This window comes from Strongylocentrotus purpuratus, unplaced genomic scaffold (assembly GCF_000002235.5).
Source record: "Strongylocentrotus purpuratus isolate Spur 01 unplaced genomic scaffold, Spur_5.0 spur5_scaffold_4, whole genome shotgun sequence".
Taxonomy (NCBI): domain Eukaryota; kingdom Metazoa; phylum Echinodermata; class Echinoidea; order Camarodonta; family Strongylocentrotidae; genus Strongylocentrotus; species Strongylocentrotus purpuratus.
The window spans coordinates 34048871-34119459 of record NW_022145610.1 but is presented as its reverse complement, the minus strand read 5'-3'; the positions used below and the strand labels follow the sequence as shown (position 1 = coordinate 34119459).

Genomic DNA, 70589 nt, shown 5'->3' with positions numbered 1-70589 from the left:
CAACATGTCACCATCTCCCAGCCAGTGAAGACCTAACCTAGCACCAAGAATACCCTCCCCCCCCCCCCCAAAAAAAAAGTAATATCTTAAAATAAAAGAAAACTAACACCTAAACGGGTGCCTTCCACCTTCAACTAAAGGGACAGTGCCCGTATGATAATCATTCACAGGTCACTATCTCTCAGGCCCAGTAATTACCTACACCTAACAACATGAATAACCAAAAAGAGATTCCATTAATGTCTCAAATTGAAAGAAAAATAGCAAACTGACTGGGGCGTGCCGTTTACCCAACTTAAGGGACAGTGCACCGGAGGCTCATCATTTCACAGGTCACCATCTTCTCCCAGCCATTAATTTCCTAACATAACACTATGAATACTAAAAAAAATACAATTTAATGTCTTAAAATGAAAGAAAACTATAGGACCTGACTAGGCGTGCTGTTCACATACATAGCGTTCCCATCCCTTCTGTTCATGGTACAGTATTCGAATAACTAAATCTACATTAAAAATAAATTAATGAAGAAAAATAAGGGAGGAATCACATTTCCTGCTTTTAATGCGATATGCAATATTATTCCACTAGGTATTCTATATTAATTTAAATCAGATGTACAGTATTCCATGAACAAAGAATGTTAAATCCTATATATATATATATATATATATATATATATATATATATATACAGAGAGAGAGAGGTACAGAGGAGGAGGAGGGGCTAAGGGGAGAAGGCAGTCTTGCTTTGAATTTTATGTATCCTATTCAAACAAGCAAATGTAGATTTGATAAGTCATAATCTTAAATAGTGAGCGAGAAAGTGGGAGAAATTGTGAGAGATAGAAAGGGAGAAAGAGGGGAAGAGTGGATGGGTCTTGATTTAGAGTGATATACATAAAGAAGAAAAATAAAGACCAAGACATAAACAAATAAAAATAAATAGAAAGATAAAATGATACAGAAAGAGAAAGAATGATATAAAATAACGTGAACTGTCTGTATCCGAACAGGTCTTTTCAGAACTTTACTCTTCACTCTTTACTCTTCACTCTTAACCTTCGTGATCTCCTCACAACCTCTCAATCATGATTTTGTTTTTATCTCAATTTTACGGAATGACCCTTAAAGATTCAATATTGTTAGGATGTAAGGAGCTATTAGAAAATTCTACAATATCGAGAAACCATCCTGCTGCAATGGAGAGAAGGGTAAATCAAAGAGAGCATTGGACAAGATAAACAGCTGTTAAAAAAATACTGAGAATTGTTGGATAATAACAAAAGACTGAAAGAGGGAATCACAACTTTCGTAGATGTTATATACAGTGCAATACTAATTTGTCTATTTTTATTTTGAAAAAAGAGTTATAGAGGGGGAGGGGGGTGTATCTATAGGAGATGGGAGGGAGTTAGTATATTCACACATGCAAGTGAATTTGATAGGTCATTTTGAAAAGAATAGGGTGTGTTTGAAGGTATTTTGTCACAAATCTGAAGTAGGGCCTACTGTATTAAATAATTTAATTTATTAGTGGAGGATGAGAGAAGAAAATCATAAAAAAGTTTATAATATATTTAAAGACATGTAAAAGGAGTCCTATCCTACTAGACGAACAACAAAAACAACCCACAATAAAAGCAATTGTATAAGATTGAAGAGACAAACTGTAAAGATTAGCGGAGAAGGAAAAAGGATAAAAATATTACATTTCACAGAGAGTATAACCAATCCCATTAGAGACCACATATGGGATTTACTGGGGCCGTATACCTGAAAATAGTGAACACGATATATTTTGTGTCCGATGTCATGCTACTACGTATTATGGTAACTTTGAATAATATACTAAAATCAACAAATTAAAATACTGTCTCATACTCAACTATAAATGGACAACTATTTAACCCAGCCACACATAAAGGTGTGAGGTGACTTAGATTAAGTGATTCCTTTTTTTCTTCAAATTGTAAGATGTCGGGAATATGCACCCCTTTAAAAGATAGGATTGAGAACAATCCGCGACAAAAAGAGAAACAGAATGGATTTGTTATAAGTGAGTAGAACCTATATATGCATAAATTGGATATAATTTAAAAGAAATTTGAATCAAGTAATTGCAATTAGAAGCTGAGATTTAACTTTTTTGTTTCAATGGACTGGAAAACTTTTATGATCAATAATGCTTCATGATTAAAGTGGTTTTACCGTTTGAAACTTCGCATTTCTAACCTTTTTATAAAAAGAATGTATTCTTTTCAATTGAATCATTTTTTTCATTTTATATTTTTATTCTTAATTTTACTTATATTTTTTAATTTGATATTTTTAATAGTATTCATTTTATTAGTTTGAAACCATTTTCGTATAAGATCATTAGTTGTTGGAATCTTCTTTTCTAATTCTTTTGTGCATTTTCTGATATCCACATGAAAGTACAATCTTTCCACAAGGACCGGTACACATCCTACAAGCCAGTTTGTAATTACAGTCTAAATTTGTTTTTGGTTTAAAAAATGTGGACAAAAATACTGGATACATGCTCATGTTCAAATATCATTTTATTTCATGCACCATTGATATTTCATGATACACAGGTAAAGTTGTCTCTAAATGGAGATAAAAGACGTTCACGTGACCCCTCCACTTTAAGCATCATGTTGGGTCTCTTCATGTTAAGATATTCAGTGGATATTTCGTGCTAATTACGAACTGGGTAATTGGAAAACTTGCCAAGTGTAGCTCTTACAACAAGATATTTGAAATATCATTACAACTGCTTTATGAGAGGGATGATTGCAAAACCCAATAACTAAGACTTACAAAAGAAGACAACTTCTGAATCCTTTGTTAAAACAATATAATGTATATTTCAAAAAGATTTCGACCAAATATTCACAAGTTCTCAACTTAGTAACCAACGTGTCAAACTCATATATATATACATGACTCCCTTTAGGAGGTATGGGGGTAAACAGATTGGTGAATAGGAACATATTGTCACAAGGTAGACATTGAAATACCTGCATACCTACGACGTGTGTGCGCGTCCCACGGCGAGGCCTGATCTGTGGAATAAAGAGGTAAACAGAATGCTGTATTAGGCATCTCAAAGGAAATATGATGGGGCAGATACAATCTTAAAACTCGAAGACAAATTACGACATTTTGTTAGGTATAGTATATAGCAAGTTTATACATTCATTTCAAAATAGACTTATTTCACCTTTCGGCCCTACATTTACTAATTATAAAATAGAGGAAACATAGCAGTTGCATACTCTCCGAAAGATGATGAGGACATATGCAAACAGAAGCAAACATGAAGACTCACCATGTACTGCTATAATGTTATAAAGAAACTAATTACTATTTCAAACATACACTGTATGAAACCTAATAATGAACAGTACACATACCTTCTTGGAAATAATTTACAGGCGGTCAAAGAAAGAGAATGGCCTCCGGCGTCTACCCCGACTGACCACACCCAGTCTTTCTTGACCACGATAGTGCAGCGGGCCTGGTTTGAGTGACCATGCACTACCCGTCTCGGCTTCCTCCCTACTACTCCTATAGCAAGGCGTTTACGTCCCGAGAACCTCAGCAGTGTTCGACCCAGTATCCCCCCTCGGTCTCCCCCCTGCTGCTTCTGCGAATCAGTCTGTAGGAAAGGAGAATGAAGTGAGTTTAAAAAATCATTTATACTAAGGGGAAGTCCACCCTTAAATTAAGTTGACTGTAATAAAAGCATATATAACAATAAAAATATGAAAGTTATGAATTTTAAAGCTGTCATCAGTGAAAAAATGTGACATCATGCAAGCTCATCTCCAATTTGCTCTGTAGGCTACAGACAATTTCATGAATTTTCATTTTCTTAGATATTGATGACGGAATAGATACGTTTCATACAGGGGTTGCTTAACACTATACTTGAAATGATAATACTTAGGGTAAATATTTGATTGAAACATTAATTGATTGCACCTTTAAAAATTCATAACTTCTTATTTTTAATCGGTTTATGCCCAAACTTTCACTGAACTGTTTCTCTCATGTTCTGATTCTAAAAAAATACACTTAATATCATGGTGGGCTTCCCCTTTAATTTCATTATGAGCAAGATGTTTCTGTTTCAAACTTTTTTTTAAATAAATAAAACAAATTATGTTTTCAGATAAATGAATTTGAAAAACCCCTATATCATTGTGACAAATAACAATCATACTATTTGGAAACCTTGGATGCATCTCAGTTCATTTTGATCCAACTGATCATTAAAAGTTGCTGCTATGTTGTAAAGTTTTGGCTCATTGTCAAGTCTTCAATTAAAGAAATTGTGTTTGGTACATTGAATACATTGCATGCTCATCTGTTTAGTTATTTTGTTGCAGGGGTAGGAATTGTTAGAATACTTAAAATTAGGAAAGCATATACAAAAATTTACTTACCCAGGCTACAATCACACATTGCCTCGCCTCGCGGCAATCCGGGCCGACCTCCGCAGGTTCTGGTTTGCCCGATTGGCGGCACGACGTTGCTCTCTCTCCGCGGCGAGTTGAACAGCGGCGGCAGCTGCGATCTCTCGCTCTACCAGACGCGGTGACCTTCGTCTCGGGTGGAGTTGCTCACGCTCCTCCGCCCTCCTACGCTGTTCATCCTGCTGTTGGCGATGAGCAGGAACGACCTCCGCACGACCGTTCTCGCGATGCAACTTGTTGACTGTATAAACCAAACGAAAACATAAATGAGGACATGCTACTTAGTACATGCATGGCATTTCACAGATCACATTCAAATACACGATTCTCCATTATTCTTGAATATACCCCCTGTCAATGCACCAACGTACACATTCAATGATCCCATATTACAGGGTAAAGGGGTAGGCTACTTTTCACGCAACAAAGTAAGGCCCGTACATACACACAAATCTGGCCAGTATTGACTTTACACACCGGAGATAGGGGGTGCTTTCAAAGGGAGGGAACATGCATATATGCTACCTACCCTAAAATAACACTGAGTGGAGGGGAAGGGGAGGCGGAGGGGGGCAGTGTAATTAGTTTCAAAACATTTGAATCAATATACATGTACATGAATCAATATTTACTCTTCCATTTTTAATATTTTACCAATGGCAATATGCGGCCCTCGATCCCTGGAAAATTCTGGATCCGCTAATGGTCTGGGCAAATACATGTAGCTCTATATGGTCCACAAGACGCCTTTTTAAAATGTAGATCTAAGTTACATGTGAGAGATTAATTTACTTTGAATAAATGCATACCGTGTTGCGTGCAGTAGAGTTCAACAGCGTTTTCGTCTAGCGAGTGACGTCCACGCCGGCTGCAACGTCTGCCATTCCCATGAAGCCCAATATGTGCAGAGCACTGGACCTCGGCTGGCTGTCTGTAATAAAGGAAACATAAAACAGGACATATAGTCTATTACTACTACTAGATTGCAAATAATAGAATGCGAATATATAAGACAAAAGTGCAGATGTTGCAATTTTGGTAAGACATTCGATAGGGTAATTACAATGAATGACCCAAAACAAATAACTTTCAACTCACTGAAGGGTCAATATCCTGCGTGTATTAAAGGGACTGTATCAGCAGTTTCCATGCGCAGAAGGCCATAATTCGCCGACACCAGACTTGATGGAAATACCATTAATGGGGGTACAATATGCACACAGCAAACCCGTTGGCCAGTCAAGAATCCGGCCCCCCCCCCCCTTCTGATTTCTCGGATAATATACTCGAGAGTTTTCGGGTAACGGGGAAACCAAAGCATTACATAAGGTCTAATGGTCATACAACTCAAGGCTAACCCGGGTGATTGACAACACCTGTTGTTGGGTAAACACCCGAACGGTGTCGAATTCTCCATGAGAGCTGACTACTAGTTGGTAAATTCATTTTAATTTAGAAAATAACTATATACATACTGTCGGTGTTGCCAGCACTCTTCCACTTCATCAACAGGCAGGGGTGCCTTCCTCCTACAACGAGTACCCTCCAGGGTATTCATCACACAGTTCCCGGTGAACTTGTTGCCGTAAAAGACCATTATTACACAAGTGAAATAACAGTGGTTCAAAGCAAGCTAGGCGAACGAAGCAAAAGCTAAGTAAATATCTCAAAACGACTTGTCTAGGACAGAATCTAGCAGAGAATGGCAAATTTCTCGCTTCTCATCTAACACGAAACCTATTGTCATCGCGCGCGCGGTCTTTTTGAATGCATTTGTTAAATTGAAATACATCACGTGATTCGAGCAGACGAATCACATTTAACATTTTCAGTGCATTCACTCATGCAAAGCATGGACCTATAATTACGGATGGACATTCATCGTTTTCTTAACGAATTGTGATTGTCATTGTGATTGTCTCCGTCAATCGGGGGCGGATCAAGGCAGCCCCCGGCAGGGGAGGGGTCCAATTCGTGAGAAAATCGTTGTACCGGTCAGCAATCATTATGACACTAAGCAACACGACGACGACGAATTCAATACGAAGCAAAAACTAAGTAAAAATCTGATCTCAAAACGACTTGTCTAGGACAGAATCTAGCAGAGACAGGCAGATTTTAGCTCCTCATCTTACACGAAACCTAAAATTCGATTTGCGCGGGCGGTTTCTGTGAATGCATCACGTGGTTTGAGCAGACGAACGAATCACATTCACCCACAAAGGCATTTAATAATGGCAACGGATTCCAAAAATATATTGGTGATAACTGTCATGCTATTGAGCCCACCGTGCTAAAAATCTATTGTCATGCTAATATAATGTTGGAATTCCAGCGAACCTCGTACTTTCTATCGTCTGATTTGTAGAGGAATTGCTTGAAGCTATCGTCTTCAGCTGTTGATTGATAGAGCATTATAAGGTTATTCATGTACTGGACATACTATTGTGCTCCTGCATGGGTGATCAGTAAAGTGTGCCCCGTATGACGTGAACGTCTTTCTTTCATTTTGATGGACACGCAACAATAAACCTGCAAACAAAATCGGTGTCAGAGGAGACAGTTAAAGGAAGAAGAAGAAGAAAGTGAGCAAAGTGTGATAAATATTTCTTTTTTGATATCATTAAAATCTTCAAACTATCAGACCGCATAATAGACTTACACGTATTTCCCTATTTCGTCAATGTGCACAATCTGTTGAATTGGAATGTTGTATATGATTTGCCATGAGACAAACACAGATTCACCCTTCTATAATCCCCCAAACATCACATCACTTGTGTATTCTACCATGTGCTGATTCTACCAATAGACCGATTTGTAATTGACACATGGTACGAGTTTAAATGACCCAATTTTCCAACAGATTTTGAGATTTGAGAATAATCGGCTAATGTGATAGCGGTGCGTTATGATTCCCCCTTTTGAAAAGAATACTTTCAATTGTGTAGTTACCATGCATGTCATGGAATTCACTTTTGAATACGTAATTTTCATGACCTCTATCTGTTGTAGATCGTAGGCTATCATCGAAATAACTGCATACAAACATACAAAACAGGCCCCACGAAAAGTTTTAAAAAGTGGTGGGGGGGGGGGGGGCTAAAGTATTTACGAACAGGTAAGTTCAAGTTCAATTTATTCAAAACCACACAAAACATGATATGATCTTTTACCTAAAAAAGAGACTGGTAATAGTACATTAATCATCATCACATCATAAAATGAATGGTTTTAGGACCCCTTTAGAAGCTAAGCTTGTGCATGAGCGGGGCCCTATATAGTCAACAAAATACATACATTAACAATAAGGTGAAAAAATAGAATGTAACGTAACTGTATATACAAGGGATGAAAATACAAAGCTATAGACTGTAGAAAACACACACACGCACACCCACACACACACACCACACACACAAACGAACAAACAACAAACACACACATACCCAAACACATGTACATAAATACATGAATACATACACAGATCCAGGATTTCTTAGGGGGGGGGGGGGCCCAAATTTGAAATTATGCGAGCCAAATATTGGTACGTAATGGTGACCAGCATTGGCGTAATGGGGTGGGGGCTGGGAGGAGCGGTTTCCTCCTCCCTCCTCCGCAAAGCGCCGAAGCTTTTAGGTTTCATTAAATTATTAGAGAAAGAAGACGATTCGTTGTACCGTTCTCGAAAATAATCCTCGTCTGAATTCAGTCCCCCCCCCCCCCTTCCCGCGCGAAACGCGAAGCTTTTACGTTTCATTAAATCATTAGAGAAAGAAGACGATTCGTTGTACCGTTCTTGACTTTTAATCCTCATCTGAATTCAGTTCTTCACTTCCCCCTCCCGCGAAGCGCGGAAGCTTTTACGTTTCATTAAATCATTAGAGAAAGAAGACGATTCGTTGTACCGTTCTTGACTTTTAATCCTCATCTGAATTCAGTTTTTCCCTTCCCCCCTCCCGAGCGAAGCGCGGAAGCTTTTACGTTTCATTAAATCATTAGACAAAGAAGGCGATTCGTTGTACCGTTCTCGACTTTTAATCCTTATCTGAATTCAGTTTTTCCCTTCTCCCCTCCCACGCGAAGCGCGGAAGCTTTTACGTTTCATTAAATCATTAGAGAAAGAAGACGATTCGTTGTACCGTCTTGACTTTTAATCCTCATCTGAATTCAGTTTTTCCCTTCCCCCCTTCCGGCGCGAAGCGTGGAAGCTTTTACGTTTCATTAAATCATTAGAGAAAGAAAACGATTCGTTGTACCGTTCTCGACTCTTAGTTTCTTTAAAAATGGGATGGGTTTTTTCTCTCTCTCTTTGGAATCCTGAGAAATTTAAAAAGGAGGTTATAAAATATCTTGAATTTCAAAGAATTTTTTTTTTTTTTTTTTTTTTTTTTGGGGGGGGGGGGGGGGGGTGGGTCTCCAAGGCAGGAAAATCCAGCGAAAAGCCGGCGAAAGGGGGATTCAGAAATGTTGGCAGTCCTGAGATAGGGTGGGGGGGGGGTGCTCTCAAAGGGAGGGAACGAGCATACGCGTACCCTAAATAACACTTAATGGGGGGGGGGGAGCCGGGCATCTACTGTACATGATTGCACTTTTAAGCGCTCGCGCGCTGGCGCACTTTACGTTTGGGCTATAATAATACCTTTCAAAATAACGAAAATTATTCTGAAGTTTATGAAGCGCTTGTTCGCGCACATCGAGCAACTACTCTTAATGATCGTGACATACTACATGTAGTTAGTCCCGTAGTTATAGTAGCTGACATCAAGCGCAACAAATATGTCTTCAGTTGTAGATGTGTGTTTGTGGTGGTGGTGGGGTACACACAATGAATATATCTCCCTAATTTATTTTTTTAGTTGTTGTTGTTGATGTGGGTTTTTTCCGGGGGGGGGGGGGCATATCATCCAGGAAGAAAAAGAAGATATTCCATCATGAGAACATTAACAACTTTTGCCTCTGACAAAAAAACAAAAATACGTTTTCAAAATTTTGCACTCTTTTACATAAAATATATGTAGGCGGAACATAGCACCTACGGATATGTATTTGTCATTACTGTGCGGGGTGGGCCGGTTGGGGGGGGGGGGAGTGGGGTGGGGTGGGGTTGATGTTTTACGAGTAGGTCAACAGATGGGTCAACTTTTCTATTTGAAGTGTAATAGCTCATGTATTTGTCTTAAAACAAGGTTACAAAAAGCTACTACAACATAATCATCATCATCATCATTATTACCCCCCCCCCCCACCCCCACTTTCTATAACATTAAAACAAAAATCGTCATATCGTCTGAAAGTTGAACTATTGATACGTAATCACCGTTATTGCGACCTAATTCTTAAAGCATAAATCTCGACTACAACATTAGTTGCAATTAACTGCGAATCCTGTACATTAATGTCTCAATTAAGATAAACAGAATGATATTAAAATGCTCAATGTGTAAAGGTACGTATTGAGCATTGAGCCACTGCCTGCAGAATACAATTTATATTCACAAATTGAAAAACTTGAACTCAAATATAAACAGTAATGTTGTTATGTGTTATACTTTAAGACGTTTTACACTTTCAATACGGATATGGAAAGCACCATTATCAATCAGTATTGTATGCGAAGCAACACATGAATACCATGGGTATTTTAACCATCGACGATCGACGAGTAACATCGCGTCGAGCGGAAAATCAATTTATTTCGATGATTTTGCCCGCTGTGAATTTCAATTTCCATATTCATGAATATCTGCTAAGAGGAGTCATATCACTTTTCCATTGTTCGGAATATAATCACATTTAAGTACATCATTGTATATCATAATAATGTTCAGCCCATGCAGTGGAGGATGGAGGAAGGGGGGGGGGGGGTAAAGGGAAACAGACCTCGATCAACCCCCTAGCTGCCCCTTCTTAAACCATAACTGATAAAATCTAAACAAAGCACTTGAGAATTCTGAAAACTATTTTAGCTTGCTTGTTTGGATGTCATAAAGTTTCGGAAATATGCGAAATGTACCTCTATATAGCTTACGCCGTACGAGCTGTCTTTGAATGGACATGTTTATTAATTTACTTCAATATTGTTATCAGAGACAGAGAGGTATAGACAGAGAGACAGACAAAGACAGGGTGATTTTTTTTTTTTTTTGGGGGGGGGGGGGGGGGCTGAGACAGTCGTTGAACAAGTCGACCGAATTTAAGGCGAATTTATCACCGGGTGACTCTCCATATCGTGGATTCGGGCCGACTCTTCACCCACGTGCTATCTTACATGCATATAGTACATGTATCTTCAGCTCGACGGATGGGGTGAAGTTCCAACGACAATGAGACGATTCCTGACGTGAGTTAGTGTATCTTACATGGTAAGATCAAATTTTCTCTCTTGAAACTGTCACTAGAATTTTCATGAAACTCGCTTTCAATTGACACAAGAAAATTGACACGAAACAGGTATTAGAAACGACTAAAATAGTAGATGTAGATCTAGATGTAATGTTACTGTTTGTACTTCAGAAGTTCAGTGTTACTGATCGCGCATTCGATTTTGTGTGCTAAAATCCTTCCCGTAGTCGTAGAGATTGCTCGCATCCAGTCTAGTGCATTGCGCGATCATGCAAAATTGGTCAGATTCAAACCTTTATGCTTTTGATCCTGAAGGTGATAGGTCTACTCAATAAATGAGGTGTTATATCATGTAAGAGCAGGTTTTTCTCCCTATTTCCAAAGGGGGGCGAGCGTCATCTCGGAATTCTAAAAAATCTTGGTCAAAACAGCGATAAAAACATTGTTTCCATCGTCGTAGATTCGAGATATGCCACTTTTGAGAAATGACGCCCATGCCAGTCCCAGTCGTAAGGAATACATCTAGATCTTTTCCCTTTTTTTCGCTCGCCCCAACCCAAGGGATCACACACGTTTACACAATTACAGTTTGAAAATGCCCTTGCCCAAACTCTTCGGATCAGCTAAGTGGTAGGAAGGCGTATAAACTCTGCTCAGCCAGAACCCATGGTGACAGCGCGTAGAATCTGCACATGCATATGTTTTTCATGCTCGGTAGCTCAATGGCGCGAAACAATCTTTGTGCGTGCTACCCTTGTTGCAAGCCTTCGGATCGCTTGTGTGTGTTTGTGTATTCGGCGAACGGACCCGCATACGGATGCACAATGAAGGCAATGGAGGTGGAACATGCGATCGCGCTCAAGTAGTGCTGTAGCTAAGCAACACATGTACGCTTGCATATTGCGCGATGCAGCTGTTTAGCAAAACAAAATAACTCTTCATCTACATCTTTATCGTCGATTCTGACAAAAATTGGATGAATATTGCCTAGATTTTTGGGGGGCTGTATCTTTGATAGAAAAATCAGTAGATCTAGATCTAAGTCTTGAAATTTGAAATGTATTATTTAGAGTAAATATTTTTTTCAATTATCCAACCATATAATGGTGAATGGTTAAGATCCATAACAAGGCTGACGGATGCATCAAGACTGGCTGCAGACAGAAAGACTTGGTATACCATCACAATACGGAAGCCATCACGAGCCCCTGGCCTGCGTGGAGGGCATGAGTCAATGGTGAAAAAACGATCCAAAAGGGAAAATTTAAAAATGGTTCAGACCCTCTACTTCTTGCGACCAGTAACATATTTGTTAGCTGAGCTGAGCTTAGAAAGCTATGATTATGGGGGCAAGCAAATTTTGCCCACATTTTGAAGACAAAAACTGGAATGTGTATTTTTCTGAAATGTTCAATTCATGATTAGGTATTCATCCTAGAGTTTCAGTTGGGTATACATATATTTATTTAGACCAGTCTAGGCCTATACCAAACTGAAAATGAAATTTTGGACTAAAAATGGGTGAAAATTGAATGACAGAATTTGGGAGATATATAGACTTGTGCAACTGACAAAAAAGTTATAAAAACAACAAGTCCTAACTTAATGCATGAGAGTTCTGCACACCTTTGGTTGTGATCGCATAAAGTTTGAGAGATAATCTCTGCTAGCACCAACGGTAAGAGTTAGTTCCACGCAATTTCAGTTTGTTATGACAATTATCATTGTGTTCCTTAACATAAAAGATCGTTTTCAGTGGACTGTAGCTATGAGTATGAAACCAAAAGTGATATTTCTTCTTGGCAATTCCCAGGCATAGGGCTGTTTTTGTTATTCTTTTTTTAATAGATGTTATTATCATTTTGTATGCTTTCGTTGTAAGCGTATATTTTTTGATGTTGAGTTCTTTGAAATTAAATAAATAAATGAAAATTTAACCTTTCTCACACCCATGTTTCCTCCTCTTCAGAATTTGTTACCAAACTTTGCCAGCTGAGAAAAATTAACTGATCTGTACCCTCCAGAGATTCTCGTGCAGTGTTGCCAATTAGCGATGCCACCCAAGAACAACAACACACTGCCCTATGGGGGAACCAGGTCTCCATGAACCTCAACCCTCTGATTCTGACCAACATCCAGTCATCACCGTATTTCAAGAACGACCTCTTCAAACTCAAGACCTACCATGAGGTCATTGATGAAATATACTACAAGGTAAGGGCTGGAGGTAGGTGCCATCATTTTCTATCTTCTTATTTTAAAGATAAAATAGTAATTCATAGAATGTATTACACCACTTACATGTGCCAGAACATTACTTTCTCATATTAAGAATGGGAAAGCTAAAAAGCTACATGTATATATTTTTTTTTTTAAGAACAAAGGAAAAAAAAATTGTTTTAATTCAGGAGAAGTTAGTAGGGAGTAGTTTAGTTTAGTTCTAGTCTGAAAAGTTCTAAATTAGGTCTGAACCATTCCAAAGTAGCTCTTAGAAAGAAAAAGAAACAAACTGCTGACACAGTCTCTAGTTTTTGTCTTTTTTCAAAATTGTGAAAGACTTCCACATCAGTCAAGAAACAATTTTTTGAAATTCTATACACGTTGCAGTCCAGACTTATAATGTAATGTTTTATTATACTTTGTCAATGCGACACAGGTTTCTAGACATCAGACTTGTCACTGCATTTCACTGCGATATAAAGTAAAGTGTGCAGGAAGATTGGTCAATAATTGAATAGGACATTGGTCAAGAATTGAATGGAATATTGGTCAAGAATTGAATGGGACATCTCAAGAATTGAATGGGACATTGGTCAAGAATGGAATGGGACATTGGTCATACGATTTCGAAGACAAGACCCATGCAAGTACATGGAATATAGTAGCAATCAATGTAACATATTTCAATATCCATGCACAATTTCTTCTTTTTTCAAGTGAGAGTGTCTTTGTTATCTGTACAGGTAATAAGTGCAAACTTGCACGTTTCTTCTCCTGACATGATTATTTTTCACCAGGTGGCGCATCTAGAACCCTGGGAACGAGGTAGCAGACAAACATCAGGACAGATAGGAATGTGTGGAGGGGTAAGTCATCTTCTCAAAGCCAGAAGGGCACTCATTCTGAGTTTTACAATGCCCTTCTGGCTCTAAGCAGAAAAAAAGTATTTCATTTTTGACATCTTTGCCTTCTTATAATTACCCTCTATTTTTCCTGTCATCTATTCATTCCATAAAATTGTCCTTACCTTTCTTACATCCAGTGAATCGCTGAATCGGCATCAAATTTGATTAAACAAATTTTATGTTTTATTAATAGGCCATAAGTGTCAAATGTGTGTATGTAATGTCCTTGTAAATAAGTTGCAAGTATGCTTATAGAGGCAAACTTCATTCCTTGTATTGTTGAAATCTTTGTAATGTTAACTTAAATAACCTTAAGGAAGGAATTAACGACAGTTGAAATGTGAAATACAACATATATCGAGATAAACAATTAATATGATAGAGAGAGGATATTTTCACCCTTTAAATGCTTTTATACTTGGGTGAAAGACATTATAATTGTGATCTAAAAATAAAAAAAAAACCTTTATCATTACTATTTGAACCTTCCAGTCTATGGCATTTGAGCATAAGACATTGCTTCTTATGCATACTGTCTGCTGTTCAAAACAAATTATTGAAAAGAAATTACAAAATTATATAATCTAAAAAAGCTACTTCTAGCACCATCGTTTTAATCTTCAAATTGGCACTCTTTCAGGTCCGTGGGGTTGGAGCAGGAGCATCGTTTCCTCAGCATACTGTCTGCTCTACAAGCTCTATACCTTGAAACTGACTCGCAAGCAGCTAAACGGTCTACTGACACACTCTGACTCATCGTACATCAGAGCACTAGGCTTCCTATACATCAGGTAAGGAGGGTAAGATGCTCGTAATTGAGCAAAAAAATACTTTTTACATTGATTCCTTCAATGTGATTTGCGGGGGGGGGGGGGGGGGGGGGGGGGTGACATGCTTTCGAGTAATAGCAATTTTGTCACCCCTAACCAGCAGATCCTTCTCTCCTCTCCACTTTCCTGAAACTGTTTGCATGTATTATGAAATCTCTATGTACTATCTGATTGTTATACTCACTGTATGTTTTATGATTGGTCAAATGAATAATAATAATAATGATAATTTGAAATTTTGAATACTGGTAGTTCCAGCAGAATTCACATCACCATCAATCTACATTAACTTTGTCAAATGTTAGGAGCATAAGAGCCTTGAAAGAGTATTTTATATATAGTGAATTGAAAAACACTTCCACTCATACAAGAGTTGGTGTATACACCGTGCACAAAGAGTCATGCTTACACACCAATAGATCACCTGGATGGACTGTACATTGCTGGTAGTTTCAATAATAGGAGTTTTTTTTAATTATATGATATGTCAGGCAAAGAGTTTTCATTGTAAGCTCTGTTTCTATGCCTACATATCATAGTGGTTCAAAATGTGCTCTGATTTCTTCAAATTTGAGTTCAAGAAGAAATATTCCACTCCGTGCTTGTGTTTATGCCCCCCCCCCCCCCCCCCACTCCCTACCCAAGTTATTTTAGACTCGCTTTGCTTCATGGTGTGTTGTATGCCGTGCAAATGGATAACATTACATTCATGTGATTAGGAAGGTCCTTTAAATTGTGTATTTATCTTTTGTTACAAAGAAATTATTTGAGGGGTAAAAAAGTTGGGGATTATAAAGAAAAGGATAATTGTTTTTTTCTTCAAAAATATCAATACTTAATGCTCAGTAGATTTTTTTTAAATTTTTTATTTGTTTCCTATGTATGTCTGATATACACTTTTAAACTATTATACCTGCTTCATTTCTTGGAGGAACTATTTTTTTTGTGTTTCATTTTCCTGTTGATATTACTTTTGAATAATTGAAAGTATTTCCTATTCATTCCTATACAGATACAGTCAACCACCTCAGGACCTATGGGATTGGTATGAGGAGTATTAAATGATGAGGAGGTTTGTATAACAATCATTTCATTTCTTGATTGTTGTAATCTAAATGCCAGAGCATTTCGTTAAATACTTTTATTTATTTAATGTGGTTGGACATTTGTATTTATCCTTTAATGCAGTATATTTATGTATCAATTATAAGATGCATCCATATGTGTACATGTGCAAGCTTTAGTGTCAATCTGAAGAAAAAAATTATATCAATTTCTTTGTTTATTCAGTAATTAAAGTCTGACTTTATTGCCACTACACATTAATAACTAAAACTATCAAGATATGTTTCATACTTTTCACCTACGAAATGACACCACATATTTATTTGAATGATGTACATCCAATCCTAAAATTTGCGTACTAATTGAAATTGATATGAAGTGTATAGGCTAATTTTCCTACACTTTCAAGTTAAGAACATGATCAAAGCAACTTGTAATAAAAAATAAAAAATGAATCCAAAATAAATGAAATGAAACATTAAGAAAAACAAAGCAATTCCAGTCATTATGGTTCAAACTTGGCAAATTGTGTAGTAAGAGGGAAATGTTTCCAGAGGAGTCCCACATTTTCTTGTTTAATTGTTGCTGAGGGGAGGATCAGAGAAGTGAGTCTTGATGTCGTCATCTGCCTGGTAAGGAAACTTGTTAAATGGGAGGAAAAGAGGTAAGACTATACATGTACATGTTAATTGGCTTTGTGTATTCCTGTTTTCTGCTAGGGCGTGATAGGTTTTTGTTTTAAGCTTACTCAGATTTCAAATTGCTTTACATCACAGAATTAAACATGTAGGTAAGCATAGCGAAGGAATAAGAACACAAAATTCTGGGGCTAATAATTTTGGGAGAATTATTTTTGCATCAAAATGGTTTCAATGATATGAGCATGGGTTATTAAAGCATTCACTTGTATGTTAATGCATATGTGATGGAATAACTGACATAGCAGAATTTTCTGTATTTTTTGTGGAGGGGGGGGGGGGGGGTAAATAAAATAAAATTTTACATAGACATGCGAAGTATATTTCTTCTAGATAACTTTAGAGACTTAGTTTTCACTCTTTAACATATCTTGTTTAATTCTTAATATTTCAAGATAAGGTAGGGTTAATTATACTGTGTATCATGTGATAACAGAAATACTAGAACGCTCTATTATTTTGAAAAGGTTGGGGGGGGGGGCAGAACAATAAGTGTTGAGATATAATGAAAACAACAAAAATGAGATATACTTAGTGTTTTGTTTAGCAAATGTTAACAGATTTCTTGACTATGTTAATTCTGAAGGGGTTAGGTCCTATGTTGAATTTAGAAAATGTGCATGTTTCTGTGAAATACTGTTAACATTAATACTTTCACTTGACACATTTTATATGTTCTAACCCAAATTTAGGAGATGGCAGACATCACAGACACGAGTCCTCCCTTCTCTCTCTCTCTTTCTCCCTCACTCATGGCTGCGTGATTCATTGGCGGGCCGTCTGAGAGCGTTCGTAAGCACACAGTCAAATCGAACGAGTACAAAACCCTCTGTCCCTCATGAATTTACTAGAAAACAATTAAGTTAATCATAGTATTGCTATTAATCTGGTTTGAATCGGAAAGTGGTGATTTTTTTTGGCAGTGGGAAAGTATAACAAAAGTGGCCTGTGATTTACAAATATGTCCTGTTTGATGTAGAAAGACAAATATTGAAGCTTTTAAATTAGGCACATCATCAAGATACATCATCAAGGTAGCATAAGATTTCAAAGGAAAGCTATCAGAACGTTTGAGACTGTGGCTATCCGTGATATAACCAATCAATTTCAGTTTACATAGATGTATTGTTATTTACAATATTGTATCAAGTTTTGACCACATAGACTTCAAGAAATGAAAGGGAAAACAGAACAAATTAGAACTATACAAAAAGAAAGAAACATACAAAATAAGGGAAGAAAAACGGCAATGAATGTTCTCTCTAGAGTGAATGTGTTTCCTTTTGCTATTCATAATGCTTTCTTATCAAACAACAATTCAGCCTCAAGCTACAAAGTTTTGATGAGTCTTCTTAATCTCATGCCTCTCTCTACCCCCCCCCCCCCATCCCCTTATATTTTTCTCTGAATAGGAGGTGGATACCAAGGCTGGTGGAGGTAACTGCATCCCCATCGGCCAAATGCTGATGCACTTTCTAGTGAAGCTGGAATGGCATTCTTCTCTCTTCCCTCGGATTCCTGTTCCAGTAATGAAAGTAAGTGCATTATAGTAAGGTTGTTATTATTTGACTGGGGAGGGGGAGGGGGGGGGGGAATGTGTGCAATTACAGTAGATTGGTTGTTTGCACCAGTGAAATAAAACAAACTTACTGGGAATTATCTTTAAAAAAAATATAACTATGAATTGAATACCGTTAGTGACCTGTGTTAAGCACATGGTGTCGGGCCTACTTACCCAGGTTTCCTTATCTGTCTATGATCATTAATCAGCCACTTTACATTTTCTACCAAAAGTGTTTGGCACATGTCATTTATTTGTCATCATGAACATTTAGTGTAAGTTTCGTTGGATTCTGTGAGATTTTATTTTCTATATTTACCAGAACTCAAGTTTATCTTTAATGCATATTTTTTATTTGTCTTTATCAGGATATAGAGAGAAAGGTGTCCGAATGGCAGTATGCTCAGCGTCAGAACAACCCCAAGGTGAAGCCATGGAGGAGGAGGGGAATCCCCAAGTAGACACCAATGACTGGACTGATGAAAATGACAAGTGGGTGAATTATTCTTTGATGTTGATGTAATTGAAGTTACTCGGTCACATTGCCTCAGATTCTGAAACAAAATCCTGGATTTAGCTAATGCTGCAATCATAATTATAAACCTTTAGGTCAGTAAGGAATCCCGTGACTTTTACAAGCCGATCGCCTGTGTGATTATCAAAATATTTATGATCGGAAAATGAAATTTCGCTTTTTGTTTTTCTAATGGTTTTCAAAACACTACAGTCTATTGGGGAAAATGGGTATGGTAAAACCGGTCACTCAAAGATTTTTACTTTTTTGAGGCACTTCATGATAATTTTTAAGCGCAATTTTTGTAGGGCTTCAATATAACACCATATCACAGGCACTGATAACACGTAGGGCTATGCATCTCAGATTTAACATTGTTAAACGGTGCCTTTAAAGCATGCCTTTCATGTGATGAAAAGGGCATTTGGGGCATAGCAAAAGGAGAAAGAGTGAATCGTGATATAAATGAAAAGACTTTGATATTATAGAAACTTTTGTTTTCATTAGAGGAAGAATTACTAGAAGTATGTGTTTACATATTTGACTGTGTTCATTAATTTGGAAAGTGCCAAAACCTCATTAGATAGTAAATATAATATAGGCTTCAGAATACTGCAGTGTATATTTTATTAGACTGTAGACATGTTGATAAGTGACCCTGTCTGTTTCACTATGTTACTTTAACAGGAAACCAGAGCGATTTGAGGAGGAGAGAAAGCCTAGCAGAGACCGGGATGTTGACAACCATAGAAGAGACAGAGATAGACATCGAGACCAGGATCGGGACCGAGATCGTGATAGGGGTAGCAGTCGTGACAGTCATCGGGACAAGTCTCGTCACAACAGCAGAGATCATTCGCGTGATCGGGACAGACATCGCGGCGACAGAAGCCGAGACGTGGACTTCGACACAGCCCTGCGAAAAGAGCGGGACCGTCAGTCGAGAGATCACGGCCACGGAAGCAGTCGGGATGGTAGACATCGACGGTCACGCAGCAGGAGTCACGAAAGGAAAAAAAGAAGCCGCTCCAGGGAGAAAAGAAGGAAGTCGCGATCACGCTCCCGTGATCGTCATCGCCGTCGAAGCCGGGATAGGAGGTAGCACGGTCTTCTTACGAGTTGTGTATTATATTCACCCTCTATATGGCAGCAAGCCGAAGGGATTCCTTTTTTTATCAGGATTCATAAGTGTATATATTTTGTGTTATTACAAAGTGCACATGTACTGCATTATTACAAAAATGGATCATTTAATTTCTGTCTTGATAATTTTGAAAATATTGAAGCAACAAATAATTGAAAATTAAAATAAGTTTAAAAACCCACATTCTGTTACCTGTTAGAGGTTGTTATGAAAGATCCAAAAGTGTGTAATTACGTATATTATTACATTCCTCGCCAAAGAAAGAGAGGGATTTGAATGAGCCCTGTTAAATAAATTTTATAAAATATGATTCTCCTGTGTTTCTAAAGATGACACTTAATGAAAAGAGAACAACTAAACTGAAATCTGATTAATACTGTATTAAACACATGCTGGACGGTCTGCGATGGGTAATGGCAACAGGTTTTGAATTTTAATTGTACTGGTTTGAAAATCAGCAAAAGGTTTAGGTTCATCCTCAACCAAAATTATTCATGAAAAATCAGTCATAAACTTTGTTTGAAAATGCTTCATGATATGGCTCAGATTATACCAGGGAGCATCTGAGAACCTTACAGATCTTATAAAGCAAGCCCTTGAGTCTGTCCACAAGGGACTTCTTACTTTGCATACATCAGTTCATACCCCTTCCACGTTCCAGTTTTATATGCTTGAATGTTTGTTAGTGGAGCACCCTGACATGTATTGATGTTAGCTTTACTCAATGCATTATAAAACCACCAGTATTTCATTGTAACTTTATTTCTTAGTTTTTTTGCATTGAACTGTTGCCATATTCTATTGCTTCAATGAAATGTAAGTGTTTTCTGCTTTTCACATTCATGTAATTGCTGTCTAACATGTTACTTAATTGTGTAACCTGAATGAATGCTTGTGTGTGAGAGAGCTTGAACCCACTTAAAAACGTGATTTCAACAGAACTTCAACACAACAGAACTAATAATGATATTCATAATGTTGTGTATACATCTATGATGTCTTTATAAAGCACTTTAGAGATGTATAAAGATAAGAGATGAGAGACAATGTCTTGGATATAGCATGGCAGAATTGTAGCAGTTAAAGGCATTTGGATGAATCATCTAAAATTAAAGATGATTTTTAACATTGACAAAATTTGACCAATTAATAATATATGTCATGTTTTGTATCCTAGTAAATATGAATTCAATCTCTGTTTAATACCACTTCATTTATTTACAACTGATTCTGTTGTAATTTCTTTAATTCAGTCTTTTTCTTTTTTTAACTTTGCCTGCAATAATGTAACCAATTATGACATGATGTACAGAGTCTGAGTGCATGGCAATACTGTTATAAATGTTACTGTTAATGTTGGTATTGTAATCCATACTTTTATTAAGTTTGGTATGGTGGTGATGGTAAAATATAATGTTTGCAAAGTTTGCCATGCATGTTTATCTAGGTCACTGATGCCATTTACCATTAGGATTTATTACTATTATTACTTTTTGTGTGTGAATATCAAATGATTTCTTATTCAATGATAAAAATGCTTTCTTCCAAAGCAGTCGCTAATTAGCTTCTGAGCTTGAAAATATATTTGGTCACAATAGGTAGGCAAGACAACAATTATCAGTTCTTGCTATGTTGGATAAGTCTCTCAGAAGGCCAGATTGATTTGAAATACAAATAAAGTCATTAATATAGAACACGTATTCATCAATATTTTATCAAAATAATTTTAAAGACATATTAGATGTACCTATTTTTAAATATTCAGTGATATATTCCACAGTGTATTTGTTTCACTAAAGCTTAACTCGGGGCCCAACAATAACATGTGCCCGGGACACAGGGGCGCCAAAAATCATAGTCCGGACCCCAAAAAATGTTGAAAAACTTACATAGGGCTCATTCATATGCATTGTAAAAAGTTTTATATGGACCCCCTTCCACTGAAAAAAGGTTAGTGTATAGCCTTGGACCTTTGCTGTTTTGGGAATATTTATCCCTACAATATTGATGCATTGAAAACAGGATATCTTTCAAATATGAAAGAAAAAGGAAGCCTTTTAAACAATAGGATTTGCCTGTTTATGATCAAGGAATGTCATGTCACCAATGGTAGTTTGTTTTTGTTTGTTTCTTTTCACCAAAATAAATCTTGTTCTGTTGTACAAATTTTATTTGATTAATTTGTGTGCATCGTCATGTTTGTCGTAGACTGTGGACCTTCAGAAAAATGTGCAATATTTTTGTAATTTTGTGTGTATATTGGATAGGACAAGCCAAAGCAAGGGACATAGGAATGATCCTAAGCTTGATATTGATGGGTGCCTTGGCCAGCTGATAGACTATTGGGCAACTCAGCGGTCGATTGAAATATTGTGAAAGATTGAACATTTGAGAAGGCGAGTGTAAATTAGTTGAAGAGATGGAATATGATGGTACAGTTAGCATGAAACGGCACCATCTGAAAGAAGGAAAGGAGAGAGAGAAAGATGGTAGAGTAACAAAGAGAGAGAGAGAGACATGTATAATAAATTTTAAAAATAACAGAAAGAGAGAGATACATGTATGGTAGAATAACAAAGAGATGTGACAATGACAGAGCAAGAGAGAGATAGAGACGGACACATGTATGACGACAGAGAGAGAGAGAGAGAGAGAGATATGCATGTATATATGACCGAATAATAGAGAGAGAAATATATATATATATATGTATATATGACGGAGAGAGAGATGTGGCAGAATAATAGAGAGATATATGATAGAATGACACAGAGTGAGAGAGATATGGCAGAATAATAGAGAGATATATGATAGAATGACACAGAGTGAGAGAGATATGGCAGAATAATGGAGAGATATATGATAGAATGACACAGAGTGAGAGAGATATGGCAGAATAATAGAGAGATATATGATAGAATGACACAGAGTGAGAGAGATATGGCAGAATAATGGAGAGAGATGATAGAATAGCACAGAGAGAGATATGCATGTATATATGACAGAGAGAGATGACAGAGAAAGAGAGAGAGATATATGATAGAATGACACAGAGAGAGATATATACATGTATATATGACAGAGAGAGATAGAGGGAGAGAGAAATATGACAGAATAATAGAGAGGGAGAGATATGATTGAATCACAGAGAGAGAGATATGCATGTATATATGACATAAAGAGAGAGAGATATGACATAATAATAGAGAGAAAAAGATATGGTAGAATAACAGAGATATATATATACATATATATATGACAGAGAAAGAGAGAGAGATATATAGATGTATATATGACAGAGAAAGGGAGATATGACAGAATAATAGAGAGAGAGAGAGAGAGAGAGAGAGAGATGACAGAGTAATGGAGAGATATATGATATAATGACAGAGAGAGATATATACATGTATATATGACAGAGAAAGGGAGATATGACAGAATAATAGAGAGAGAGAGATGACAGAGTAATAGAGAGATATATGATAGAATGACAGAGAGAGAAAGAGAGAGAGAGTGGGAGATATGACAGAATAACAGAGAGAGAGAGAGAGGGGGATAATAGAATAACAGCGAGAGGGAGATGATAGAATAACAGAGAGAGAGAGAGAGATGATAGAATAACAGAGAGAGAGAAGTGATGGAATCACAGAGAGAGGGGGGGGGGGGTAATATAAATAGATTCAAGGTTTGATGTCAGCACATAAGAATGATTTTTACTTGTATTTCAAGTTTACATTATGAAGATGTCTATTTTGATAGTCCACATATACTGTAGTGTCATTACATTTTACAGCATATATTATAATTTTCATCCCACATTTATGTTGATGAACTTATTCATTTAAGAACAATATTTCCCATATATCAAAAAGAGAAGGAAAGCAACATATATCTAAAAAGAGGAAACACTGGAAAGCAATACATCTCACTCGTATGACACTTCTTTTAATTTTTCAAGAACAGAAGTCAAATAAATACATTATATACATAAAGTTGATCTGTATAAGACAGTTACATATGGAATACTAGAAATAATGCTAGGACGGAAATGGAAATGAATACTTTATACACACATATACATTAAATATTTACCATGACACTGTAATAAGCTACAGAAAAAAGGCCTCTGAATATGTGTATTATGTACATTTTTATAATGAAATTTCAAGGATTAAATTTGTTCTTTGTTACTGCATAGAACTTCATCTAAGAAAAAGACTTCATTCATTGTTTTATCAGTTCATATAAGAATCCAATGTCCAATATACAGTAGTAATAATCAATAAAATTATATTCTCTCTTTTCTGTAAATCTTCAATTCCTTGGTAAATTCTTAATAAGTATTTAATTTATATGTACCCGGTATACATTCTTAAGTTTTCTGACTGCAATGGCTTGCTGCGAGACTTTCTTAAAAATGCAATTTCATCCTCCTTTTTATGGATCCAGAAACTTGTTTGAATTGTTAGAAATTCATATGCACATGTACGTAAACATACATACATGTAATAAATATACTATATTATATATATATATAATAACTAATGGCTGTTTTTATGTTCCACAAAGTTCACACTACATTAACAGGTCGGTGTAGCATTCAAGTAATTAAGTTCTAACCAAAGTACTTCCTCACAAAGTAAGAAAATGATCAATGAGAATTATATACACAGAGAAAGAGAGAGAGGTAGATTTACAATAAAAAAATTATCTTGAAGGCTCAAGGCTTTGTTGAAAATGTTATCTGAAGGCACGAAGCATGTAATAAGTTATAGATCATGTCAACAATGGCACTTATACAGAGTAAAGCTTGTTCAGATATGGGGCAGTAAACAACCACAAAAAACTTGTTTTTTTATGTGTACATGAATGGCAACTGCAAGAAACAAAGATCTACCGGTAATACACGTATGCACTGAGCTCTGTGTTATAATATACAGAAATGTGTAGCAGATTACACTTTACGCCGTCATAAAAAACTCTGCGGTTTTGCCACGTCATATCTGAACAAGCTCTGAAAGGTCACAAAGGTTTGCACGAACGATAATTTTGTACGAATCTCCGTTTTTCCATTGTCTTCCCGAATTTCCACTGTCTGAAAATCGTTTGTACGGCATTCGTAGCAGTTCATAATGGCATTTGTGACTGAGGCTTTAGATGAGAAATACAAGCAGGAAGAAAGAGAGATGGACATATTTACAATAAAATATCTTATAGGCACAATATTTTCTCAAAAACTATAATCTTTGTACATAAGCAATAAAGGCATATATTGATCGTGATCTTCTATTGCAATATGAATCAGAGGAAAAAAAATATTTTGTTCAAAAATGTCAGAGCGCAATATAAATATATAACAAGAAGACATTCTATACATTAGCACAAGGCTCAAATTTTCAATGCAAAGAAAATGGTCAAAAAAGAAGTCAATGAATTAGTTTATACACAATAATTTCATGACTAGATGGATTATCACTCAATTAGTCAAAGGATTTGGTTTGCAAGAATATTACTTGTGTCTTGTCCATCATACACACTACACAAGACACATTATTTTTGCATAGAGAATTGCATAGCAGTATTTATAGGATGTCCATCGTATCCTCTTTCCTTTTGTTTTTGTCATTGGGGAACGGATAACTTACAGAAGCTGTATCTTGAAAGGGAAATGATGCCAATTATCTTCTTTTTTTATTGCGCAGAATCAGCATTCACTGTTTTGAATTATTTCATGCACTGTCGATTTGCCAGCACTTTACACGGACATCCCAGTTTAGCTGTATGATAAGCTGCTATCGGGATTATTTTTACAAGGTACATGGTAACAATTATCACCAGTTCTTGCATGAGCAGATCATCTTTCAATTTTTAGGTGAAAGGGCGTGGCCAGCTTTGAACAAACATTAACCAATGACTTGTCTTAATATTTAATTGTTATCACAATAGGTTTTACTAACATAAAGATAACAGCATTTTCAGTATACCACTTAGATCTATCGTTATTTGGATTCAAGACAAAATAAATACTATTGGAATGTTTACAGTACATCAATAACATGCTAAAGGCTCAAATATGAGTTACTGAATATTTACAAGAATCGCCTCAAAGTATTTATATGTTTCCCTAAGAAACATCATTGTTGTTTCTATAGTGGCACAGTACAAAATATTGTTCCTCTACATCAGACATCTTTATAAACACAACGATATAGTTTTTCATATATATCTTACATATTTTTTTACAATGTGTGACCAAAACAAATTTCCATGTATTCCTGTGAATTTGGATGAATAAAAGAATTGAATTGAAATGAATAATGCAAAAATATTAGAACTATCTGTAAATGGTACATTGCATATTAATCAGAAATAGGCACTAGTGTATCACTTAGAAAAGTTATTTCAGTTAAACTTCCGCAGTATGATTCACAACATTTCAAACTTTGAAGGATAGAAAATTTAGACTTCAGACATGTATACTACCACATATTCTTCATAGTTTCTCTTTAAAAAAAAAAAACAACATTTGTTCAGATTTAAATACGCAAACTTAATGCATGGTTATCTATGGTGTATATAATACATCAATATCTATGTGATCACATTACTGCACAATAAAGAACAAAATTAGTAACAATTAGTTCTCGCAGTTAAAAAACTGTTTAAAATGAAATAGTTGTCACTTTACATAGCCGATCCTAAGACAAGACTATTCTATGATGTGCAACAAATCTTGGTCTGTAACTATTCATGGATCTGCTCTCGTTTTTTAACATAATGAAAATTAATTCCTAAGTGAATTTTACAATATATATGTAGTTCTAAGAGTAAAGGATGTTTAACATACAATCCAGTTTCATGGATCAGTATAAATATATATATATCTCCAACATAATGACCATCTATTCCTTACAAGTCCATGACTAAAGAAGTTTCACATAACTCATTGTTTCAGTGCATAATTTAGCTCTGTCATCAGATATGCATTTTGTTCATTTCTTTCTGGATTTTGCTGACCCTCGTGAACTGACTGATGCCCTGGAAGTCGGACGAGACGGTGAGGCGCTGGTCTTCCTTCCAGGCGTGGGCGGGGGCGAAGGAGTAATGGTGGGGGTAGGCAGGGGGCCGACGCCCGCTACTCCAGGCCTCATCAGGGGTGTTGACTGCTCCCCCATGGTGTCCTTGGTGAAGGAGGTGAAGGGGGTCTCTGCAGGGGACATCATGGCCGAGCCTGGAGCGGTTGTGCTGGCTTCTTCAGTGATGGGTGCCTCAGGGGCTGTCTTGGGGGGCTCGGTCGACGCCCCCAACACCGGGCCAGGGGTTACGCTGAGGATGGCTGGGGTGGCGCTCTTACGTTCAACGACACGCATCCGTTCCTGGAGTGTCTTCAACTCCTCCTCAAGCTCCTGGACCTTCTCTTCTGCTGTTTGTGCTCTCTCCTCAGTTGTACTGTTACAATAAAGGTATACACAGAAATGATTAAAAGAACAAAATCAACATCAAACTCATATTACAAGTACATTTGAATTACAGAAATCCAGCTGCCAGTCATTTTTAATTGTCTCATCACATAAAAACTGAAAGAACATGAAATCAGCTGTACATACTCCAGTTCAGACAAAAAGATACAGCAAGTTAAGCACCAAAGATAGCTTAGCATATTGTAGTGGAATGAAATGATGTATGATGCTCAAAGAACAACAAAATAAAAAAAAAGCATTATTGTTGATGATGTCAATGCATTTAACTTGTATTGGGACTGGAGGTGTCAAAGTCCAGTGAATATGACTCTGGACTTTATGTATATAAATGATAAGGTACAGAGTTTGAATCCCTGCAAAAGTACCAACATCCTTTGGCAATTAGCATTGAATCTGCATTTGCCACTCTCCACCCAGGTGATGCAAATAATGTGAGGTGGGTTTTCTGACATGATAATAAGACATCTTTCAAGAATTCCATATTCTTGCTCCACAAGAGCTTTACCAAGATAAAAGAAAGCATGGGAGAATAACTTACACTAGCTGTTGTTGAAGGCTCTTGACAGCTGTGAGAGCCTCGTAAGCCTTAGATGTGTCTGGGGTCTTGGAGGCAGCGCCCAAAACCTTGGCAGAAGTCGCCTCTTTAGGGGCCGACTGAAATTGGAAAAGATATTGAACAACAAATTAATATTACAAAATTGTAGTTGAGTGAATGTGCTTTGGTGTAGGTCAAGCATATACAAAATATTTAAGTATACTTCTGTATATATTAATGTATTTGTAATCAAAATTACAGAAAAATCTCTATTATTTTGGTTTAAGGTCCATTGTTTCTTCCTCTCTTAGTTGTACTGTTCTCATCATGTCTGTACGAGAATAAGTCTGACACTGCGTCAGTCCTTTCTTTCTTTCAAACTCTAAAAAATTATTCCCATCCTGGTTGTTCTCTGCAAGGGCCTACAGTGTATTATCCCAAAATTCCTCTCATTTTGATTGTTATCAACTCTTTTCCTTTCTTTCCTTTGTAAAACAAGAAAACATGTCCTTGCTTTGAACACTTATCTGTCGTTTCTGCTCTCCCTCTTTCTCTATATGGTCATCTTCTGCCCATTGTCTTTATTCCCCCATTGAACTCATGCACTTGACAAACATGTATATATATATATTTAAAGATGTGTAAGAAATAAATAAATAAATAAATAAATATAGGTCAATACCTGAGAGGGTTGGTCCTTGAATTCATCTAGGCTTTGGGTCCAGACATTCTGATCATATCCCAACACTTGCATCTCACTCATGTTAGTTAGGTCGTCTGCACCTGGAGTAGAACCTGGCAAGACGGAACGCTGACTATTGGCTGTTGAAGGAGTCTATACAGGCAAAACAGAGATATCAAATTGATGGCAGATTGGCAGGGGAGCTAGAATTGAAATATTCATGAATTGTAAGAAGGATGGAAAGGGGGGGGGGCAATAAATTGGAACACTGCTATATTTTCTTACACCTTTGACATGTATGTGTATAACAAAATAACATGTTACTTCTTCTATATTAATGCAGACTTGAAGATAATCCTCTGACGAGCATATCAATTTTGATGACAAAATATTGGGGTGATCCCATAATGGTGGATCAAAATAAATCTAGCTCTTAATTCTCCAAAATACAAGCTGCGACGATAAAGACATCATGCACTCACCTTATTCTGATTGCCAGTGGTTGGTCGAGCTGCTCCTACAGGGGGTGCCAATGGGGCAGCTAGTGGGGCTGATTTAGGGGTCTCAAGACGTTGGGTGGTCAGGGTGTCTGCGGTGCCAGGGGGCCGGTCTGACATTGTGATGGGGGTCTCGGTTCCTACAAGCTGTTGGGTCAGAGGTGAGACGGTAAGGTTTGTGAGTTGATTAGACTTGGGGATAACTCTCAACCCTTCTCTGTCTTTGCTTCTTTTATCTGCCTTTCAACACCTAAGAGTTTTTTCCAACTTCTCTTGCTCTCTCTCCTGTCTCTTTCTCTCTCCCATTCTCTTCCTCCTTTCTCTTTCTCTTTACTGTATCTTTGTCTGTTTGTCTGTCCCTCTTTAACTCTTTCTCTCCACTCCTCTCTAGCTCTTCCCCTCCCTCGATCTACTTAAACTTCTGTTTTCTTGTAAATAATGTCTTTCCTTCTACCTCATCTCTCCAAAACAATCTCAAACATTGCAGAACTCCCCCCCCCCCCACACTTTCACACACATCTTTCTTTCTTTCTTTCTCACCTCTCCTCTGTCTGGCATGCCAGGAGTGAAGGCCCCCTGGCTATCCATCCTTGGGTCCCCGCCCTGCACACCTTCCGGTACATGAAGGGGCGTCGGCAGCTCCTCGCCACCGAGCCGAGCCATCTCAACGCTCCGGACCTCGTCCATTAGGATGGTTGCCATGTGGATCCACTCGCTGCACTCGGACCTGATCTTCCTGAGGTCTCGGGACTCCTGGTCAGCGTTCTGTTCACCGTTGTCGATCTTCTGCTGCATCTCGGCCGAAACGATGCTTGAACAGCAGCTACATAAAAAGATACAACATCATACTTAACTCTTATCCTGCCATAATGAATACAGCGCGCCACAGGGCTAATCCCCATTGTGCCTAGCCACAAATCCCCCCTGTGCCAAGTTTATTTTGAGATAATTTGATGGTGCGATCAATAGCGCTAGCAAAGCACTCAGCACAGTACAATGAGCATGAACAATAACTGCTATTACAAATACGAACATGCATGCATAAAGCAGCTTTGCTGTGGCTCGCTTGGGTGAAAAGCAGCCAATCGATAGCGTGCTTGGTGTACAAAGCACTACTACGGTAGCGTGCTTGCGGCCTTATGGCAGGATATGAGTTAACAAAGCAATAGCCAAATTATATCTCAACCACCTTTGACCAAATGTCATCAATATTGTCAAAGAGCATCCCTGACCCAAGTTTGGTTGTGCTTGGAACAATGTATGCAAAGTTACTAGTCAAAATAATATAGTCTTGAGGGCAAACAAGGAGGGTCAAATCTGACTGACATGAGCGCTATACAAGAACCTATTATTATTATTATTATTTAAACACTTACATCTAACCTAAAATGTTATTTGTCACGAGATGATAGATGCCATTTGGATCCCTTAGTCTCCACTTTACCTTCGGTGGGTGAGACAAATATCATGATTTGTTTCATTAATATTGTATGTGCCCGGCTGAAGTGTCAGCATGGATGTGCAGCAATGGATGTAAATATCAATAAAAGAGCATTCCAAAGTTTTGAACATTCTTTGACCACATCTATGTAACACATTTCAGTGCATATATTTAATAATATAATTACCTTCAGTAATCAAAACCAAACAGTTTAGAAAGCTGACAGAGTGGTGTGAACATATGCCGTACACAATTTGACATAATGTGAAGGTATAATTACAACAGTGTTAATATTTGGACATTGGTAAACTTAAATTATCAACACTCATCTCATATGTCATTGGTAGAGGAATACCACTTGACCTAAATTTGAGAAGTGTGGGGAAGGGATGGAAATAATATGTTCTGCTGTAAACAGGGATGCCAGTTAGAATTGATAAGAGGGCCTGAAAATCACCTAGAATGAGCTATTTTGTACAAAAAAAAGCCTAATTGTCTGGAAATAACTCGCCAGGGTCTCAATTCAGGCTACATTGCCTGAAAACTGGCATCCCTGTGTAAAACAGCTCATAATGACAAGCTTTTCAATCTGTTTTTGAGCATTCATGTTCTTCAAACTAAATGTCATTAATGGTTGAAATCCACTTCTCATGTCCATTGCTCCTTCACATTCGCTTTTTTGTAATCATGTGAGTGTGTGTGCATGTGTATTGGGTTTTTACAGACGTGTATTAATCAGATATGATTATTTACGTCTGGGGAACAACCTTTAAACGTCACCATCCGAAAGACGTGACTCAGTTTTGAACCTGCGTCCTCGGCTGAATCAGTTTGTAACTTCCATTGTTAGCTGGATTACAGGCGCACTCCACAACGCCTGCATGGGAGGCAAACTTTACCTTGTAATATAATTTGAGAAGGCCGTGATGCGATCAAAGAGACCCACAACCTTCTCCTGTATCTTGGTGAGACTCCACGCACTGGCCATGCAGGCATCAATCACCTCCTGAGGGCTCTCTGGAGGGTTAGGGGCCAGACGAAGCAGGACCTGGATCATCCAGTGGACCATGTCTGCATGTAGGACCGAGACCTGATACACAAATACCACATCAATATTAGGGATTCAGTCTCAAAAGTATTGCAAGCTTATCCATGATTTTTCGTTACCTATGAGGTATCAAGAACTCTTTTCACCAAGAATTTGCAATTTGATATTAACTACAGCACATCTATGCATTAACATATTGCATAAGATTCTACATAAGCATCTTGTTAGTCAAAGATGCAGGGATAACCATGGCTACTGCACTTCTCCATCATAAATACAGGGCCATGGTAAATATCATACTGCCCATTCAATGGCCTAATTTTGTACATGAATGGCATAAATTAAACAAATGCACATCACATTAACATTGGATATGCACAGCAAAAAGGCAGACAATGCAGAGTCTTATGGTCCACATTGAGAGTCATTAGTGAGACAATCTTGGCAGGCATATTGTGCAAAAAAATCCATGTTTTAAGGATGTATATCTGGGATGTAGCTTATATACATGTAATAATGTTTATTTTTCAGGTTACATTTAAACTTCATGTAGCCCCTTATAATGACCTACAGACTGTGCTTGAATTCACCTCAGGGCATAATTCAGTTTCGAGATCCTTTGGAAGCAAAAGTACTATTCTTCCTCAAGTTCAAAGCAGTCAATATTTGTATGATCAAGTATAAAATGTATACAGTACATTGTCTGCTGAGAGCAAGAAGGGTTAATTTAACTCATATGCTTTTACACAGAGTTAATAGCCTTCTTGCTCTCAAAATGATTGAAGGACATTATGCATAAATGACATTGAAATTCTCAAACTTAGGAGGTGACTATAGTAGAGGTACAGTTCCTCACCTGTTCCATGAGTTTAGAATCCTGGCTATCGATACCATTGATGGTGGTAGCGACCCATTTCTGAGCTAGTCTGAACACCTCTTCCTGGATCATGCTGTACAAAGAAAGTGATAGGAAAAAAAAGATACAATTGTCTGAACACTGCTTTGCTTACATTCTGAATATGTTGGAACGCAGAAAATATCATGCTTATACGTGTTCATCATCCATATGCACCTGTACAATCTAACCTACCGGTATATACAAATTCTACCTAAGGGAAAAGTGGATGAAACCATGGCATTGTAGACAGGTGGCCTTTCTAGACAGGTTCTAGTATACATACTTCCTCCTAGCAAGAGGGATATGGCCTTATAAATTTATAGTCACATGTTCAACAGTTGATCAATCCAATTCACTTTGTTTATTCTTCCATATACTGTTACAAGGAAAGTTGACATGGGATTTTTTTTCTTACAAGCAACATTTGTCCTATAGAAACACAAAATATCCACAGAAAACTAGTGATCTTCACCCATAGAGAAGTTCATATTTACGTACTGGGATGGAAGGGCTCTACCACTGAACCACTAGCTACCCCTCCTTAATGCCATGACATCAAGTTTCATCATTCCTCTTTCTTTTTCTCCTCCTCAAATTGGTACTTACGGGTTGAAAGGTTTCCCTTCTGCCTTGTCATCCTCGGACTGTTCTGAGCCGATGTTCTGCTCGACCTCGTTGATAGTTCTTATCCAATCAGAGAAGAGCTCATAAAGACGAAGCCACTCTGCTTCCATGGGCATAGCGCCCCCATTGAGGATGCTGTTCAGTTTGGTGTCCCAGCTCTCTAGAGCATTGGTGATCTGGATGAACCCCTTGGCAGTGCCTGCACAATTAAAGATTTCAAAGATTTATAGTGTTGCTAGATTTCTTGCTTGGTTGATGTTATAAAATTACAACACACAGATATATTTTTTCTTTTACCTTCAACCTCAGACCAAATACTATACCTAACCATAACCCTAAACTTTACCTAAAACCCTAACCCTAAATTGCTGATGGAAAAGCTGTGTGAATAGTTTGCAAGAACAAACATCAGATCACCTATAGAGAGGTTTCACATCATGTGCAAGCTTCCCAAACCCATTTGTCACCTTTCTTGATTAAAATCTAGTGTTTTGTTAAAGCTCAAGTTAAATTGTCTGACAAACTTCAATGTCACTTGATGAAAAAAAAAAGATTTCCTTTACTGTATACCCTGTCAAAAAAAAGGTCACATTTTCTCAAACCCCAGACAAATGACTAAACTATGGGTATTCAATGGGGGTCTATTCGCTATTCATAAGGACCGCTATTCATAAGGTCCGCTATTCATAAGGACCGCTATTCATAACGTGCAAATTCCCGTACTTCCGGGTCCGCTATTCATAATGGCAAAAGAGGGTCACTATTCATAATGAAATAAGGTTCGTTAATCATAAGGACCGCTATTCATAACGTGAGATGAGGGTCGCTATTCATAATTCATATTAAGGGTCATTAATCATAAGGACCGCTATTCATAATATGAAATCAGGGTCGCTATTCATAATACAACGAGAGGGTCGCTATTCATAATACGAAATAAGGTTCATTACTTATAAGGGTCGCTATTCATAACACGGGAAGAGGGTCGCTATTCATAATAGGAAATGAGGGTCGCTATTCATAACAGGAGAAGAGGGTCGCTATTCATAATAGGAGGAGAGGGTCGCTATTCATAATAGGAGAAGAGGGTCGCTATTCATAAAAGGAGAAGAGGGTCGCTATTCATAATAGGAGAACAGGGTCGCTATTCATAATACGAAATGAGGTTCGCTATTCATAATAGGAAAAGAGGGTCGCTATTCATAATAGGAGATGAGGGTTGCTATTCATAATAGGAGAAGAGGGTCGCTATTCATAAAAGGAGAAGAGGGTCGCTATTCATAATAGGAGAAGAGGGTCGCTATTCATAATACGAAATGAGGTTCGCTATTCATAATAGGAGAAGAGGGTCTTTATTCATAATAGGAAATGAGGGTCGCTAATCATAATAGAAGAAGAGGGTCGCTATTCATAATAGGAGAAGAGGGTCGCTTTTCATAACAGGAGAAGAGGGTCGCTATTCATAATACGAAATGAGGTTCGCTATTCATAATAGGAGAAGAGGGTCTTTATTCATAATAGGAAATGAGGGTCGCTAATCATAATAGAAGAAGAGGGTCGCTATTCATAATAGGAGAAGAGGGTCGCTTTTCATAACAGGAGAAGAGGGTCGCTATTCATAATACGAAATGAGGTTCGCTATTCATAATAGGAGAAGAGGGTCTTTATTCATAATGGGAAATGAGGGTCGCTAATCATAATAGAAGAAGAGGGTCGCTATTCATAAAAGGAGAAGAGGGTCGCTATTCATAATAGGAAATGAGGGTCGCTAATCATAATAGGAGTAAGGGGTCGCTATTCATATCATATATTCATTTCTCTTCAAATCCTCTTCTTTCTCTAATAATTTAATGAAACATCAAAGCTTCCACGTTTTGCGCGGGAGGGGGGAAACTGAATTCAGACAAGGATTAAGAGTCGAGAATGGAACAACGAATCATCTTCTTTCTCTAATAATTGCATTAAACAATGAAAGGTCAAAGCTTACGCGCTTTGCGCAAGAGGGGGGAATAGAATTCAGACAATTATTAAGAGTCGAGAACGGTACAACAAATCGTAATTTTTCTCTAATAATTAATGAAAGGTAAAAGCGAGGGGGAAAACTGAATTCAGACAAGGATTAAGAGTCGAGAATGGTACAATAAATCGTCTTCTTTTTCTAATAATTAATGAAAGTTCAAAGCTTTCGCGCGTAATGGGTGGGGGAGGGGGGGGGGGGGGGGGGACAGCAAGCTGCCCGAATATGAATTTTTGATATCTTTTCTCGTTTATCTTGGTGATAAATAACACTTTCACAAAAAACATATAATGCTCAAATTTTTGCTCGCTCGTTTCGCTCACAAGCAGAATTGTGAACTAGAAAATAATCGGGCAAGAGGCTTTAGCCCCCCCCCCCCCCCCCCAGATGAAAATGTCAAAAAAATGTATATCTTAAAAACGGGGAATGTTGATATCGGACAAGAGACGTGAAGTGAGCTTGCACCCCTTTCCAAAATTGTTCCTGCTTCTAGGTACCCGTATCGTGCTTCTAATATGACCTTGTCAGTATTGGTATGTTGAGTTGAAAAAACGGTCTGCACATTTTTCAAATTTCCGTCCCCCCCCCCCCCCAATTGGAAAATTCTGGATCCGCGCCGAGGCGTACTGATGGGGGGGGGGGGGGCTCGGGGGATCGGTAGATACTGGGCTTAGGTCCAATTGTCAGGTCCAATTCCGCTCAGTAATTTGTAGGTCCATAAGTCCTAATAAAAATTACTTTCTACAAAAACATTATTGTCGTATAAACAATTACTAGTTTCTGAAATAGCAAGCTAAAATGGATAATGGGCCTGCTTGGCGTACTTAATATCTCAGTGGCGTAGCCTGGATAAGATCAGTCGGGGGCAGGGTGATGGGGCAAGATTTCCAACAAGGAGGAAAATTTACGATAGGATTACATGTGTGTTATGTTTTACTTTTTTTTCGTCACCACATGAGCGGGGGTTGGCTCTATATAATTATCAAAGATAACAGATAAAATATAGTTACTTTAAAAAGAGACAACTATTCAGGGCTATATATCGTCCCCCCCCCCCCTACAGGACCAGGAACGTAGCCAAGGGGGGGGGGGGTATTATGAATAGCGAACCTCATTTCGTATCATGAATAGCGACCGTCTACTCCTATTATGAATAGCGACCCTCATTTCTTATTATGAATAGCGACCCTCATTTCGTATTATGAATGGCAACCCTCATTTCATATTATGAATAGCGACCCTTATTTCTTATTATGAATAGCGACCCCCTACTCCTATTATGAATAGCGACCCTCTTCTCCTATTATGAATAGCGACCCTCTTCTTCTATTATGAATAGCGACCCTCATTTCTTATAATGATTAGCGACCCTCTACTCCTATTATGAGTAGCGACCCTCTTCTTCTATTATGAATAGCGACCCTCTTCTCCTTTTATGAATAGCGACCCTATTCTCCTATTATGAATAGCGACCCTCTTCTTCTATTATGAATAGCGACCCTCTTCTCCTATTATGAATAGCGACCCTCATTTCTTATTATGAATAGCGACCATCTACTCCTATTATGAATAGCGACCCTCTTCTTCTATTATGAATAGCGATCCTCTTCTCCTAGAATAGCGACCCTCGATCATTTCTTATTATGAATAGCGACCCTCTACTCCTATTATGAATAGCGACCCTCTTCTTCTATTATGAATAGCGACCCCCTTCTTCTATTATGAATAGCGACCCTCATTTCTTATTATGAATAGCGACCCTCTTCTCCTATTATGAATAGCGACCCTCTTCTTCTATTATGAATAGCGACCCTCTTCTCCTTTTATGAATAGCGACCCTCATTTCTTATTATGAATAATGACCCTTATGAATAATAACCCTTATGAATAACGACCCTCATTTTGCATTATGAATAGCGACCCTCATTTTGTATTATGAATAGCGACCCTCATTTCGTATTATGAATAGCGACCCTCTTTCTGTGTTATGAATACCGACCCTTTTGTAATATTATGAATAGGGACCCTTATGAATAACGACCCCGTTTTCCTATTATGAATAGCGACCCTCTTCTAATATTATGAATACCGACCCTCTTCTTTGATTATGAATAGCGGTCCTTATGAATAATGGCCCTTATGAATAATGACCCTTTTCTCCAATTATGAAAAGCGGACCTTATGAATAGCGGTCCTTATGAATAATGGACCTTATGAATAGCGGACCTTATGAATAGCGGTCCTTATGAATAGCGACATTGACCCATTCAATGACCTTCCTAGAAAAGAACATTTTAAATTAACCCCTTTAATATGTATATTTCCGACAGTTTCATTACCAATAAATAAAAACATACCATTTTCTCCATTCACTCTGGTGTGGAACTGCTTACACATAGCTTCACAAACCTAATATCAAAGCAAAATATAAAGATGCTCATGATAAATATAAATAAAATGAATTTCAAATAATCTTCCTGATGAGAAAACATTTTGCACTTCAAAAATAGACTACAAGACTAGCTAGTAATGCAATAAGTCATTATAAGTGTTAGGGCACTAATTCAACTAATGGTTACTCTGACAAGTTCTTGAACTTTCATTTCATTGTTAGTCTTTAATTCTAATGAACAAAAGTATGTTGGTCTTTAGTACTTACATGTACCAGTTTAAGTTACCATTCTTCAGACCGTTGAAAACAATCATTTTGGTTTTGGGGGGAGGGGGGGGGGGGGGGGTAGAGCAAGATTGTTTTCTTTACTTAACTTCACCTTTTACAAGTGCTTGATATAGTTTTTATTTTGTAAATGCACAATGTTCAATCATGCTGCATGAGCAAAATTGTTCTGATGGAAATGTCTGACCAAAATACAAAATCGTCCAAAAACAAGATAAACATTTGATTCATATATCATTTAAGAATTTCCACTGCAATGTACACACATATATACATAACATGCAAACAAATCTAAAATTTGTGGAAAAAAATTGATGGAATTAGTAAACAAAAAACAAAAAAAACAAAAAAAGTCAATAGGGTGAAGAGGAAAATACTGATGTGGTACAACTTCATACAAATATCAATACAACTGTTGATAAATTATGAAAACACTAGGGTAATTGGATTAGTGACACAGAAAAGGAGAATTCAATCATAATCCATTGTATGGTTTTATACTAGTAAAATTTGTTCAATTTACTCTGTATTTGTAACCTTTAATATGTACAGGGCCTCACAGGAAAACAGTTTTAATACTGAGAGTTACCCTGCTCAAATAAAACAAATAAATAGATAAATAAATAAATAAAACAAATTGGAGTATAGACGTGACATAATTCTTCCTCTGTCTTTCTGTCTTCCATCTTCACCTTGCTCTCTCTCATTTTCTTTTTCTATCTCTCTCCCTCTCAAATCTATCACTCCCCAGATGAATTTAAATTTTCAGATATGTGCAAAGTAAGTGATATAAAAAGAATGTGATTTTAGATTATCTCAGGTAAGAAAAGTTAACTTGTTATCTTACATTTTCATTCAATACAAAGTACACATCACTGCAAAACATCTATTTATCAGTACACTCATTTAAAATCTGACACTGTGAGAATGTGAAGTCAAGTGAAATTTTACAAGGGAAAAAAAATTCTCATTACCTCTTTCAAGCGCTAACATTGTACATTGGAAATGCAAATAAAAGGACATATATTCTAATTAATCAAAATGCAACACAAAATTATAAAAAATGACACTCATACAAAACTTTGTAAAACAGAACATTGAGCTAGGCTACTGGCAAAAGGTTAGCAAGCTTTTTTGTAATGGGAGAGTTACTATTTGTATCTACTCTGATTAAACTGAAAAATGTGATTTCATGATCAAAATTGCTGCACATATGACTCTAATATTTTACATGATTTAATACATTTATATCAAGTAACATGGGCAATGAACAAAGGAGTAACCTGCATATTAGATAAATTTTACTTAATCGAAATAATAGAAGTATAATTTATATTTTAAACAGCTTTATAAGAAATTAAAATGCTTTTTAATAGTGAAACCTCCCCAAAATAGCTAACTGGAATACAAGATTTCTCTCTTGTGATACCTATCTTTTTCATAATTTTAAAAAGGCATTTATTTTAATTAACTTTATTTCCTACAGAAAAACTATCTACTGTCAGTAACAAGATGTAAAATGAATGCAATGATCTTGATGCTGAGAGGAAATACTTCTAAGAAACTAATGGCCCAAGTAAATTACTTTATGACAGAAAATGGCTCAATGAAATCAACTTTGAATATTAATGTACGTTCTCTCTCTAGTAGATTTAATTCCTTTCAAGTTTATTCCATCCTGAAACTAGCTAGAGAAATGTGTCCCCGCAATTGTCATGAGATATGTATTTGACTAATGCACATTTCAAATTTATTCTTGATCTCATCCAAGTAAACAAAATTCTTCAGAAAGTTAATAGCACCACTTGCTAGAATATGATTCCTTAACCAAACTCTTGAAATCGTTTGCTAGTAATGCCACGTTTGATGAAACTTTTGATTGAAAAAGATAGAGAAGTCTGGATATATCTCATTTTGTAAGCTCTTTGCATTGCAAATGGGTTCAGTTTCTCAACTTCTCAGTAGATTCTCTAGATCTTGGGGTTTCTTCAGAAGGCATATAACTAGGAATACCCAGTAAGCACCGTGAAATGGACTTGTGGAGTGGAAATCGGTGTTATCAGGTTTCATTTGAAGAAGAAAAAATGTTAAGTTAAATCATCAAAAAGTTTCACTTCCTAAAAAAGTATTTGAAAATTTGCCCTCCTACTTTTAAGCTAAGATTAACACATCAAAACTTTACCTCTGTTGTCTGCGGGATGAGGCCATGATGAAGTGAACAAAACGGAACAAATAAACAAATAAACATAAACAAATGATGATGTCAATACAAATATGGATGTTATGAATGAAAAGTGTCGAATGGACAAAGCAAAGCTATTTCATTGGCAATACATGTTTTGCAGATGAGAAATAACATTGCCCTTATTCGTAAAACATTTCAAAACAAAGTTTTGTAAACAAGTTAATAGTAACAAATGGTTTCAATACAAATGCATGGGTTATAACAATAGATGAAATGTGCAAATGTTATCCAACATTGATTCTGTAGGCCAGTCAAAGCTTGAATAAATAGAGCTTATTATATGTTGCAAATGGCCAAATTGTTTAATAATAATAATAATAATAATAATAATAGCCTAATAGTCCACTCCAAATTTTATTAAACCGAAACGGAAATTCTTTTTGCCCAATTGATCGTGAGCCCGGCAGCCACTGAGCAGCGCCAGATCGACATTGCTCTATCCCTTATTGTTGAATGCCAAACAAGGTAGCAACAACTCCCATCTGTTAACGTCTTTTGGTATGACGCGGCCGGGGTTCGAACCCAAAACCTCCCGGTTGTGAGGCGGACGCTCTACTGACTGAGCCAACACTCCGGTAAATGTGATACATAAAATGAATATTACAGTGCAAAGTGTTAGATCCATGTACAATTTCAGGGCTTGTTTTATCATCCTTGTATTTCACTTGGAAAATAAACATGCTTTCATTTTGATACTTGTACATGAATTGTTTTAATGATTATGCATAAATGTATGATTAGACATATTTTCTGATTAATTTCCTTTTGTGTAAAAACTTAAGTGAAATTAATATATATACTGAGACTAGAACAAGAAATTAAACAAACTGTAACTGAATATTTTCTTGTCTTATTAATAACATGTGTGCAGAAATAAAGCTGATTCATGATAATGAGTTAGTCAAAGAAGCCGGAACAAATATTGGTTTCCTGTGTAGTGCTGAGGTGACAGGTTGCCTTTGAAATACTTTACTATCAATGATAGTTAGTATGCGGTTATAATATGGCACTCAAGGACAGGATACAAATAGTTACAGATATGGTAAACTGATCATGGCCCTGGTCAACTATTACAAGTTAGTATACTTGATATAAATTAGTTACAGAATTGTGACTGTTGTTAACTGTAATGAGAGTTTTGTGAAACCGGGTCCTCAACTCACCAAGTTCATTTCCACCAGCTTTTCATGGTCAGGATACTCGGAACCATCAGTGGGCATGTGCCGGCTGAAGATCTGGATGGCCGTCTCCGTCCACTGATCGGTCTGTTTCTTAATGTCATAGAGGCTCTCCTCGTGACCCAGGAGAATGTCCCCACCAAACCTCTCCACTTCCTTGTTCAAATTCTATTCAGAGAATGAGAGAGAGTAAGAGAGTGTGAGAGAGTGTAAGAGAATGAGAGAGAGTGTGAGAGAGAGTAAGAGAGTGTGAGAGAGTGTAAGAGAATGAGAGAGAGTGTGAGAGAGGGAGTGAGAGAGAGAGAGAGGGGGTAAGATAGTGAGAGAGTGAAAGAGAGAGGGAGAGAAAGAGAGGGAGAGAAGGAGAGAGAGAGAGATAGTAAGAGAGAGAGAGAGAGAGAGGGGTGGAGGATTAAGAATGGAAGGAGGGAGGAGGAGACAGAGGATGGAAAGAGGAGAGTGACAAAAACACATTTGAGCAAAGTGATAGAAAACATATAATCTTGAAAAGACTGTGTTTTCAAATTGTGTGAGAAATATGATTCACTTCATCTTTCTCAATGGAATGATGACATTGATTATCTCTTTTTTAAATTTAAATCAAACCTTGAAAATAATGTGAATATATATATATATATATATATATATATATATATATGTCCAATAGGGAACATGTCTGTATAAGAGAAAACACACAACAAATTAAGAAAGATCACTACTTGAATAAATTTGAGTTTTAAAAAATACAAACAAAATTTGGTGAAGTGACCAGACACACTACAGCTTGTAATGGCCTATCAAACCATTGACAAGGTCACCGTCTTTCTAACACCACCAATATATTTTTGTTGATAGTACCCTACCTCTTCCCATAGACGGATGTCCTCATAAAGTGCTTGTATCATCTCTTTGCCAGGAGCATGCAGGATGGTGTTGATCTTATCACTGGCTCTGTTCAATTCAAACAAACAAACAAGAAGTTAATATTTATTCAATTCAAGAATTAAAAATAAGTTTGAATGCAATTGGATGTTGAAATACATGGTTTAAAATTAGAAATGTCTTCAAACACTATCAACTCTCATAATCATTACAAATACGGTACAGTGCATTTTAATCCTTTGTGATATAGTAATTCACAAAATTAACACATAGCATCATCATCTTTGTGACCTATGTAATACATCATAGGAGATTTTATCATTTTATTTCAATAAGTTTAAGTTGCATTTAAACATAAACTTTAATAGAAGAGGGCCAGGAATGTGTCTGGATTACTGTACAAAGAAAGTCCATCTCTTACACCACTTTTTTCATGAATATGTGAACTGATCAGAAAAATAACTTTCATTCTATAGATAAATGGCTATGTGTATGTAACTCCATATATACCCTATAAATGGATGACAGGGTTGTGGTGACGTACGTGAGTGGGTAATGTCGTTTATAAGAAGTATAACCAGATGATACCTGTGATTTGAATGGCAATGGCACCATGGGAGTCCCTGTAAACTTATAGGTGAAACACTCTAATAATCTCCCGTTAACCAAGTATAAACATAGATATTGCGCAATGTGTATATTCCCAGGTATAGCAACCCTACTGCTATATATGGTGTTCTATATCTACATAAAAATGTGAAATAAGTTCACTATCAACCAAAGTTACATCTGGGCCCTGTATTACAAAGAGTTGATATCAATCGCAACTTATTTGTGATTGATATCAATCACAACTATGTACATAAGAGATAGGAGACTGCAGACTTGTGATTGATTTAGGGACTTGATATTGATTCGGATCAATATCAACTCTTTGTAAGAAGGGGCCCTGAAGTGCAACTTGGTACAATATACCACTGTATGAAGTTCAAGCTTATTATTAATGAATTAGTAGTTGGTAATGAGTTCTACTGATTGATGCCCATCAATATATGAACCCTCCATATGCACTCCAAAATCCAAACACTGATGAAAATACAAGGATTATATACACCACACACTATTGACAAATCCTGGAATAAAATCATTCAAACAGATACAATAGACTTAACATAAATTGTACAAAATGTGTTTGTCTTCATGAGTATCAATGACAATCCAAACATGGAAATACAAGAATTACACCACAGACTATTGACAAATCTTGGAATATAAACTCATTCAAACAAAAACAATAGATTTCTACACACAAATTGTACATACATGTATATTTACTACATTGTGTGTTTGTCTTCGTGATTATCAATGACTCAGACTTGCAAAATTTGGCCATCATTATATAATGGAATTGGGAAGTTACAAGCAGTCATAAATGGATGCCCTCTAAAAATTTCAACAAAAAAATCAACAGCATCAAACAGTCAAAAAATCTAAGTCACTATATAGATGCTTAATAAAAATTCTCACCATTCAAAAAAGAACTTCTTACCAGGTACCAATTTTATACACTTGGGTAAATAAAGGAAAATTTTGTTCACAACATCTACAGAGAAAAGTATCTTGCCTTGAACAGTAAAAGGACATATATGTACAGTATAGAGGAAGAATGCATCTTCTCACCTAAAAAAATGTAAATGTGAGAACGGTGAGACAAAATACACAGTGACACCCAAGGACAAATATTCTGTGTTAAAGTGCAAGCTCAGCAAAGGTGCATGGTCCTCAATAAAGGTATATGCATGGTACCCGGTAAAGGTATATGCATGGTACCCGGTAAAGGTGTGTGGTGCTCCATGTGTGTGAAAGGTGCTAAATACAGGTGCATGATCTAAACAAAGGTGCAAGGTGTTCAATGTGTGTGCATGTAAGGTGCTGAATTCAGGTCCATGTTGCTAAAGAAAGATGTATGGTGCTCAGGTCCATGACCAGTGCTTAAGAAAGGTGCATGTATTCAATGTGTGTGTGCATGTTAGGACGGTACTGAATGCAGGTCCACGGTGCTTAAAAAAGATGAGTGGTGCTCATAATAAAGGTACATGATGTACATGGTGCTAAGCAAAAGTGCATGGTGCTACGTACAGCTCCATAGTGCTAAAGAAAAACACCTTAAACAGAATGGTGCTCTTTGCACAAGACAAAAACATATAAGTGTTATATATTAATGTGATATGGTGGAGGAAAAAAACTGTGAGAGTGCTGGTGTGAAAAAGGATCTGATTTGAATTCACCTGGATGACTGACGCCCAGACATAAAGTCTGACTCCACAATACTGGCTTCAAGCTGACCGCTGCATCCATCCATATATGATATCGTTAGAGATGGTCAAATAGTGAAAATCAGTCATGAATGAAGCATGCAAAATTAAATCATTTCATGCAGGAATCTGTCTTAATTAACAAATCAAGAAGCGAAAGTCTTACAAATAGGAATATTAAAATGATGCCCAATGGATACGGGCTTATTTCCATTATTAGTGAATGAAACATACACACAGTTTTTAAACACTTGTTCTTCATTTAAAAAAAAACATGCAGACATGCAGGCAATAAGGCTCCCCACTCCATTTGTAGACTTAGATCTATGATTCATGAGTAATCCAGTCAGATTAGGATTAATGATACAAAATGGAACAGTGCTTATTTTTATCACTAGTAAATGAAGCAGAATCCAATAATATTCAGGTTTATTTTGTTTTAAAAAAGACAGTTAGGCATACTTAATAAACAAGCAAACGGCTGCGTATTACGCTAAACAAAATCTAAACAAAAGTTTTTTAGTCAGATTATGAAGAAATTTATCATGATGGCAAAAAACATTTGTGCTCATTTTGAGGACATGAAAAAGTACAGGTCAAGACAAGGTTACTTCCAAATCAAAAGAAAGGATTGTTAACATGTAATTACCAATATTCCATGGACATTGAATTTGCACACTGACATTATTTACCTGACATTATTTGTGATTGTTTAATGTAAACCGAACAACAACCAATCTGACCAGTATTGGTGTAACCCAACAGTATGAGATTGATACCCACACCAATGACCTTGTGAGTGATCAGACCACTTTGTTAAATCATTGCTGTAGTGTGCAGCATTGTTTCTGCCATGTACATTTCACATTCACTTCCATAAAACAAATTTCACACTTACAATATATCAAAAAAAGAAAAATGTAGTAACCTTTTTCACCAACTTTTACAACAACCAATAGAAAATACAGTGTTGCCAAAGCACCAAAGTATTATTGAAACCTTCCAATTGTGAATACTAACCCACCATTGAAACCCTTAGAGAACCTTCTAATCAATAACAGTTTTACAAATTGTCTACTTGAAAGATATTCCCTGTACATCAAGACAAAATTATCATTTGAAACACAATGTGTCACAGATTATTAAAGTACCAACCGCCACCTTAAGAATTATGAAACTTTATATTTATCCAAAATTACCTGACTCTTTACTAGTTTTGTCTTAAAGAAAGTAATGCAAACAAATGAAAGAAAACCCAAATGACCAAGGCTCCATACAACGTTATACACATTTTCATAGAGTGCTTAACATTCTTTTTTTTTTAATTATAAGAAAACCCAATGTCACAGTTTCCATTGCTAGCAAAAGAAAACTGAAAATCAAAGCTAGAAATGCCCATTATCCTGCTAAATAAATGATGTCATATTTAAAATAAAAAAGTTAAAAGGTTTGTAATGTCCAACCTTGCTCCCAAGTACACAGAAAGGATAGATAAAGTGAAACATTTTCCCAGATTTTGCGTTATAAGCATCACATGCAAAATACTGCTACATCATGGAGAAACATAACCTGTACATGTTCCATAACTATAATCTAACCAAAAACAAAAGCTTGTGAAGTAGGACTTTTAATGTTAATTCTTGTTCCTGTTATTTCTGCTATTGAAATATTAAATTTTGCTTGATTCTTGCAAAAACATGGGTGTCATGGTTATCTAATTCAAGAATGAATCCTCCACCCCCAGAAATCTTGTAGGAATTAAGATGATTCCCAACACCAATTAGTTTCTTTTATACTCATGGCTCCTGTCAAATATCAAGATCTCTATAAACCTACCTCACACAAATATGGTCAGTTTAGAATTTAATTCAATATCCCTAAAAAAACTTATAGAAAAGGTGATTCCCAACACCAAGTCAAAATTAGCAAAGTCCAAATTCCCATTTTCTAATTATTGACCGAGATCGTCTTAAACCTACCTAAGACAAAACCTGATCTTTTTAGACTCTTCCACTGTATAACTTTAGTTTGCCAAGGAAATAATAAATACAGATTTGTTTAGTATAATTTCTATAATTAACATTTTATCAGCAGAATGGAAAAGTAATTGCCATCTACAGAGACCGGGAGAATGTATACTCATGTCATTTTCTCATGCCTGCTAATCTTGCACAGCAAAGACTAGGAATCTCTCAAGGCAAATTTAAGAATACATAGCATTTGTACAATTTTGTATGCTTTTACACAAGCATATATATTCAGAAAAAAACAGAGGAATCTAGGTTGCATAAAATAACTTTGGAGGCCCCAAAATTGGAATTAATCCTCCCAAAAAGGAATGGTGGTTGGCTATGTTTTTTAAATAGAGTCCTTCTGCCTCTCAACAGATGATTTGTTGCCAACGTAGAGAAGAAAAGCAAATTTATTTAGACAGGTGAATGTTGTTCTTCATGGATGGTGTTAAATAACCACCATACATATAGCTGTAAAGAAACATACCTGCATAGAAAACTTTGGTTTAAAGCCTGTCTGCACTAGTTTGGCCAGGGGGGATTAGACCTCCCTGCAAGGTCACTGACAGGTATTTATCTCATCAAATCGGCTCTTAATGGGGATCATGGGGGACCAACAGGCACCGATTAGGTATTGTTTGCTATGTAGAGGGCGCAAGTAGCTATAAGTAGTACATACATAAGTAATACTTACACAACTGAACCATAGAACAGATCCATCCATTTCTTGATGCCAGAACGTATCAATGCAAGCCTCTCCTTGGAGGTGACGTCATCTATTTTGAGTTCTTTGCTGAAGTCTATCATCAACAAGCGATGGCGCTCTACCAGAACCTGGGGTCAAAGAGATAATAATAATAGTAATATTGGATATTTATATAGCGCACATATTCAACATGCATAGTGCTCAAGGCGCTCCGACTATTACCCCGGCTCTGCTAGGCAGCCGATTTCGGCACTTACAGCATTCAAGTAATTCCTAGAAAGCATGAAATGTCAAGATCAAAGAAAGTTATCATACAATACATCACAGCAATATATAACCTATGACTAATTTGATATTCTCATACACATATATAGAGAGTTATTTCAAATGTTTTTTTGTTTTTATCACACTTTCTCATTTATTTATCCCATTTCAGTCAAGTAGTAACAATTAGTTTCTCTGATTTTCCTTTTTTGCACCAGTCTAATTTGGAATCAAAGTATGTTTTCTCTTCAAACAAATCCTGCATTGCAAGAATGTGCTTATTGGAAGATTTAAATTGCCTACTTAGAAAGAAAGAAAAAATATATTAAGAATTTTACCTGCAATTGTGAGAGCTGGACAGTGTCTCGGTCACTCAGAACGATTGTAAAATGATGGGTCAGTTTGGACCATGCCTTCTCACAGATGTGCAGACGTCTTGCAGTGGTCAGGGAGTTAGCCTCTGTGACCTAGAAATAACATATAAATAGAATTGAATCTTATAATGAAACCAATTCAAAAGTATACCTGTACAATAATGTTAAATGTCCATAGACTTTGGTGTAAATATACTTAAGTGTGAAATCACAATGTATACAAGTCAAAGTAATATCATGTTTAACATTTAGATATTGAAAATACTACTACAAATAGATATTTATACTTCTCACTATCAATTAGCCTGTTTAATTGTTCCAAATAACCATGTTTCATGCAATTAAAAAAGTTGGATCTCAAGATAAAAACTATATACAATTAGGCATAAACGTTCAAAACTGAATATCAAGCGCTGTAAAGTCCAAATCAATAACAAAGGGGTGCATAATCCACTACAGTTCTCTTACAAAAATCTATTATGACCTCCTTCGTTTTTGCTACATTTTATTGTAAGTGGTGCCTGTCACACCATTCAACAAACTGTTGGATCAGTGAAAAATAACGTTCAGTATTATCATCTGAAATGTACCCTGTAATCACTGTATCATCGGCATATTTAATCATAGAGCAATTGTTGTCAATGCTCACAAAATCATTAGTGTAAATGGAAAAGAGCACCGGGGATAATACGCATCCCTGAGGTACACCAGTACTGATGGAACGAACACATGAGTAATGCAAAGCTACAAACATAGATTTGGTTTTTTACACCAAAAAAGACTGCACTTTTCTTCCCGAAACTGAAACTCATAGCTTCACTGAAGTTTCCATGAAAGCTTTATCATACCAATGAACAATGCATTGAAAGTCAGAGCGCACTCTTAGAAAATAATTCATCAAAGAAATGCTTCTCCAGCCTTTGTCTCTAAAGCTCATCATAAAGCTCATTTAAGTCACAATTTACCTTTAGAAAGCTAATTTATGACAGTTATATGACCCAGAAGGGAATGTTGCCAATATGGACTAAGATAACTCTACCTTTAATGCTAGGGAGTATGCAGCATTACTCCATAGATCTCTCTCGGAGGTTAGATGAAAAACCTGCTTCTCAAGTCTCCGTCTCTGAAGCTCATAAAGCTCATGATACTCTCCAAGTAGACTGAAAAGACAAATACAACATCTATCAACTACAGATTCTTATATGAATGTATTATATTGCAGAGAATTGTATCAAATATTAGAAATTATAGCAAACTAAAGGTGGTTTCAGCGAAATTCTATCTTCTTCTTTATCTCTTTCATATTGCCTATCTTCTGTTTATATCAATGTTTAAATTTTGCTGGTCTGGGGCTGAAATGAAAATTGATGAGATGCAAAGATGTCTCTTACCTGGCACTTTTCTCTGATTCGGCAAGAGCTGCAGCTAGCTGAAATGTGAAAAATCCACATTAAAGATGATTATTTGATCTACTATATGTCCATACAGATATCTTTACATGTACAGTTACTGGCCAATGAATGGAAGTAACCATCATATAAATATGTCTCCAATTCTTATACCACGCTGCTATTACGGAACAAAAATGGTATCAAACACTGAACTCAAATCAATATTAAATAATCTCATTTTTGGACAAGTTTTTTTTTCATCTCTTATTAAAGAGAGTGACTGCAAAGAAACTTCATTCCTTATTAAATTCTATATCCTTTTGAACTACAGTCGTACATATATTATTATATCGAGCTGATCTCTTTAGTACAAGAAAGAATAGCTTCAAAATAGATGATCCCACTTATCAAAACTGATTTGAATTAGAAACAGTGGGGATTGGAACTTGTCCTCACAATACATAGCTGCTCAATATATGTTCTACTTCTGGCAACTGTAAAATAAAATAAAAACTTGCTGTTAGTACCAAATTATGGTACATTAATGCTATTGATCTCATCCCAGTTTGTTAAACAATGATCCTAATAGTTTCTATTAAAGCCTGTCTGCACTAGTTTGGCCAGGAGGGTTTAGACCTCCCGCTGGTCACTGGCAGGTGGTTATCACATTGAATCAGCTCACAATTAACATTGGCATTGTTGGCTATATAGAGAGCACAACAAGTAGCTACAAGTAGTGCAGACAGGCTTTAAGGACCCTAGCTGTTTCAGGCATCATCTGATTGAAGATCTACCTGTTCTTGGGCTTGCTGGGCCTGTCCAGTCACAACCTTGTCATGTTCCCTCACATCAGATAGCTCACTGGAAAGAGTTGGAAGGGGGTGAACATACATATCAGTGTTAAAAGATTGGGAATCCAAGGATCAAATAGTGTAATACCTCAGTCACACCGCTAAACTGACTCCAAACTGACCGATTCTTGGCTAGTCGAGATACTGTTATGTTCGGTTTGCTGTCGGTTTTGTTGGTGTGACTGGAGTATGGAACTAGACTTGCAATCATCTATATTGCGGCAGCATCTCATATGATGGCAATTGAGGATTTGCAATCTTTAAGGCCCATTTAGACAAACAGCGGTAAACCGTTTGAAAAAAGAAGAAACAAAGCTGTGACAAAATCAAAGGATTTAAGGAGAGTGTGCCACAAATTTCTGTGTCTTGTGATATGCATAGGGGCTATTAATTGTTATGTGCAGCTTCTTGCTTCTTCTTCTTTTTTTTAGTCCCCAAAATATATTCTCTTGCCTTTCATGTACACAATAAGACCTGCAGACCTGCTTTTTAAAAGGCAGATTACTGTATCATTTTTTAACAAGGGAAGCAAAATTAGTCAGGTACATGAATGTGTACACAAAAGCTGATGAATTGTATCACAATTCTTCAACTGATTTCTTATTTCTGGCTACTTCTTACTTGGTGAGATCTGAGATGGTCGACTTGAATCTGAAGAGTTCTTCTGTTAACCTTCGATCAAGAGCTCTCTGGGCCATTACTTCCTGGTGCAGACTATATGGAAGACAGGCAAAGAATAAATAAGTTTCATACATAATAATCATCTTGGAATCAATAAGTTTTACATACACGTATAATCTTCAATGATATGTGTTTTTAAGTATTTTGCCAATCTTATTGTTCATGCAGATATAAATAAAACAAAGTCATTGAATGGTTAATTTGGTTCATTTATGTTGACCTGTGTCAGTTGAAACATTTAAGTATAAACCAAGCCTATACATGATTTCACAATTCAAGTGATTTACAAAGAACAGGTTGAATACTATCTATTCTTCAAAACCTATTTTTCACTGAAAACATAAAGAACTAATTACCTTTTGATTTGCCTAGGCACCTTGTCTAGGAGTTTGTTGTATAGCTCTCTGACTGAAGATAACAGTTCTCCCCTCTCAATACATTCCACGCTCACCTACATCAAATGAATAGCCATAACAAAAACATATTCATCAATTGGGCAAAAAGAATTTCCATTTTTATTGTCGGTTTAACTTAATAAAATTTGGAGTGGACTTTAAAAGATTATTATTACTATTATTATTATAGAAAGAAATTAGGAAACACAATGATAGCAAAAAATTTAGCAACATAACAGAAGTTAAAGTATTGCACATTGCCACTTTAAACTCAAAGGCCTGAATTCACAAAGGAGGTTTAAATTTAACCCATGGTTTAAACCTTCATTTACATAATCCATGGTTTAAAATGAGCACAAAATAAGCGTGACACAAGTTAGAGGTCCAATATTAGACGCGCGCAAGGCAAGATACGCTATTATTGCGCTAATTTTTAAACCACGGGTTAAGTAAATGAAGGTTTAAACCATGGGTTAAATGCAAACCTCCTTTGTGAATTTGGGCCAAAGGATTTACCAAATTTTATATCCCTGGACAACATCCATCTTCCAGACAACGACCTCCAGGACAACTACCCCAGACTACCCCCTAATTTGATGTCCCTGTAGAGCAGTAGTTGTCCCAGGTTGTTTGGTGGTAGCTTTCAAAGGCGACTTTCGTGGGAAGTGGGCAGGGGTATACTGTAGTTGTTCAAGCTCATCTATTACAGTCTACAACCTTCAAACAACATTGTGGTACTACAAACATTTCTTTTTCTTTTCAAAGTTCCAAATCATTCTTAGTTGTACTGAATAATCTCTTCAAGATTAAAGGTGACTTACCTGTCTGATGAGCTCGTGGAAAATGATGTTGTAAATGTTCTGCTCCTTTTTTACCAGCTCTAGAAGGTTATGCATCTGCCAAAGTAAAAAAGCAAAATTTGGATAGATGATGAGGAATTAAATTTGATTTAATTTGATTAATTTTTTCTTCCACATTCAGTATAAAAAGTTATACAAATCATCCTCTTATCATCTTTTTTACATGTACAAAAACATATCGTAAGGAATTATACAACAGTATAAATATAACATATTTCCAGTGATAGTCTTAACATTGTAAAGGAATGCTTAAAGCTAAGTTTGTTTAAGATCTTGTTTTAAAAGAACTGAAGGAGAGATCGAGGCTATAAGGAGAAAGAACACGCAAAAAAAAACAGAGACAAGAAAATATCATTTTAAAAAATGTCATAAATTTTGTCTTCTGCAACCCAGAAGGCATTACCTGTATGTAAAATAATATGATTTGTCAAACATTCTAGCTCTCTGCGGACAATTACATATACAGTCAAATCTGTCTATAGCGACCGACCAAGGGAAACACAAAAAGTGGCCTTTGTAGACAGGTGGTCTTTGTAGACAGATTCCTTTAGTACATGATTCAATGAGAAACCATTTTCAAGGGAAACAAAAAATGTGCTTGTTGTAGACAGGTGGTCTTTGTAGATAAAGCACGTTTGACTGTATTAGTGAACTTTAGTTTGAAGGTATAGCCTTGGCTTGATACTAACCTGTGTGGGACCTTTGACCTCTGCCCCCTCATCATTGACCCCTGCTTTATTCAGCATGGCCTGAAGGGATTCCTTGAGCTGCATCACTTCATAGCGACTTGAGGGTTTACTGTAATGCATGAGTAGAGAGAAAAAGAGAGAGAAATTGAGAGAGAGATCGAGGGCTTATAAATAATAATAATAGGCATTTCTATAGCGCCGTCTAACTAGAAATTCTATTCCGAGGCGCATTTATTATTACCCCGGCATTGACAAATTTCAATCTTTATAGCCTTTTGGCAAAACACAAGTTATTGGAAATTTTCACCGAACCTGGTCAGCAACTTTAAATGTGAGTAAAATGACAGTGAAATGAGACTAGAAAGCAAGCATAGATCTCTAAAGGACTATCTAGTATTTCAAAATAGCCATTGTAAGTAGAGTTCAGTGGAATTGAGCACTCACAGTGACGGAAAAACGACAGGGGCATCATCTTCATTCTTCAATTGTGTGTTGAATTTCCTGAAAAAAAATAGATGTAGACAATGTTATCATAACTCTTCATACAGTATTTCAATTAAGTGCAAGAGGCGTACAGTAGAATTATCACAATTTCTGTTTTCTAAGAGATTTCAAATTACAAGAGTGTAATCATTATAAAAAAAAAAGTCAACATTATGAATTCTACATCCAGCAGCCATGCTTAGCGATAAATCTACTCACTTGACATTTGCAAATTTGATCACATAAGAGCAAGAAGCATACAGCTACTACAGTAGAATCTGTCTACAGCGACCACCCAAGGGAAATACAAAATGTGGTCTTGTTAGACAGGTTCCTTTAGTACATGTTTCAATGAGAAACCATTTTCAAGGGGAAAAAAATGTGCTTGTTGTAGACGGGTTGTCACTAAAGCAGGTTTGACTGTATTTCTATTTCTTAATTTTGTGTAATCAAGCTTAATCAAGTTATACAACAGAAAGCCTGATGATGACTTCTTTAATAATAATAATAGCCTAATAGTCCACTCCAAATTTTATTAAACCGAAACGGAAATTCTTTTTGCCCAATTGATCGTGAGCCCGGCAGCCACTGAGCAGCGCCAAATCGACGTTGCTCTATCCCTTATTGTTGAACGCCAAACAAGGTAGCAACAACTCCCATCTTTTAACGTCTTTTGGTATGACTTACTTCTTCAATTAGGCAAAATGTTTAATTACACAAAAGCACTATAAAAGAAACAATAGTCTATTTTATTTGATAATTCAACAATCAAATATCCCAATTCTTCTCTCAATACTCACTCTTCTTGGAATTCTAGATGTTGGACACCCTTTGCTTTGACCACATGATACTCTGAAGGAACCAGTGTATTAGGAACAGTCATAGCCTAGGAGAACAACAGAATTATTCTTCTATATTTAGGATTACGATGCCATAGTGGTGTGATTAAATATGACTCAAAATACATGAACGACTCTATGATTCCTTAATGTCATCCCATTTTTTGGAATAGGTCACAAGGGTTATAAAATGAAGTAGTACAATTAATTTGTTTTCTGTAGAAGCTTGTCTATAAATACTGTCCTACATTAGGAGTAAAAGTAAAATCTATGGCCACCTTCTTAAGTAGACTTGCATATTGCAAGCTGTGACCTTGCGAACCATTTTGGATTTTAAAAAAATATGGCGGATGCGAATGCCTATCCTTTCATTTCAAATGTGTGTAGAATACAAAGTACAGTTGCGATTCATAAATACACATCTTTAATTCTAACAAAATTATTTTATGTTTACAACTTTACAACAAAAGCCCCTTTCTAAAAGGAAAAAAATTGATAAAAATACATACCTTATAGCTTTGTGAATGCTTTTCAATGCCACGTTTTGCGCTTGGGTCACTTGTTAATGCCCGTGGATCATTGGAACCGTTCATTGCAACATCGTAGAGGAAAGATATGTCTCTAGAATAGGAGTAACATGACAAGTCAACGTTATTAGCAAGCCAGATATGTTTTACATTCTGCAAAATAATTATGATATGAATATTGAAGTAAAAGATGTATTTGTAAGCAGATGTAGAGCAGGTGTTCATCTTTAGCAGCTTTGCAGTTATTGGTTATTTATTTCTGATATGTCATTTTCTTGCCACTGATAGGTCCAACAGTAATTACTTGAGATATAAGTCTCTTACCAGTCTCTAACTGGGCAGTCATATGGAAAAATCAAAAGGTTTTTTTTTAATTCCACTATTTTTATTTTGTAAGTTCATCAAACAAATGAATTAGGACTCTTTTGTCATTCAAATGATGTATCCATGCAAACTGATGAATAACTTGCAATTTTAAACAATTCACTGCCTTATACCTAACAGATAACAAGGAATCTTACAAATGAAGGATGAAATGTGATATATTTGCTACTTTAAATTCCTGTTATGATATTCTTTAATCTTGAAGTCTTCCATATAAAAGATGCAAGAGATGATAATTTCTTTCTTTTTCATATCATAACCAGTACATCACCTGACTTTTCAAACCACACATCAACAAGCTGAATATAAAGTACAAATACATGCCCTACCACAACAAACAGAGAAGCGTAATTTTGCTACATACATGACAGATTATCCTTAAGTCTATAAAAAGCAGCCAGACCTCTCAAGATATTATCGATCAAAGTGACAGACTTCTTACATGTTCTTGAAGGTTTGTCAATTAATGGGCGAAATGAGTTGTTACATAATATTTACAAAATCATCAATGTATAATATTTACAAAATCATCAATACATTGTCTTATATACATGTATGCTACAAACCTTCCTGCTCCAGTAACAGAAACAGGCTGATCTGTTAAATGTTGGAATTTCCGCCTTCTGCTCGGGAAATTCCATACGTTGGCTGGTGGTCCACTCTTGATTGCCTGTGAAAATGGAACAATAAAGATTGCTTAAAGGTAATACAAAGTTTTGGTAAGTCATGAATTTGGTTCAGAAAAAGGATTCAGTTATATAAAACAGTAAGAAAAAACACACAAATCTATTGTACACTGTACATTGAACTTTGACTTGAAAGTTATACCTTCATAACTCTTATTCACGTTAGGGTATTACTTTCCAGTTTTTGCATGACTAAAATATTTGTGTAGAACTAAATGATACAGAAATTGACTTGTGGCAGGTTTAACTGCATTCCACATATTTGTAAATCTTTCATTCCTGCACATGAATTATTTACATTACAAGATTAGACTGGGTTCTGTACTTTTGTTAATAATTATTTCAAGAAATATACTGAGAGCATCATATGCTTTAGGATCATTTGAATATAGCAGTTAATTAAAATGATTATACTGCGGTTCTTGAAGCCCCACTGCACTACTTATGACTACTTGCGCCCTCTATATAGCAAACAATGCGTAATCGGTGACCATTGGTCCCCCGTGATCCTTTTTTTTCTTATGTTAATTGAGAGCTGATTTGATGAAATAACCACCTGTCAGTGACTATGCAGGAAGGTCTAATCCCTCCTGGCCAAACTAGTGTAGTGGGGCTTTAAACTAATTATAACAAATGGTGTCACAAAAAAGAGAGAGAGACACAAAGAATAACCTAATCTACTGTTTTATAAGCATACCTTCTGATCTGTAGGAAAAGTTGACTTTGCCTTTCCTGGAGCTTTGAGCTTGTCCTTGCCGACTGGTTTGGGGAGTTGTGTGAGTGCACTCAAGATGTCTTCTGGGATGAAGTCACTCTGCAGGGATGTTGGCAATGGTTTGGTCTTATCGATGTAATAATCACTGGATCGCAACTCTGGAAGTGGACTACCTTCTGAATCACATGATAAACATTTCAGCATCATTAACTCATTCAATACAACGATATGTAATGATACAGATTTTTGAATAATAAAAATAAATAATTAGATGGATAAATAAATAAATAAACAGATAAATAAATACAAAGATAGATTACAAAAGAAAATAGAAAATAAACTATTGATCAATGCTGGATTATTCTTTAGTCAGCTTCATGTTAATTATATTCATATGCATAAAATACCCTTTTTTTTATTAAAGGGTGAGAACAGACAGAGATCCACAAAACTCATGTATGTTTGAGACAGAGGCAGAGAAAATTTATAACATGTGATAAACTCTGTAAGATTACCATTTACATCCAAAACATATACAGCCTAATCAAAGTATAATTTGTTTGAGGGAAGTTTCAGGAAGGTATCGATATCAACACCAATGACACATCATATAGAGTTAATACTTCTCATTCAGCACAAAGCTACAAATCTCAAATAAGAGCAGAGGAAGAAGAAGCAAACAAGAAGAACAGGAAGCAGAAAAATATGAAGAATAGATTTTAGCCTAAAGACTTTGCTAACCATTTCAGTAAATAGGCAATAACATGTGCAGTCTCCCTTGAAAACTCCATCTTCGAAATATGGACTTGGTCATAAAACCACCTTAGCTCGTTTTCTGACCAGGTACCATAGTAAGTAGGACTTACCATTTTCCAGTTTGGAGATGACACCTTTTTCTTTCCTCAGCACTGGACTGTTGGGTCCTGATTCAGAAGGCATGGGGGTGGGGTCAGGAGGCTTGGGGAAATTCCCAACATCTGGGGCAACTGCCACCGCTGTCATATCTGCCTTGCTTTATTCTGTAAAAATAATATTAAATAGAGATTACTCACTGCAAATGATTATCGGCTAAAATTGTTTGATAATCATGATAAATAGAGCAGTTAGAACAAATTATTTATTTGTATTTGCATGGAGGCAGTATACATATAAGACTACGTATTCGGAACTACTGCACATCACTTGTTTACACACACAAACATATCCAATCCAGAGCTATCAGTGAAGTCTACAACATTGGAGATAATCTTTTTTGTATATGGTGTTGTGTGTCCGGAAGCTCAACAAAACTTTTTTCTTTAGATTTAACAAAATGTATGCATAAAATAGCACTAATTGCAAGCTCAAAAGTTTCTCACCGCATGTATATTATCGTATCGGTCAGATACTATAGCACCGTATCTCTGTATAGTTTAGATTCCAATTTCTGATCACCATACCCGCAGGTGTAGTTTTTGGCCGTGGCGGGAATACGTGCTCCGGCCGCACACGTCTTATTTTTTTGTACCACAGCGAGCCCGTGCTATAGCATCAGCTGGAGAACGCACGGGGAACGAACCCTACTGACTACGTACGTTCATGCGGCCGAAAACTACCTCGCTAGGCCGAAAACTACCTCTGAAACAGTGAACATGAAACTGAATATTGTCATGGGCATGGGCATGCCATGGCATGGCAATTCTTGATTTTCTTTCTGTGATTCTTTTTTTGTTTAAATAATAATAGAGTCTAGTAGTAGTATTTGCTTCATGATTTGAACAAGAAATGATAATAAATAGGAAGTAAAGAGTCCAAAAATAGGATTTTGTCTTAAGTGGCCGAAAACTCCCTCCTTTAACTTTACTCTAGGAATAGAGTCTAGAATCTAATTCTAAATCTAACAACAGTAAATAAACATAGGTAGCAGTCTAAATTGAAGGAAAAAAAAGTATTTTACTGCTTTTTAGGTGTCATCAATTGTCACTAAAGTACCGATTTTGAGAGAGATCAGTTGAGTTTTTTACAGTGGTGTTTGAAATGTTAAGAATCAATAGATCTAGATCGAGAACAGTTTTAATACACAGCCAGCGCCAGGATAGAAAATTACAGACTGGTGATGCTACAACTGCTCCACAACAACCTGGTAGCACTCGACACAGCATCCTTCTGTCACAAGACCCTCCAGGACTGCCCATGCACATAGCTAGTAATAGTACTCAACATCAATTACAATTAGTTCCTCCTCATCTCGAGGCCGTCGTCATCACAAATCTCATCCTCCTTGGAGTTAACAACGACCCACCCATAACTGCCCAGGCCCTGGATTATCATGCTGCATCCCTAACATTCAATCTTAGATATGCACATTAAACGTTCTGTTGTGAACAAAGCAGCTCCTGCATAAGCTGTGATCTTCACGTCTTGCGATCTTTGATATTATATAGGGTAGAGTACCCAGTATTCGGTCACTTAAGGGGAAATCACTAATATTTTGAATTCTTACCTCTTTCATTTGGCAATCTACCCATCAAAAGAAAAGAAATTTATTCCTCTAACAGGATTTTATAGTTACTTAAAATATAGAATAATGATAAGCAAAATACTTCCGAAAGAAGACGGAGCATTTTTCTGCCCAGAATTCGGTCGCGCCGATTAGAATTTGGTCACGCGATTTGTGCGTGGTATCTCCGTTGCAAAGGAGCGTAGCGTATTTGCGCACTATTTTCACACAATTGCGCGATAAAGCACTGAATGTCAATGCATTGACCGAATACTGGCTGAGCGATACCGCATGGCAAGGGTATCGTATAAATACCTCTTACACATCGGCAAGTGCGTCAGTTGCAAATTCGCTGCGATGGAGCGAACACGGAAGTGATTCTCTTCACACACATACTAAATTCATTGTGACAGCACACGTAGTTGTTTCGCAATAGACTTCTACATATGGCTATGCATGTTAGCGCATGTGCTAAGAGAACGCGAAAGTGCAGAAAGTTGTGCGACACCGACCAATTTCGAGCTAAGTTGGAGATCTTTCCGGGGCCCTAAATCTGATTTAATTTTGAGAGTTAAGAAAAGTTGTTCAGCTGCCTGATTTGTGCAAGTTTCGTGGCTCATAAATTATTTTTTAAATTGTTACAGCTGTTGAAACGGCTGTCTGACCGAATACTGGGAACAGACCGAATACTGGGCGCGCTACCCTACACAGTTTTGTATTGTCTCTAGAGGGTCTACTATCTATTTACTCATTCTGCGAAGGATACACTCCGCAGTTCTCCAATCCTGGAGGAAACCAAGAAGAAGAAGTACTAGTAAGCTACCAAGTCCTCCGTTCAAGAACTGAGCAACATAAGCAAACCTTCTTTCCCAGGACTGTGAGGAGTTGGAATAACCTGCCATCAGAAACAGTATGTGCCTCATCCGTGAATGCCTTCTGTCAATGACGGGAGGCAGTGCAACCAAGTCCGGGAACTTTTTACCTGCACAATAGCATTGCACCATGCACCTGGCTCTCGTAAGCACACACATACTCATCAGTCTGCAAGAATCTTCAAAAGTGAAGGAGGTAGACTTAACCCAAAGAAAAAGAAGAAGATAGTAGACAACTAGACATCTAATGGCATGCAGCTATGTGTGCGCACCTCCACGACTCGAACAGATTTTTTGAGATCCTAAAGACCACACATAATTTTAGATAGGTGGGGCTGTACTCAATTATTAACGCAGAAAACACTTTCGAATTACACTCATACCGCACCACAAAATAACAATTTTTCAAACAAATATTGCTCAAAACCGATTCTTAGTCTTCGTTTGCAATATGCTTTAAATTGGTCATCTGAAAACGATAAAAGAAGGAATTTCGAAATCATTCTTACCAATATTTTATTTCAATGCGGCTTGTTGTCAACGAAACAATGTGAGTCAACATTCGTTACTCCACTAAGTTAGCTAACTCGCGATGCTCTCGACGCCACTCCGCTCACTCTGTCATTTTATGTTCTAAGCTTCAATACAAGGGAAGTCCACAGGGGCGTCAATCCGAATTAGATCATGGGGGGGGGACACATGTTCAGTGAGGATTAGGGGGAGGGGTAGGAGGACATAGAATGCGGTGTTTGCAGGGTATGGTGTGGCACGAGGGTTAACACCCCCTTCCAATATAAATTTAGTAGTATTAGAAACAGTGAAATAAATAGACTGAATAGAACAAAATAATAAACGAAGGGTTTAATGTTTGCCTTTTTTTCTTCCTAATAAGCGAAAATGTTCCATAATATATAACTTACTTTAACAGAATTTCCATATCTCAATAATTTAGAAACCCTTAGCTCTGGTTCCAGGGGCGTAAATACCAGGGGGGGGGGGGTGAAGTGCATCCCCCCCCCCCCCCCCTGGCTTGAAGTAGGGGGTGGCCTGTACAAACATTCCCCCCCCCCCCCTGATATATTAAAAAAAAAGAGAAAAAAAAGGAAGAAGAAGAAGGAAAAAAATGTGATTGTTTCAATTTCAGCATAATGCATGAGAAATGAGTTATTTTTTGTTTGTATGTATGTATAACTGTATAGCCTACACGTATACAGTATGTCACGATCATTAAGAGTAGTTGCGCGACGTGCGCGAAGAAGCACTTCATAAACTTTAGAATAATGTTTCGTTATTTTGCAAGGTTTATTAAAGACGTAAAGTACGCCAGCGCGCGAGCGCTTAAAAAGTGCAATCATGGAGATGCCCGGCTCCCCCCCCCCCCCCACTCAGTGTTATTTAGGGTACGCGTATGCTCGTTCCCTCCCTTTGAAAGCACAGCCCCCCCCCCCCCCCCCCCCCCCCCCCCCCCCCCCCCTCAGGACAGCCAAAATTTCTGAATCCTCCTTTCGCCGGCTTTTCGCCGGCTTTTCCTGCCTTGAAGAACCCCCCCCCCCCCCCAAAAAAAAAAAAAAAAAAAAAAAAAAATCCGGAACACTGCTAAATGTACCATCCCCCCCCCCCCCCCCCCCAATTTCAGGTGAGCTCTAGTCGATCGAGGGGGACTGGGGGCCAATGTTTTTACTTTTCAAAATGGCATGAAAATGAATTCAGATAAAAGGGCTTAATAAGAGTCAAAAACGGTGCAACGAATCGTCTTCTTTCTATAATAATTAAATCAAACGTCTAAGCTTTTCGCGCTTCGCGCGGGAAGGGGGAAACTGAATTCAGACAAGGATTAAGAGTCGAGAACAGTACACCCAATCGTCTTCTTTCTCTAATAATTTAATGAAACGTCAAAACTTACGCGCTTTGCGCGAGAGGGGTAAACCGAATTCAGACAAAGATTAAGAGTCGAGCACGGTTTAACAAATCGTCTACTTTCTCTAATAATTTAATGAAATGTCAAAGCTTCCGAGCTTCGCGCGAGAGAGAGAGGGAGAAACTGAATTCATACAAGGATTAAGAGTCGAGCACGGTTCAACTTATTGTCTACTTTCTCTAATAATTTAATGAAACGCCAAAACTTCCGCGCGGGAGGGGGGGGGGGGGCCGGGGGGGCCGGGGGAACTGAATTTAGACAAGGATTAACAGTCGAAAACGGTACAGCAAATCGTCTTCTTTTTATAATAATTTAATGAAACGCCAAAGCTTTCGCGCTTCGCGCGGGAGAGGGGGGGGGTTTATTCAGACAAGGGTTAACAGTCGAGAACGGTACAATAAATCGTCTTCTTTTCCTAATAATTTAAGGAAACGTCTAAGCTTTCGCGCTTCGCGCGCTCTTTGAGTGATTCGCCTGCTCACTACCGCCCTCCCTAAAATGAGATCCTAGCTCCGCGCCTGCATTAAAATATATAGCTATGATGCTGACTAAGTTGACGAAATAATTGGAGGCTAGTTTTGTCTGTAATCGTTGGCCCACCCCCCCCCCCCCCCCCTCACTAAAAAAAAGTCTAGCGACGCCCCTGACCATTACACATCATTTTCGATCGCGCGCGCTTGCGTAAATAAGTGTGGGCGTGTGCTCGTGCTAGTATGTGATGGCTATCGCCGATCATCCCCCCACTCCTCGGTACGGATTTACGCCCCTGTCTGGTTCATAACACTGAGTTCCCATAGGACATATATTTATTCAGATGGTCATATCTCAGCCAATACTTAATATATTCAATTGGTTTTCAAAATTCGAACATTGCTTTTTATGCTCTTTCGGAAAATGAAGAAAAAATTTAGAAATTCTAAAAATAGATTTTTTGATGACGTCACACTTCACCACTCTATAGGGGAAAAAGTGAGGGGAATGGCGCGCTCATCTTGGTTTCATAAAGCCCTCATCACACCAGACTCGTTCAGTCGTTCTCATCACTACGTTCTGAAAAAATGATGCCAAACGGGTTACAATTACTGTTACGCGAAAGGAGTGAACGTCTCCCCTCTATTATCTCTTTCTCTGTATTCTATCCATCTATCTCTCCGTCTCTCTAAATCTCTCTCTCTCTCTCTCTCTCTATCTCTCACCCTCTCTTTATCTTCCCTCTCACTCTATCTCTCACTTTCTATCTCTCTCCCTCTTTCTCTTTAAACTCTCTCTTTCTCCCTTATATCTCTCTTTCTATCTCGTTTTATTCGATTAGCACCTTCGCTGGATATCTTCCGAAAATGTCTCAAAACTCTCCTCTTTGACCATGATCAACAATAGATACTTTGATAACTTTTATGTAAAGCGCTGTGAAACAACAGTAATTAGAGCGCTATAGAAATGACTTTATTGTATTGTATTGTATTTATCTTTCCCTCTCGTACATCGTTTATAACATTATTCTGTCAAAAGGGGGTTTGACGGCGTGGATTATCTTGATTCAGAGAAAACACAGACAAATAATATTCTCTTAATCTCTTTGAACACCCGCATGTAAGGATTCAGAAAAGGCTTTTTTAAAAAGTCATTCGTGACTTTCAGAGGAGAGTTAGCACATTTTTTTTTTGGCCTTCGAAAATTAAAAATTTGCACACCACCCCCTCTTGAGCGCCAGGGGGGGGGGGGGGCCAACCCCCCAAAAAGGAAAAATCACGTGTTTTTACATGATTTTTTTTCTCAAGGGGGGGGGGAGGGCCCCCCGGCCCCCCCCCCCGGATCCGCCACTGACATGATCTCACCACGACCTGGTTTCGGGAGAAAAGGCAAAGGGTTTGGTCTTAATTCTTGTTCATGCTAATCTTAAAGGTTCTTCACTGTTCAACAGCAGGTGGAACCTTGATGAGGAAGATTTGACATTGTTAGATATTGCAGAAATGACACCGGGACCCTTTGCATATTCTTCCAAAATTAGGCCGTTGGTGGATCATGTATTGTGGGCTGGGGTAGTGTGACTGCATTTTGTTTCTTCACCCTATGATATTGACTTGTCCATCTTTTTTTAAGGGGACACCCCCTCCCCCACCTCCTCAACAAAGGAGAAATTAGATGTGATATTCTTTCTTTAACAAATGACTCTCTGAATTAGTTAGAATACGTCTTTTGCTACATCTACAACAATAAGTATCAATATGAAAAAATACATGGAAATTAGCAGTGTGACATAGTCTAGTGGATAGGCAAACGCCTGGCAACTGGAAGGTATCGGCTTCGACACCCAGCTAGTGCTTTTTTTTTAATCTTTGAAAAATAAAAACTGATGTTAAGCCCATTTTAATCTCACTCAAAGTCCATATTTATTGATTTTCTTTTATGAGCTTGCAATAAACTTGTAAATAAAATAAAGTATTATACGAAGTACACGAAGGACAGCAATTCTGTTTTATCCATCAAACATTACATTCAATACGTTTTCAGTCCGAATGAAAGAGAGAAGGAGAGAGAGAGAGAGAGAGAGCGCGCGCGAGAGAATCCAATACACCCCATTAATCAAATAAAGTCTTAGAATCTCAATCCACATATTTACAATTAATTTAAATATTTTGCCGGGAAAGCCGGATATTTAAAAAAGTGAGAAAAAAAAACTATATCTTATAAAGAGGAAAAAACAATCCTGAAGGGGTTTTTAATTTTTAAGCACAATCTAATATGAAAGACTGCACAGATCTTTAATTAGAAACATAATTATATCAACATTAAACTCGAGCGAACGTATAGCGAGCTGGCTTTGGGTGAAATTAAAGAAATTACTAACAAGCATTTAGCAGTCAGATTAAATAACCACCACCACCACAAAGAGTTGCTCTTAATCGTTTCAAATTAGGAGTAGATTTCATGGGGAAAGGAAAAGGAGGCACACATCCAAAGGGAAGAGGACACTTAATTGTTTGAAAAGAAAAAGAGCACATGTCAAAGTAAAAAGGGCGATTGCCAGAGGTGAAAATGGGGCACTCCTTGCACTTAATAAGGGGCACTCACCAGAGATGAAAAAAGGGCATTTATCATAAGAAAACTGGCAATAATTAGAAAGGATAAGGGGCACGTGTCAAAATATAAAAGGGCGATTATTACAAATTAAAGGGGGCACCTCTCAAATTTGAATAAGGGCTCTCATTGGAAATGAAAAGGAAAACTTATAAGAATTAAAAGAGGGCATACAAAGGAAAAGAGGTACTTTCTCAAAATATAAGGAACACTAATAAGATGAATAAGGGCACTTGTGAGAATTGAAAGGGGGGCACTAATGAGATTTTAATAGACTGCATCTATCAGATGTGTCAGAAGTGGCATTATGAGAAGGGGAAGTGACTCTTATGAAAAAAGTAAAGGGGCATTTATCAGAACAGAAAGGGCACTTATTAGAAATAAAAAAAGTCACATTTCCAAATAAAAAGGGCACTTATCAGAGGTGGGGATTGGCACTTATTAAAAAAAGAAAAGGGCACTTGTTAAGGTAAAATGGGCATCTCTACGATTTGAATAAGTGCAATTAAAAAAGGTGAAGGGGCACTTAATTATCAGAGGTGGTAAAACGCGCTTATAACAATGTGGAGAGGACAACTACTATAAATAAAAAGGGGCACTTATCTGAAGTAAAAAGGGGCATTTTACCGAGTACCTAAAAAAGTGGGGAGGGGGGGGGGAGGAGGCATTGCCCCAAAAATGACAAAGTTAAATTCCAACTGCATTTGAAAGATAATACTAATTTAGAACTTCCCTAAAAAAGGTGGGGCTTGAAAATGTCTTCAAGTGGGAAAATAATGACTATTAGTTGTCAAATCGACTTTAGGGCTATAGAGCCCAAAAGTAATAGTCTTGATTTTCAGACAATTGTACCGAATAGTCGTACGTTTTATGCTGCGCAAAGATTCAATCAGTTTAATCTTGGCCATCACAAGAAGTGGGTTATTGATGTAGACAAATGCTCATGTATCCTTTACAACTCTTTTCATGTATGTTATTACCAAAGAAGGAAAAAAGCCAGTCAGTCACTCAATAGTGTCTGAAAGTGAAGTCTAGCAAGTAAACGGGTTTCCTTGCATAATTTGAATATGATGACCCTGCTAACGTTTGAATTTCACAGATAGGACGTACATGACATATTCATAATTCCTGCAAAGTTCTACAGAATTTGAGGTTGGCTGCAAAAGGGACATAGTACCTTTAAGTAATACATGTTGGTCCATACACATGCAAAGTTCGATAAAAGCGCAAACGAGTGAAACTGATATGATCTCTTCATCCGATCATCTGTTTAACACTATAGGAATATACGCCAATAAGGAGACGCGATAGCTTAGTGGTGGAGCAGTGCTATGATTGACATAGTTTCTTGCCAGGAAAAATATATATTTATTTTTTAGTAAAGAGGAAATGGGAGAGGAGCACAGCTAGGCCTCCAACTGAAATGAACATATTGGAAGCATTATGCGATTTTCAATATCCAATGTTGTCGCGGAAAGCGAGTCTAAAGTCAATGGCGGATCCAGGGGGGGGGGCCGAAACGGCCGCGGCCCCCCCTATTGGCGGCGCAAAAAAAAGGAAGGAAAAAAGAGGAAGAAAGAAGAGAAAAAGAAAGGAGAAGAGAAGGAAAAAAAAGTAGAAGAGAAAAGAAAAGAGAAGAGAAAAGAAAGAAGAGAAAAGTAACAGAGAGAGATTGAAAAAGGGAGAAAAAAAAAGGGAGAACCCCCCCCCCCCCCCCCCCCCCCCACCTCCCTCCCACTCCGGGGTCGGAGGGACCGAATTTGAGTTCCCAAAATCTCCGATAAAGGGTTACTTTTCACGCAACAAAGTCCGGCCCGTAATACACAAAAAATCCGGTGTGACCGCACCGTTTGTCCTACCAGTTTCGTTTGTCCGTCGGACATAACATGCGGGTTTTCTGCTCGCATCGATCGTCCGTGACTCGCACGGATCGTCCGAGGGACGATCCGTGCGGTTTGCTATCCGCACAGTCTGTCCTCATTTTGTTTTACGTGTATATTTGATAAAAGGAAGCAACTCGGTAAATCATGTGGTAGACATTTTTTCTAGATATTACATAATAATAACTCTCTACAATTTTTTTAAAGCAAATGGGCCAGTCCTTTTGAAAGTAGAAGTGAATATTTTATTTAAAACCTTTATTCTATGAATATCGGCCCCAAAACTGTTGTAATCGATTATACTTTTGTACGTGGCTTCGTTCTTCAACCAACTCACTACTAGTATATACTCGTGATCCAGGAAAATAAAAGTGATTGAAAATGTGGTTGAAAGTGAGTGGGGGAGGCTAGAGTATTTAAGATAAGGTAGAGCGTAGCACAAATTGGCGGATGCTCAGGGTGTAGGGGCATTTAATTACGGTCAGATGAGCATATTTTCATACCTTATTCATGACACTAGCAGGTCAATAATTGGCGTATGGTCCAAGGGGTGGAGCCCCCGGAAGCGCAGGGGTTTTAGGCATTAAAATTACGGTCAGATGAGCATCCAGGGGCCAGCCTTAGAGCACAAGGTGGATCAAGGGGGCAGAGCCCCCGGAAGCTCAGGGGTATGGGCATTTAATTACGGTCACATGAGCATACTTTCTTTCTTTTCTATTTCTTTCTATTTAATTATCTTTAATATACTTTTTCAAAAGTGTGGGGGGGGGGGGGCTTGAGCCCCCAAGCCCGCCGTTCCACAGGTCCTGACCAGTATTGTTTTCCTGATCCGTATATAGGACAAGGCCCTGGGGCAGCTTGCCATGCATAATCCGATATTTGGGTCGTTTTCCGGTCAGAACTAGCCCTTACTATCATTCCAGGATTTTGTTTCAGAACCTGAGACAAAGTTACCCAATCCCTTTAAGTTTCAAAAAGTAGACTTCATTGACAAGTACAAAGGCTTAGGGACCAGGGGGGGGGGGGGGCTTGGGGGGCTCAGATATCATTGAGCCCCGCAAAATATTTTGCGGGGCTTATAGATATCATTAAGCCCCCCAATTTGTCGGTGGGGCTTAGATATCATTGAGTCCTTAGGGGCTAAGATACCACTGAGCCCCCAATATTTAAGCGGTGCTCAGATATCATTGAGCCGCCCCCGATACTTATTGGGGGGCTCGGATATCATTAAACCCCCCCCCTCCTCCCCAATCATTATATTCTAGGCATGAAACTCATGTATACCTATAATCTACAGGCTTACCATTCAAATATAAACATTTTATAAATATTTATTTGGGGAGGAGGGGGGGGGGGGGGGCTCAGACATCGGATCTCGCATACCATTGACCCCCAAAAATATATTTGGTGGATCTCAGATAATTATCATTGAAACCCCCAAATATTTTGGCGGGACTCTGATATCATTGAGCGCCCCCCCCCCATATTTTGGTGGGGCTCAGATATCTTTGAGCCCCCCCTCCCATATGTTTGTGGGGCTCAGATATCACCCAATTGTTTTTTGTGGGGCTCGGATAACATCACGGAGCCCCCCGATATTTGTGTGGGGATCGGATAACATCACGGAGCCCCCCGATATTTTGTGAGAGGCTCGGATATCATTGAGCCCCCCCCCCCCCCATATTTTGGCCGGGCTCGGTTATCATTATCATTATAGATTAGTGCACATCATTATGCTCGATCATCCTCTCCTATCTGTTTGATTTCATTCCTCTTTTAGTCATCCTTTATTTGCTACCTATGATATTTGATAAATACCTATATATGCAAAATAAACCCTGGAGGTTTAAAGTTGTAAAGTCCAGGGCAGTTCAACACACGCAATCATGAAATAAGGATGTCTTCATCGAAGTGTCTCTGTAGGTTTAGAACCAAGCCCTGTGCCTACCCGCTCAGGCCACTCTACATTCAGGGGCGTCGCTAAAGGGGGGGGGGGGGGTGTGGGGTTGAAGTCGGTGGGATTTTTGTTATGTCGGTCGGCCAGCAAGTTTTTCCCCTTCGAGCTGTGACTTTTTATCGGACAAAGAAACATTTTTGAAAATTCAGACAATGATTTAGAGTCAGTACAATGAATAGTCTTCTTTTTCTAATAATTTAATGAGACGTTGAAGCTCCCGCACTTCGCGCGCGAGAGGGGGAGAAACTGAATTCAGACAATTAGGGTTAAGAGTAGAGAACGGTACACAACAAATCGTCTTCTTTCTATAATAACTTAATGAAACGTCTAAGCTTCCGCGCTGCGCGTGGGATGGGGAAACTGAATTCAGACAAGGATTAAGAGTCGAGAACGGTACAACAAATCGTCTTCTTTTCATAATAATTTAATGAAACGTCTAAGTTACCGCGCTTCGCGCGGGAGGCCTTTCACCCATCCCCTCCCCCACGCGCGCTATTTAAGTGATTCGCTTGCTCAATACCGCCCCTCCCTAAAATAAGATCCTAGCTACGCACCTGCGTTTAAATATATAGCTATGATGCTAACTAAGTTGACGAAATAATTTGTATATTTATGTCGTCGACGAAAATGACCATTTGCGCATAACAATTTAGCCTTCGCATGATCATTTTTGTGATAGTTTCCTTCTGCATTTAATTTTGTTGCTGTTATGAGTTTATATTCATATTTTTGTTATCAAACAGGAATAAATAAATGAATATATAAATACATTTGTAAAATACGATTTGTACGATAGTTGTACAATGAAGATAGAAGAACCAATGAAAATCGCAACTGATCTTCCCTAATTCTTTTCCCCCTTTTCTTTTCTTCCTCTTTGTTTTCTGTCCCTTTCTCTCCTCTTTCCCTTTCTTTCCCTCTCTCTCTTTGCTGAGGGGGGGGGGGGGGGGGAGGGGTACACATCGGGAAAAATTGCAACTGATCTCCCCTACCTTTCTTCTTCCTCTTTTTTCCCCTTTCCCTTCCCTTACTTCTCTCTCTCTCTCTCATTTAACTTTAATGAGGGAGGCAGGGGCCTTTCGCCCCCTCCCCCGATCCATATGATGTTGGTGGGATTAGTTGCAACTGATCTCTGCTTCTTTTTACCCTTTTCTTTACTTCTTCCTCTTTTGTGTTCCATTTTAGCTCTCCTCTTTCCCTTTCCCTTCTTTCTCTCTTTTTTTTTTTGGCGGGGAGGGGGGGGGGTGGTCGGGGGGGGGGGGGGGGGGGGGGCAGAGGCAAGGGCCTTTCTCCGCGATCCACATCTTGTGTGCATGAAAATTGCAACTGATATCCCTTCTTTTCTTTTCTTCTTTTGGTTCTTTCCCTTTCCTTCCTTCTCTCTTGTTTTGCGGGGGGAGGCAACAGCATGGGCGGCAAGGCCCTTTCGACCCCCCCCCCACCGATCTCCTTCTTTTCCCCTTTTTCCTTTCTTCTTCCTTTCCTCTTCTCTCTTCTTTCCCTTTCCCTTCTTTTCTCTCCTTCTCTCTCTCTTTCTCTCTCTTTTTGTTTGCTGAGGGGCCAGGGGAGGGAAGGCGAAGGCCTTTTGCCCCCGATCCACATCGCGTTGGAGGGGAAAAAACACAATTGATCTCCCGTACCTCTCTTTTCTTTCCCTTTTCCTTCTTTTCCTTTCTCTCTCTTTGAAGTTTGCTGTAGAAGGGGGAGGCAAGAGCCATTTGCCGCCCCCCCCCCGATCCCCAACTTGTACGCGGGAAAACTGCAACTGATATCCCTCTTTTTTCTTTCCTTCCTTTTATCTCCTCTTTTCCCTTTTTTCTTTACCTTCTCTTCCTTCTCTTTTTCTTTTTGCTGGGGGGGGGGGGGGCAACAGCCTGGGAGGCAAAGGCCTTTCGCCCCCCGATCACCTTCTTTTCCCCTTTTCTTTTCTTCTTCCTCTTCTTCCTTTCCCTTACTCTCCGCTTTACCTTCTCTCTCTCTCTCTTCATTTTTTGTTGGCGGTTGGGGGTCAAGGCCCTCTCGCCCCCCCCCCCCCACCCCCCCTGGATCCGCGCCGGGAAGACCTGTAGTGTCATCCCTAGCTAGCTGGCAAAGCTGAATATGGGTTATCCAGTCGTTTCATTCATTAAGTATAATTATACTTGTATTGAATATGTATACGTGTGGACTAGAGTACGGACATTCGGTGCGGCAGGCGGACTATTGGTGCGAGACCTCTTCCGCACAGATTGTCCGTCAGACATTTGAGACGCGCACGGAA

General features: G+C 37.6%; 3 protein-coding genes across 7 annotated transcripts; 1 reads left to right on the top strand and 2 right to left on the bottom strand.

The window, feature by feature from the left end:
• Positions 1–2984: 2984 nt before the first annotated feature.
• Positions 2985–6249, bottom strand: LOC115929017. The gene is made up of 5 exons (XM_030997044.1): positions 5962–6249; positions 5296–5417; positions 4457–4727; positions 3422–3666; positions 2985–3070 (listed from the first exon to the last, which is right to left on the bottom strand). Exons 1-3 carry the CDS (start codon positions 6081–6083, stop codon positions 4468–4470), a joined length of 504 nt encoding a protein of 167 aa, XP_030852904.1. The 5' UTR covers positions 6084–6249; the 3' UTR covers positions 2985–3070; positions 3422–3666; positions 4457–4467.
• A 4469-nt stretch (positions 6250–10718) lies between these two features.
• LOC578114 (pre-mRNA-splicing factor 38B) lies at positions 10719–21944 on the top strand. Its single transcript, XM_011672621.2, is given in 11 exon segments — positions 10719–10829; positions 12801–12912; positions 12915–13045; positions 13849–13917; positions 14597–14615; positions 14618–14747; positions 15799–15842; positions 15845–15858; positions 17962–18084; positions 18479–18602; positions 19312–21944. Coding segments are annotated over 9 exon segments (651 nt in total). The 5' UTR covers positions 10719–10829; positions 12801–12884; the 3' UTR covers positions 18572–18602; positions 19312–21944.
• Positions 21945–26285: 4341 nt separating this feature from the next.
• LOC578169 (axonemal dynein light chain domain-containing protein 1) lies at positions 26286–60057 on the bottom strand. 5 transcript variants are annotated; one of them, XM_030997494.1, is made up of 29 exons: positions 60006–60057; positions 57012–57164; positions 56128–56321; positions 55311–55414; positions 54343–54454; positions 53795–53880; positions 52956–53012; positions 52512–52620; positions 51784–51858; positions 50924–51018; positions 50508–50600; positions 49830–49896; positions 49036–49073; positions 48684–48804; positions 47609–47737; positions 46995–47134; positions 46268–46309; positions 44262–44321; positions 41955–42042; positions 41077–41259; positions 37349–37400; positions 32957–33173; positions 32309–32402; positions 31304–31494; positions 29504–29786; positions 28949–29110; positions 28467–28619; positions 27788–27903; positions 26286–27217 (listed from the first exon to the last, which is right to left on the bottom strand). In XM_030997494.1, the coding sequence occupies exons 2-29, from the start codon at positions 57145–57147 to the stop codon at positions 26761–26763; spliced, it is 3654 nt and encodes a 1217-aa protein (XP_030853354.1). In that variant the 5' UTR covers positions 57148–57164; positions 60006–60057; the 3' UTR covers positions 26286–26760. The 5 variants fall into 5 exon arrangements, with proteins under 5 accessions (XP_030853354.1, XP_030853355.1, XP_030853356.1 ...); XM_030997495.1 differs by having other exon boundaries at positions 28467–28621; positions 28954–29110; XM_030997496.1 differs by having other exon boundaries at positions 56128–56318.
• Positions 60058–70589: the final 10532 nt, after the last annotated feature.

Excerpts from the sequence above, each read along its gene's own strand:
- LOC578169 (XM_030997494.1), bottom strand. The coding sequence starts at position 57,147 with ATGACAGCGGTGGCAGTTGCCCCAGATGTTGGGAATTTCCCCAAGCCT. Across the intron at positions 56,322-57,011 it reads CATCTCCAAACTGGAAAATG|AAGGTAGTCCACTTCCAGAG; the intron begins GTAAGTCCTACT and ends CATGTGATTCAG. Across the intron at positions 46,310-46,994 it reads CTGTTCTATGGTTCAGTTGT|TTATACAGTGGAAGAGTCTA; the intron begins GTAAGTATTACT and ends GGCAAACTAAAG.
- LOC115929017 (XM_030997044.1), bottom strand. The coding sequence starts at position 6,083 with ATGGTCTTTTACGGCAACAAGTTCACCGGGAACTGTGTGATGAATACC. Across the intron at positions 5,418-5,961 it reads GAGTGCTGGCAACACCGACA|ACAGCCAGCCGAGGTCCAGT; the intron begins GTATGTATATAG and ends CCTTTATTACAG. Across the intron at positions 4,728-5,295 it reads ACTCTACTGCACGCAACACG|TCAACAAGTTGCATCGCGAG; the intron begins GTATGCATTTAT and ends TGGTTTATACAG.